This window comes from Cataglyphis hispanica, chromosome 17 (genome assembly GCF_021464435.1).
Source record: "Cataglyphis hispanica isolate Lineage 1 chromosome 17, ULB_Chis1_1.0, whole genome shotgun sequence".
Taxonomy (NCBI): Eukaryota; Metazoa; Arthropoda; class Insecta; order Hymenoptera; family Formicidae; genus Cataglyphis; species Cataglyphis hispanica.
The window spans coordinates 473,550-545,638 of record NC_065970.1 but is presented as its reverse complement, the minus strand read 5'-3'; the positions used below and the strand labels follow the sequence as shown (position 1 = coordinate 545,638).

The 72,089-nt window shown below is 37.1% G+C and overlaps 4 protein-coding genes across 4 annotated transcripts; 2 read left to right on the top strand and 2 right to left on the bottom strand.

Annotated features, from left to right (window-relative positions):
* Window positions 1-36,415: 36,415 nt before the first annotated feature.
* Window positions 36,416-44,240, top strand: LOC126856049 (uncharacterized). Its single transcript, XM_050604228.1, is given in 4 exon segments — window positions 36,416-38,034; window positions 40,221-41,576; window positions 42,694-43,288; window positions 43,291-44,240. Coding segments are annotated over 4 exon segments (4,497 nt in total). The 5' UTR covers window positions 36,416-36,423; the 3' UTR covers window positions 44,226-44,240.
* Window positions 39,891-42,092, top strand: LOC126856096 (cytochrome P450 9e2-like). Its single transcript, XM_050604299.1, has one exon. It carries the CDS (start codon window positions 40,041-40,043, stop codon window positions 41,598-41,600), a length of 1,560 nt encoding a protein of 519 aa, XP_050460256.1. The 5' UTR covers window positions 39,891-40,040; the 3' UTR covers window positions 41,601-42,092.
* Window positions 44,241-46,345: 2,105 nt separating the features above from the next.
* LOC126856095 (cytochrome P450 9e2-like) lies at window positions 46,346-50,610 on the bottom strand. The gene is made up of 2 exons (XM_050604298.1): window positions 48,895-50,610; window positions 46,346-48,498 (listed from the first exon to the last, which is right to left on the bottom strand). Exons 1-2 carry the CDS (start codon window positions 50,448-50,450, stop codon window positions 48,495-48,497), a joined length of 1,560 nt encoding a protein of 519 aa, XP_050460255.1. The 5' UTR covers window positions 50,451-50,610; the 3' UTR covers window positions 46,346-48,494.
* Window positions 50,611-50,804: 194 nt separating this feature from the next.
* Window positions 50,805-52,995, bottom strand: LOC126856097 (cytochrome P450 9e2-like). The gene has a single exon (XM_050604300.1). It carries the CDS (start codon window positions 52,765-52,767, stop codon window positions 51,211-51,213), a length of 1,557 nt encoding a protein of 518 aa, XP_050460257.1. The 5' UTR covers window positions 52,768-52,995; the 3' UTR covers window positions 50,805-51,210.
* Between the last annotated feature and the right edge of the window lie 19,094 nt (window positions 52,996-72,089).

Here is a 72,089-nt window from a genome sequence, read left to right as displayed (position 1 = left end):
ATTGGTTTTATCATCGGAACGAAGCGAGTGCTAGAGGAGAAGCGGAAACGTGGCAAGAGAGAGAGAGAGAGAGATAAGGGGAAGCGGGAAAACGCGCTTCGCGTTCCCGGAAAGCCGATGATATTAAAGGAAGGAAGAGAGGACGCGCACTAAACGGAGAAATGAGGCGACAAAGTCCAAAGCGTCTGCTCTCCATTGTGTCGCCGACCCGGACGTCTCTCCCTTCGCGACGGGGTGAAACCATCCCTCCGCGCCGGCATTCTCCCATTTTTCGTGCGTTTCGGCGATCTCCGGTTTCCTTGTCTTTTCGCCTGTATTTCCGTCAATGTTTGCAGGACGACCAAGCCGTGGCACGGAGCATTACCGCGTAATTCTTTTAATAGCAGAGAGTCGGGGCTTTTTCTACTAGCCTCTACAGTCACAGAACTTGATAAGAGATTCGATATCACATTTGTCTTAACTTTTAAATTATATATTTTCAAATCCTCCGGCAATCCCTTTCCGTACATATTATTTCCGTTTCTCCGGCTTATTCTCTCCTAACGAGCATCATTGTCGTGATACATAATCATTATTATGATCCAAAAGAAAGAAAGCATTGATGAAAGGAACGCGTCTGCGACGAAGCATCCCGGGGCATCGTATCGTATACATTCAGAAGTCTATCCGTAAATAAGAGGGAAACAGTGACGCAGATGGTTGATCCACTCAATTTCAGATTCATGGATGCTAGACTGAAAAATGTTGCTTCTCTTCGCCGCCGGCGCGACGCGCCCCCTCCTCCTTCCTCTTTTCTTCCTCCCCCGACGCGTTTTTCCTCCCTCCCTCCCTCCCTCCCTCGTCTCCAGTGTTCTTCTTTTCGTTTCATCGTTCTTTTTCCATACGGGTAGCAGCTTCTCCGATAGATGCGTTCGATAGTATCCTTTATTGGTTGTATATAGAGAAGTTATGTCGAAAATATAATAAACCACCCCCTCTACGTTACGACGCATACGATCTCGGTCATCTTTTGTAAATACCGTGGAATTTGCCGCGTTCTGATATAACGTTCGCTTCTAATGTGCCTAAATTAATTTTTCTCTTGTGCATCGAGCTTATTATAATATTATACATGTCAGCTTTTCGTCAGATTAATTTTTATCCTTGTATTTAAATAAATCATGTCTATTCGGGGAGGGGGGGGGGAGGGAGATCGCCCCGCTTCTGTCGAATTACAAAGTTAAATGTACCATTGAATTGCATGCCAATTACACGTTCAGGGAAGTCTTCACGCCACTGTTAATTATCCCTCGGCGCGTGCGTCACGACACGATGTAAATATCGGGAAAGTGGCGAAAGAATCCTTCCATTTTCACTCGCAACCTCTTGTTGCGCTTGGTCTCGACGTCTCTCCTCGATGGGAAAGTGTCACCCCCTGCGGAGCCGGCGAGAAAAGACACGTCTGAAATATAATAAACCTCGTCGGCGTTACGACACAGTCGGCTCAGTCACCTCTGTAAATATCCCCCGATATGGATTTCGAATATTTTACGGAGCGTCTTGGTGAGGGTGCGCATCCGTGTATTACCCCACTCCCGCGATCCTTCAGCCGTTTCTTCGGGTCCACTCTGAATATTTTTCCGGATCGTAGCGGAGATGGAAGGCGGGACGGAGAGTCTTGATGCAATTTTTGCCGCCTCTCGGAATCTGGTTTCGCTCTCGTGTCCTGTCGGTAGGGTAATTTTGTAGCATTTCTAAATGACACGCTCAAGGATTCTGTAGTAAATACTTGGTTTAAATCGATATTTTTTTTTTTTTTTGCACGAGAGATTGCTTTCTTTATAGAGAGAACTAAATGCGACTAGTAGAAGTATATTTGAATATTGTAATGTCTTTAAAAATTATAAAACTGTACGAGGCAATCCGTTTTGACAACTAATGTTGAAAGTGGCGGCCCCCCCATATTGGAAGGACTTTGTTAGAAGATTATCGTACCGTGGCAGCTCATAACACAAACTGCCGCTAAAGTTTCGGATGTTGTACGTCGATGGATAATACAGCCACTCGAGCAATTAGAATGATGACAAAGTTTTGACTTAATCCATAAAGCGAGTTTCCCGCGAATCTTGCTCGTGTCGCGAGCAATTTAGATTAATGTGATTTTTGGAAATTATACGAGCCATCTCCGTCGTACGTAAGCAGTGGCTTTTACAGCTTGTAGTTCTAAAAAGCAATGTTTTTCTTTTTCTTTTTCCTTCTTTTTCGATAACGACGTCTTGTAAAAGTACATTGCCTCTTTTCGATTTTATTTAAATTATAAATTTTACATAGTTTATATATAATTTTGATGGAGCAAAACGGAACATGCGGAGAAACAGAAACGAGGAATTCTCGGCTGAAACGAAAGCGACTAACGCGAATTGGAAAGGGAACGGTCTGGAGTGGAAGTGATGGCGAAATCGTCCTTGGAGATCGAGTCGGGCGGGAACTCTGTTTTGGAAGTACCGAGTTCAGATCTCGCGGCGGGGTAAAGAGAAATGTTAAACGAAGGATGCAGCGACAGAGAACGAGAGAGAGAGAGAGAGAGAAAGGCAGTATAGCGAGTGATAGGGAGGATGAGAGGGCGAATGAGGTGTCGCTCCGTTAGAATCTTTCTGAGATTGCTTAATTAACGGCACAAGTCTGATATAAATTCGTTCGTGTGCTAAATCAGGATCCCACCCTCTGGCGCCTCTTCGCCGCCGCACTTTGGCCAAACACGCGCTTCGGCTTCTAGTACAAAAGCCGAGGCAGCTTGTCCTGAACCTTAATTATCCTCGAATTCTGGCCGTTCGTATTACAGACCGGAGTAGAAGAGCGGCTTCTCACTTTTGGTTTACACATTTACGCGAAATATCGCGGCTTTTAATAAATGCGCGTATAAATGCATTCGTCTTTAAAAATATTTAACCAAACGCGTATCACTCGTGTGTATTGCGCTTTACATTGTATATATACGTACTAATTGATAATCAGTTGAATAAATGATGTGATTAACTACTGATTTTATCGGAGCGAACTGAAGCGCTCGAGGCAGCAACTATGTGAAGGAAAATTACGTGAAATTCAGAATCTGCCTTATAATTGCATAGATTCGATTATATTTTTTGTTCCGCGCGCGATTAAATAATTTTACATTATTTTTTTTTTTTAGAGATAATATTTTTTGTGCAACAGATACAATGAAGGACGTTAAAAAATATTACTAATGATTTGAGAAATATTATTCGTTTGATTGTAAAAAAAAATGTGCTTCACTTGACGTGTTATTCTCTCTCGCTCTCTTCTACTCACGAGTCTTTTAATTTTAATAAAATATTACAAATCTATCTGAATTTGAATGTGTGCATATTTCACGTAATTGTTTTGCACAGCGGAACAAATAAAACGTTCTAACGTACGTGGATTAATAATATAAAATATAAAAAGTTGTACTTTGCGCGGTACAAAGAGTATTGTCCATTTTGACGTTTCCGTACAAAGAAAAATTTTATCATTATAATGCATGCCGACATGATGAAAATTATATGCCGGAATAATTCCACGTAATATAACGTACCAAGAGAAATGAATTGCGAGATGAAATATCCGAGTTCTGTGGTGCGATCTACTTTTAGTCTATCGTACTATAGGGAAAATGTGTGTGGCTCCAACATCATATTATGACACATAATTATTATAATGAAGAAAAACAAAAATTTATATATACTTTATCTTGTTAAATTCTTTCTCCACAGCACTATATAATAAAAAAATGCTCCACAGATTTATAAGAGAGATTTATTACATATTTACACATTTTCGCATTTTCATCCTTCATTCTCTATATTTATATTATATATATATATATATATATATATATATATATATATATATATATATATTCAAAGATATATAATGATATTACAAGTATGGCATAAAAAGAGAAAAGGAGAGAGAAAGAGAGAATTTTGCGACAGCTTGCAATCAACAGTCTCATCCCATCTTTATGATTCAACGTTTCTTTTTCTCTCGCGTGCCCTGTAATCAAAGACTCGTAAGTTCTGATTCCGCGAGTTTCTTTTAGTCCCGCGGCGGCCAACACGATAATGGCGGTCGATCCGGATGGGTCGGGAATTATTTACTGGAATTTCCAGAATTGTTGACCGGAGGGTAGATTCTCTCGGTGTGCTCTGCTCGAAACCGCATACACCGCGTCCTTGCACGACCGCCTAATTTCGGTGGCTCCACTCGTCGCTCATCGCCAAATTGGATTTTATTAAATGCGTCTCCACAGAGAGGCTGCGCATAGATCATCTGCGTATCCCGTTTTCCTCATATTGACTATATAATAACGTTAACTTTTTCCAGGTTTTTTTTATTCTCTATTCGTGAAATCAGTCTAGCGAATCGCTCGTGAAAATATCAAACGGCCATATGTTTTCATATATTTAAAAAAAAAAAAATAGATATTATTATACTCGATATACGTTAAATTCGAACAACGCTAATAATTTATCTCCGCGTTACGTTGTGTATAGTGTGAAAACGCTGCAATTGCAGCTGGACATTCAGCATGTGCAGATAAATAAAAGCTACTTATTATTCGCGCGACATTTGTTGCCCTCGTCACTGAGAGATAACGAAGATTTAAGCGACTCCCTTGACTCGCTCTTCTTTCCTCGTTCAGACAACTGTGCGGGACATTTGGTGGCATCTTGCAAGTAACGGCCCGCGGACCAGCGAGTACCGTGAACGACGATAGTTACCGTCCTTCGGACGTTTACGTTGAAAACGTAGCCGCGAAACGTAAAAGCGGACATTACTGACAGACGAGCCGCGTGGCAGAATGCACTAACATAAAAGCTAATGTAGCAAAGTGCGGTTATGTCTATAATGGAAACGGCCGCCCTGCCATGTGCATTCACCACTTCTATCGTCCTCCAGAAGTCTACTAATATCTTTCCAAATGCCACTCCTGTGTCTCTTTTCTTTTTTTTTTCCCTCGAAAGTCTTGCGGCAGACGAAGGCGCTCTTCGTTTTACTCAGAACTCTTCGCCACCCTACGTTAACGTTTTCTTCCTCTCTCCTTCTTCTTTTCTCTTGAATTTGCAATCTTTCTCTCTCTCTCTCTCTCTCTCTCTCTCTCTTTCTTTTTCATCGATTTACAATGCTTTATCGACTTTTGGCGAATTGATACGAGTCAAGTAAATGATATCGATTCATTTTACAGATATTACATTTGCCTTTTAGATACCATCGTATCTAACGAAGACGTTAATTGAAACATCAAATCCGAAAATGGAAATTTTTTTTTATTCTTTTTTTACTTGAACACTTGGAGGACTTGACCGACGCAACCGATTAAATGTTATTAATTATGTGATTCTTGCAACGTGTTTTCTTCTCCACTTGCAGACAGTTTGTAATCGTGTTCTCGGGGCTTTAATGAAAATGTCAACGTTCAAGCGCCAGGCGCTCCCTCATTAGCCAACCGTAAGCGACACCTGCTTGCTATCCCCGTTGCAATGAAATTCTAGTACATCAGAGAAATGTCGAGGTCTACTAAAGACGAGACTAGAAACTAGAAACAGATAACGCGCGATTTTATAAATTACTTTTACGACGATTATGCCGCAAAATATTTTTGCATAAATCATCACTTGTGCGTAAATTATCAACTCTCACTAAAGCTATCAAGATGCAAAGTATAAAGAGCGGGGGTTATAGCACTCTTGTCGAGGGGAGAATAGTTTGTCGGAGGGGCAAGAGCGACAGAGAGAAAGAGAGAGAGAGAGGGGGGGGGAGGGGTCCCATTAATATTCTCGACAAGCGAGGATCGAACTTCAATTATTCAGAGGAACGCCGTTATATACGCTCGTCACCCTCTGTAATGGTACCGTGCGTCTTTTTGGCGTTTCATCTGTCGCTCCTGCACGCTCACCTCTATACACACCCACATTTATATATATATATATATATATATATATATATATATATATATATATATGTTAGTATTGGTATTGGTATATTGTGTGAGTGCTGTGTTTGTGCCTGTGTATATACGGCAATAGACGTGCACAGACGGGCGAGAGTGTCTCTGAATTTCTTTCGCGAAACAGAGAGGAGAAAGAACGAAGGGGGATTAGAAAAAGAGAGAGAGAGAGAGACCGAGATCTCTCCTGGGATGCACGGAGCTTGATAGAGGGCTGGAGAGAGGCCACAGAGGCTCACCGTACTGATTATACCCACACCAGTCACGCCGACCACTCACGAGCCGTGTATCCCAATACGAATTAAAACATATCAAAAGTATATATATATATATATATACATACATACATACATATATACTATACATACATATATATATATATATATACATACATACATACATACATACATATATAAGAGTCAATACCTTCGAGCTCCGCCTTCTGACCCCAAGTATATACGATGTCCTCCGATAGGCGAGAGAAGGGAACTTTCATATTTACGATATTTTGGTTTATTCCGCAAATCGTGGCAGGATGAATCCTTCATTTGAAATAAGACTCGCATTGGGGCTACTTAATTATCGCATTATAGATGCGTAATCAGCGTACAATATTTCCAATTGTCAAGACAAAAATAAAACATGAAAGCGACAGAAAATGAGCACCCAAAGTATTTTATTTAACACTAAATAAGTTAAAAAATCTAAATCTAATGTTACGTATTGATATTTAATTTCATTTATTTACTTTAATATTATGTGAATTTTTGCGAAAAAGATTGATTCATTTCGACTGGAAATTGAAAGAAATCGTCACGCGTTTGCTGTATTTATTGCAATTTTGTTTTTATATATGCATGCTTTTCGGTATCAACATACGTTACGCGAATAAAAATCAATGCATTGCGGTAAACTACGCTGTAGGTAACATCGCTGAAAAGATTAATCATTCGCGTATAGAAATATATTGAAAAATATAGAGCTGTGCATTGTTACATCTCGTACACTTAGATAGGAGACAGGTCGAAGAGCGATAAAAATTTCAGAATACGGCGCGTGCTTGTGTCGGTAAGACAAGATCATAATCATAAGTATATACTATCCCCTATATAAAGACAACTCACTGCTGGCCTAAGAGGCTGCGCGTCCATTTTTCACCCGCTATAACACAATTTATATTTTCTCCTCATTCTAAGAGCAGCGTGACTCGAGTCTTGCAAAATTTTATTATGTCGCTTGGAAATAAAATTGAACATTACTAATTAAATGGCAATATCTAAAACTTTTGATTCTTACTCTGGCATAATCATTTTTATCTCAACAGCATTATTCTTCTTTGAAAATTATTTCGCGATAATATTTTTGTGTTATAAAATATTTTAGCGTTTCAAAATTATTATTGAAAGGAGAGGAATGAAATATTTATTATATAATACACATAAATATTTATTATATCGTACGTAAAAATGTAACAATAGAATGTAGACAGGAACGCGATTAAAATGAAAATTGCATAATATAGCGAGAAAATATACTATATATACTTATGCATGTTAAGTTACACCAATGGATTTGTCGAATAATTATTAGAAAGTATACTTTTTCCTCGTCGTCGGTAAAATGTAATAATTGTTACATTAAATTAAAATGTTTTCAGTCTTCCGCAAGACTAAATTCATTGTACAGGGACAAAGGCATTGGCATTTTCTTGAGCGCCACACAATTCCGTAGTTTATTACAAACGAGATACTATTTCGCCCTCTCACACTCCCGAGCTGTTTTATACAGATTTACACAAGGTTTCGGGAGATGCGGCCGCATTAAATCACGGTTCGTAAATATTCATGCGTAAGAAACGCGAACAAACAATTTCTTCTTGCGCGCGGTTTTTTCAGGTTGCCGACCGGCCGTCTTTCGAAAATGGATTTCAATATTGCAATAATAAATTTTTACGATGTTGTTATTTACTTAGCAGGCAGCGCCGACGCTGTGGAATTCGCGAAATTTCACTTGCGGTATATAACGCATATTTTTCGTCCATTTAATGTCACTGTGCGAGAGCCTGCACATCGATAAAAATATATTTCCTCCGAAAATGACGTTGTTTTTCTCTGCCCTCCCCTCCCTCCCTCTCTCTCTCTCTCTCTCTCTCTTCTCTCCTCCCTTGTATATAGATTTCTCCCCATTTATATAAGCCTGTTATGTCACAATATTGTCATCGTAAATATACGCGATAATGCATTTTTTCGGTTCTATTGAGGGGTGGCTAGCGCGATACAATTCTCCGCTATTTTATTCCGAAAATTATTTACGATAGCATACTTGGAAATGCATCGATCGAGGGTGCGGGCAGTGTCGCGTTTCTCGCTCTCTCTCCCCCCCACCCCCAAACTTTTTCAACGAGCGCGTAAAGTTTGTGCCGAATGCAACAATTACGAATTCTCGTCGAACGAGAACACGTCGAAGAATGATGACCGATAATTGGAGAGGGAACGTGTCTTCTGCCTATGTACCTTCTCTCAAAGTGCTTGGGTGATTCGATGTTTCGAAGAACGTTGCGAGAGATAAAGCTGCAACGAGAGCTGATAGGGAATATCGTCGACAGAGAGGCATCGATATGCGAGCGAGAGCATTTTTCGCAAAATATAACGATGTCGTCGTCTTTCGTGGATCAAACGTGCATTTTGCTTCCGAGGAACGACAGATTCAATGCATCCTCTCTTCTCTCTCTCTCTCTCTTTCAAGCTTCTCTCGCGAGTAAGCTTTTATTAACAATAAGCAGATCCGGACATCAAAGGATACCGAGCCCCTTCAACGCGGAACAGATACATTGTGATACAAGGTTCGAGCAGAATCCGCGGAATTTTCTGTCGCCGATGACAGAGAATCTCTTCCGCCTTCTTTGAAAAGTGTTTGCTCGTCGCATACTTTTCGGCGCCTGCGTTCTTCCTCGTGTCGGAGGGATACGCCAAAGTATTTTAATATCGAGCCTGCCGGCCGTACGTAGAGCTCGCGAGCTTCAGCTAGCATTGTCCAGACGATCTTCTCGCATGTGTGAATGGATAGGAATGCCACTGGGCTTTTGTACGCGGCCCTTTATTGTTTGGCTGTCCGGCGATCAGGGGTTGTCACGACGATACCGCGCCGACATCTAGAGGCTGAAGTCTCGATAGAAAAGAAAAGAGTTTAAATTATCGTTTTCTTAACAGAGTGCAAATTATCTTAATCTCAATTAATTTTTCAAAGGGACTCGAATCGAATATACTAGTCGATTAATATCTTTAAGAAAAATCGCAACTGCCCTTCAATTTTCAAGTTATATATCGCAAGATTTGCTATGACTTGCTGAAACAGTCTTTATTAGGAAAGTCATTTTTTTTTTTTTTTGCGTTTGATGCCAACATCCTGTTACCGATACAATTAGAGAAACCGGGACAATACCTGTTGCCCCGAGCATTGCGGTGTCGCGATTGAGAAACTCTGTCACGAACTGTTGCGCACGTAGCTTTATCCATTCACATGCACCGATGCAAATATCATGTGCATACTTCCGAAGGTATGTAGGTCCAAGCCGAGACTGCATTCTGATTCAGACGCTAGAAAAACTCGATACCACGGTAGCACGCTCGCGTATAACTTTTTTTGTTTGAGCCAGGTATATCGCACACCCTCGTCTCATCCCGCGTTGCAAGTTAGATGTACTCCAAATATTATCGTTGATTAAATAAAATTCCAGGTGGAATAAATGCATCCCTCAATCATCGATTGCGATCAACACTGGAATATTATTTAAATTAATTTTAAATTGATATCCGTTTCTCATTTGAATATGTTTTTTATACTATTAATCTATCTCAATCGATTAAATAATCATTCCATAACGTTTATTCTCTTTCATATTTACAAGAAATGTCGGATTTTTGCAAATGGAAAACGATTGTAATATAAAGTAATGTTAAAAAGAGAGAGATAAATGCTATTGCATGTATAAGTACATATCCTTTTTGTCGCTAAACAAAATTAGATAAAGATTTATTTTATAGATTTCAGGTTAACGCTCGTCAACAATCGTTCTTTTGTTTCCAATATTTGAAATGTTTCGAAAGACGGGCATGCAGTAGACGGATGTACGTACTTATGTATATGTACATACGTGTTTCGCATCTTGATCCCCGCGCGATGCGCTTCAAAAACGGCTTGATACCGTTATGCGATACGTTTGCGTAAAGCCTCCGACCTCCGGCTTCGTTCCTCCGTTCTTTGGACCCGGTCGGCAGATGCTGCGGGAGATTCCCCACGTCTTTTCTTATACTACGTGATACATATTTCTCTGTCGCGATCGCGCACACAAGTTTTTCGACGGAAAAAGCGCGACGGAGGCAGCTTCGGAAGAAGGCAGAGTCGAGATCTGTGTTATTATCGGTAGCTCCGCTTTTGCGAAAAGCAGATGACGTTTATGTGGTTGTGGCTGAAAGTACCGCTAATCCAACCTGGAGAAATACTACTCGCGTGAACAAAAGGAAATATTGTCGTAGAATTAAAATGCACGCGCTCAAATCCGTTCGCTTCTAATTCATCTCTCTTTTTTTTGTCCTCTTAATTAAGCTTAATATTAGCCTCCTTGACGTCGTCCATTTTATCCTGCGGAAATTCGATTCTCCGGTTCGTCTTGAAACCGCTTTTATACTCGCTAGCCGTCTAACAATAAGAACGTTGATTCGCAGCTCGGAAATAATTATAAGCGTAACGCGAACCGATCACAACTAGATGTATATATATATATATATATTCTCGAGCTTATTATTTCCCGATCTTCTCAATCTATCGAAGCGAGACTTTCTTCCCCCTGATCTCGCGATATTCTCGCAGCAACCGTAAACTGGAGAACGAGGAGTATCCGACGCGCGTGGTCCTTCCCTAATGAAACCTTTCGAGGCAAGGATCAGGCGAGTGGTAAGAGAGAGACCGTATAAAAGCCCGGATCGTGCAGTCGAGTTCGATAACGAGGCCGGAGGAAGCACAACCGGCTATGCTTCCAAGTCGCTCGGGAAGGCCGTTAACTTTGCGCGCTTTCGCCAAGGGTAGAAAGATGTACCGAAACAGAGAGAGAGAGAGAGAGGGAGAAGGGAAACAAAGAAAAAAAACTATCTAAATGCACGCAAAAATGCCATAAGCCAGTGTGTGTCGTAATAATAACTGTAGCGACCGTTCGTTCTATCGTCGGCGAGAGTGAGGTTTAGTGGTATCGGTAGACGAGTGGGTGGTTCGCGAATGGAGCGGTACGAAGGGGTAGTTCTTGAAAAGCCAAAGTTGGGGGAAGGAGGAGTATTTCTCACACACACACGCGTTATATTCAATAAAACCCAAATGTACCGCAAGAGACCCTTTTCCGCGCCCTCCTCACCCCTTAACTCCTTCCCCAGTAGTTTTCAGACTACTTTTCCTCTTGTCACTTCACCTCCTTCTCCTTCGCTCTTTTCTTTCCCCTTACGCTCGCACGTGCATCCCGTGTTGCACGCTGCGGGTGCATCATTCGTCGAAGTTTATTCCGCGTAAGCGACGAAAATTCACTTCTTTTTTGCGGCAGTGTAAGATGCCTGGTTTTCTTTTCTTTCCGTTCTCTCTTTCTTCCGAGGTCAGAGAGCGCGTTCTCTGTCATCCGCGGGATAAAGATAATTCCCGTCACGTGGAAAATAAATGCCTTTAAAGGCATTTATTTTAAATTAATGAGAAACGAGCTCGCGTATATATTGTTGAAAGTTTTCCGTTTAAAATCACTCGCATATGCTTGCCAACTAACGAGACTGCAATAATAAAACACTGAATTTTTTTGCGGTACTTAATAGAATCGGTCTATACATTAGAATCTGTCTGCGCACTATTGATGACAATTTTTATTGTGAAATTTTTATGTTTTTTCCATTATTTTGACATCGAGAGTCAACAAACATCACTCATATTGAAAAATATCGAGCTGTATGCACTTAGTGTACGAAAAGAGAAAAACAATATTCGATGTCACGCGCCTCATAAATTTGATTCTGCGAATAGCGCCTTTACGTCTAAATGCATTGCTAAAAAACATCCGTTTCACTCGGATTAAGCATGCGCGATTTTTTCAGATATCAATGTATTATTTCGAAAAGGCATCATTAATCGCTGCCATAATATATTATTTTCGTGCTATGGTCCTCTTGTGTTGATTTTAAAAATGACAAGTAGTCAGATTTGTACCGAGGAGCCGGCATTGACGACTCGCAAAGAGAAGGAGCGAGAGAGAAAAAGAGAGAGCGATAAAGTACGCGAAACTCTATGGAGCGGGGGATGTTATTGGGTAGCGGCCACTTAATATGCAAATGCACCGTAGAGGCAGGCAAGACAGGGAAGCAGGCTGTGTTGTCGCTCGTTTCCGAACCGGACGCAGACAGCAGGCCCGCAGCCAAAAAAAAAAAATAAAATACTTTAATTTATATTTACATTTAAAATTGTTCCAGGTTGACAGGCGCTACCTTACTCGTTTATCCCCTTCTCTCCTTCTCTTTTCTTCTTTCTATCCGATAAAGCAATATCTTATCTTTTCATTTAGTCGCCCTCGACGTTTTTCTTTTACGCGAAAACGAATCTTACTTTAGCCTGATATATAAATATAATCATTTGGATGAGATATTTTTTCAACGTTAGATTACGAAAGAATTTTTTTTCAAAAGTGCAGGGATTATAAAATTGTAGGTACAGCATTATAAAAATCGTTTCATTATTACTTTCAATTCTTTTCCTCTTTTATGTTTTTCTTTCTTCCTTTTATCTCTCTAAGGATAATCTTTCAAATCGCGCATCTCGAGAATTAGGACACGTTGACACGCGTGAACACACTCTCGAATAAATATAGTTTAAAAGATACGCACCCTTGGATGGCGCGCATTAATCGCGTTATTATTATACGACGACGCCCGAATATTCGACATCTTTCACCCTATTTTGCCGTTTCGCAGCCCTCGCTCTCGCCGCTCTCGTCATGTGGCTGTTGTTTGCTATAAACAGGGAGGAGTACGTCCGGGAGCTTTGGCAATCGTGCTTTTTGCGCGGTGCTGAGGATTTACTCGCATCACGCATTACGAGACGCGATATCGCGATATACACGCGCCGTAATACCCTGGGGGGTCCACTCGATGTCTATTGGCGATGACGTCTATTAAGCTAGCGCAGCCACTTTAACACAATCGAATGAAAGACAAAACGTATTCATAAATCTTTTTTTTCTGAATATATTTTTTCCTCTTGCCAATTTCTGTCGTTGAGTTACATGTAATATATTTATATAAAGTCATACACATACATTCAACATTTTTAAATTAATAAAATATCCCAGTTTATTTAATTTTTTTTTAAATAAAAGGTAATTTCTCGCGCGCGAGTAATATCTTGAATTATATATATATATATATATATATATATATATATATATAAAATGATTTTTATGTGTTTAAAAAATACCTAAAAAATATTATATATATGAAAATGGCCACAAAAGTCTTTGAAACATTCTTTTAAAATATATTTTCCGATTTTTATGTGTCTTTTTCTCTAAAAATATGTAGTTGTTGTCATTTTTAATTGGTTAAAAAATAAATAAACGATTTAATCATTCAATTTAAAGAAATTATAATTTGCCAAAAAAATTGATTTTATTCAAACCATATAAATAAAAAATTCAGAAAGAATTTACTCAGCGAAAAGCATCCATCAAACTGTAACGAAACATAAAATAAAAATCATTTAGATATGTTAACCCAATATGGAGAAAAAGAAACATAAAGATAGGTAATTTTGTGATATTTTGCAACTGCATTTTTTCTCCTTAAACTTTTATTATATTTAATTGGCATATTCGAAGACAAACATAAGGGAAAACAAGTATGAGATTCTATGATGATTTACAATGTCATCATCGTGTAGCGAAAATTTCAAATCTCAATCTGAAATACGGCATTGCCGATCGTCGCGTCCCGGAAGTCGACGAGTGTTCGGCGAATTGGCTCGCGGAGGAAATCGCGATGTTGGGCGGTATGTACGGAGTGCTTGCTCTTCCGCAGGAAACCATTTCACTCAGACCATAGACGGAAAGTTCAACACGGAACGATGCACTCGGTGCCGTGTCGTCTCTTTCCACCCTCCTACACCTTTCGCTCCTCACATCGCACAACATCCTTCCCTTCTTCCTTGTGCTCGTCTCTCTGTTTCCGCTCCTCTGGTCCCTGCTTTGGCCACCCTCTCCTCATCCCCTTCCGCCGATGACGTTCTCGGGATGTTTGAACCGCGGCGTGACGAGCGAGAAAAGGAGGGAGGGTGTGCTCCGCATGCCCGAAGGGTTGGCGGGATTACCAACACACCGCAACATACGGTTGAGGTTCTCGGTTGCCAATCGCTTTGAAATAGTCGCATAGTTTGCCGGCCTTCCGGTCAGTATCAATCTATAGTGTGTACGTCCGATTTTTTCAACGCTTTTTACGTCCGTGTTTAAAATGACCAGCGGTACATTATCAACTCGGACTGTAATTTTCTGTAATTATTTTCCGATACGACTATAGAAAAATTATGTACGCGGACATAGGCATTTCAATGTCTTTATCTTATCTGGAATAATACATTAACAGATGCTAATCATTTATAAAAATTTCTTTCCTTTTTTTTTTCATCATTATTATTCTATCTTTTAAGAGATAAAGTTTTGTGTAAACAATTAATCTATAAACGTCACAATAAATGACAAAACTGTACTTTTCAAACATTAATTTGTTGATTAATACACAAGTAATTATTAACTTTTTCGAGCCTTCAACTTATTAATCGCGAATAAAATTAGATAATTTGTTAATGAGTTTGTTCGAATAAAGTGGTTTCTCGCCACTTTACGATGAAATCTCATTGAGTTGTCGGAAGGGCGGTATAACTACGCTTCGCCGATGGCGGCAGTCTGCAATAATGCTTTCCCAGCGAAGGACGCTCATTTAAATGAGAGTAACCGCTAAATTTCGCCTCGATTAACCCTCAAAAATTCAAGCGCACGACTCTCTCTCTCTTCGCGGGGAAAGGATTGTTACCAATCTGAATATTTATAAGGTAAGGAGGCCTCGCGAACTTGCCGAGTAGCTTCGAGCAGATATCGCTAGTTTGATCGTTCTCTCTCTCTCTCTCTCTCTCTCTCTCTCTCTTTGAATATATTAATGGAATGAGAGAAGCTCACTGTTTTCATCGAACGGCATGTATTTTCTATGGCGATTCGAGCCGCGAAAGCAATAATATGTGAAATAAATATTCCATTTACCTTCGTTTTACCTTCGGTACATATTTGGATTCTAGCCGTAACATCTAAAGTCGAGAAATTTGCTCGAGTGAACGAGGAAATCAATCCTCGTTATTCTACACGTTGCCGCATCACTTCATTTTATTCCGTCCGCGCGCAGACTCTATCGTATGTATGCGCATGGTCGTTTGAATTATATTTTTCTCGGTGATCCGCGCGTTGCACATATTTTTGCATAAAAAAATCATCGGCCGGCGGTATGTATATATTCCGATCCCCGCATAAAGCAATGCCGCCGTCCGGATATTTATCGCGAAATTTGTTAAAAAAAAAAAAGAGAGAGAGAGAGAGAGAGGAGAGATGCAATTTTAAATAGTAGCAATTATCGAGTGCATTCCGGCGTGCAACGTATGCGCATACGCTTAACAGACCGTTACAAATATCGTTGGATGGCACGAGAGCGCGGCATGAAGAGGGAAGTAAACAAAAGTGTAACGGATTGTGTCGACCAAAATATTGGATTGATACGAGAATTGCGTTAATTGTGTGTGTGTGTGCGTGTGTACGTATTTATGCGAAATAAATTATGGATCTGGCATTCTGGCGGCACGTAGCAAAGAGCAGACACGGGGCGTGTGCCGTCACGTATCACTAATTATTCCCGGAAGTTTACGATATCCTTCTTGGCGCCGGATTGTTTTTGATTTTTTGACGCACCACCTTCTTTCGTCTTTCGTCGCATCTAGTCTTAGAGCTTTCTTTTCAAATTACATTTGCGTGTCTCATGAATTTGACGAAACGCGTCCGTTCAATTTTTTAGTGAAATAATGTAGGACAAGATTAATTAATTTTTTTTTTTTCACATTTATCTCTCGATTTCTATTTTTTGTCTTAAATGGCGATCGTTTCTTCGTAATAATGATGGAGTGTAACCGAGAAATTCGGGCAAGACGCGGTGGCTGACTAAAGCACGCAATTTCTACTTGGTTTCCGCGATGCACTTTGACGAGCGCGAATCTCGTCGCGCCTCTTCTCGTGCCTCTCGTGCCTCTCGTGCGTTCACCTTAAATTACCGGCAGTCTGTCCCTCCCTCCCTCCTCTTCTCCTCTCTCTCATCGGATTAGGCATCGGGTAACCGATTGTAAATACGGGGGAGCTAGAACGCGGAAAAGGGGAATTGAAGTTTGCCGAGGTTGTAAGAGGAGACGCTGGTAAATATCTTCCTGCCTTCCTTCTACGGTTCCTTTCAACGCAGCGCCACCGGTCGACCCAATCCACATCGTCGTTCCTAGGAACCGATCCGTTGGAGCCGCAAACACGCCCGCGTTTCGAGAACGTAGCGTTTTAGCGTCGGTGATTCTTCCGCTTCTATCCGCTTCTCGGGATGCTTAATTTAATAAGATGACTGTCTTTTTCTTAATTCACAGAGTATCGAACATTACAAGTGTTGCTCTAGCGGAGATCTGAATTTACTCGATATACATTGGCGTCTTGCAAAGAAATTTGCAATGTTTCTTGTCTACGCGTAAAGTATCATCATGGATTAATTAAAAAATTAATTTTTTTGACAGTGGTTTCTGCGATGTCACTGTTGAGTGAGCGGCATTAAATCGTTTAGCGATATTATTAGAATTATCTACATAACGTTATAATGCTTGTATTACGACGCGTTTTACATGAGACAGATTACGCTTATCGAATTCATTATCTTAGATCCTTTGGCGGCATTTTCCGTGAAAATCTTTCTTCGCCGTAGAGAATTAAATTGCCATCTCTGACAACACGAAGCAAATCCTCGAGCGGAAAGCGTGCAATCGTCGGTCGAAGACATCGTCGACTGGTGGTGACTGGCGAAAAGTAGCCGGATTGCAGAGGAATTGCCGAGAGTTGGCGGCATATCGTCGCGCGTTTCTCGAATGGCTGCTCCGGTTGCTTTCTCGTAAGACGATTATGTGAAAGGAAAGGGGAGGGAAAAAAAAGGAAAAAGAATTGAAAATGTCAAGTTGAAAAGTGGAGCTCCGTGACCGGTGCGAGCGGACGGTGGAGGGTTAGAAGAGCATATTGAAAGAGGCATATAAAAGGAGCACGAGTGCCGAAGAAGGAAAAATCCCCGCGGGCGGAGACGAGGATAGATGGAAGGAGGAACGAGCATCCTCGAAGAGACAAAACGAGCCGTTGGAGATTCACTCCCCCGTTTCACTTCTCCTTCCATCCCGCGCGTCAGCCGTTTCTTCATTTTCCGTACAACCTCCTGGTTGTACGAGCTCGCGAATGGGGGAATCGTCCCATCCCTCTCCTCCCTTCCGTCTCTTCGCGAGGAGGACACGAAAACAAGTCGGAGACTCGGCGGAAGCGGAGGAAGAGAAACGGCCTGCCTACGTGGCGCACCGCGCTCTTTCGTTACCGACATCGCGGTTTGCCTTTTACATTATATTTATTTTACTTCATTTTTCGCGGGATAAATGTCTTCGGGGCTTTACCAGTCGGTTAGGAAAATACTTTGATAATGTCCTCCTGTGCCGACCTCCTCGGCTCGTCTCGTCTCGTCTCGTCTCGTCTCGTCTCGCTTCGCTTTGCCGCGAGCCTTTGGTTTCCTTCTTCGCTCGCGCACACGCGGAACAGAGGAATAAAATAACCCCTACCTGTGCGTTTGTTACGTCTACTGAGAGGAACTAATATTGTGGAATCTCCTCGCGACTCAAAGCAAGTGGATATTCGGGTGTAACGTCGCGTCGATGTTATTAGCAAATAAAAAGACAATCTCGAGGGAGAAACTCGCAATTTTTTCTTACAGATTTTCTATTTGCAAGAGTGCATTTTTCAAAAATGTTTAACGCTTATAGGAATTCTTTTTTTTTTTTTATTACCGATTGTATAAAATCAAAATCTTTGAGAGAGAATATATATGAGAAAAGGATGGAGGGATGGGAAGATCTAAATTTAATTAACGCAAATTATAACGGAAAGAACTCGGCTTAAGAACCGTCACGAAACTCTTCATCAAAGATGTGCCAATTCTCGATGCCGAGAGTTGATTGTTTCTTAATGTTCCTTTTTTTCGGCGAACGAGGGAGGAAGGCACGATTGACATTGGCGAAACATCCAGACCATTTTTACGTAGCAGTAATTCGAGAGGAAGGTTTGGACGTAGCGGCGTCGAGAATCGACTGATTGTGCGAGTCACGAGGAGGAGAAAGGAAGTGCTCTTCCCTCGAAGTTTAACGAGGTTACCGGTCAAATCGAACCGGTGAAACGATCTCAATATGACTTCTGTTCCGATCTTTCTTTTATCCGCATGAAATCGCGTTTCTCGCTCGTTTCTCAAAAGCTTGTTTCGGTAGCTTCGAGCTTGTTTTGGTTCCTTCTTAAACGACGCTAAAATGAAGGGATATGTCATCGATTTAGTGTCGTATTTTCGTATTTAAAAAAAAATGCTAATGTCATTTGACGAAGCAAACTTTGTTTGACAATGTGTAAATTATTAATGAGACTCATTAGTATGTAAGAAAATAAAAAATTAAACATCGCGGAAAGTCGCGCCACGCGCTGATTTTTCTCGCTGAGAATGATAATATAAAAAAATTTTCACCGCAAATTTATATGCATCGACATTGCATAATCAAAAATTTACGTAATACCAAACTCAACCATTTAAAAAGCAAGGGAAATTAATGTTTATAATGTTTTATTGATGTTACGATAACATTATCGATAAAATAACATTTCCATGCAATTTATGCAACATCGGTTTTATCCGGGATTTTCGTGTACCCAATTTTATTAATTGCATACGGTTATTAACACGAATTAGCGTTTCGTGCATACAAGCCCGGCTTCATGTATTAGCTTTTTCTTCCTATCGTGTCTTCGTTATGTTCGTTGGTGTTGTGTGTATGAAACTCTTTTAATTAAATGGAACGTATGTACATAGGACCTCTTTAATCAAATTGATGATATAATTTACAATATAATTTATATAATACAAATATATATATATTTTGCAAGATTACGCGTTAGTGAAAATATTGAAGAGATGCTGCGTTTAATTATGTTATCATTTTGACAAGTATCTATGCGAAAATATATGCGTATCAACACATGGAAAAAGACAATCTCACATTCCTGCCGCCTTAAAATATTAATTCAGTTACTTGCTCGGGTGTAAAAAATATTTTTTTATTCTCTCCCGAAAGACAATTCAATTATTCTGTTTTATAAGCTTTTTTGCATCCTTCTCGTGAATTATACCACTTGATATTCGGATATCTCGTTGTAAAATCTGAAGGCACGCTGTTAATAAATTACTATCGACGCGATAATAAAATCTCGCGATCTCCTCGTGTCGTTATTATTACTTAAAATCTTTTTCTCTGCAGTCGCGAAGAGTAGGAAACTATCCATAAAAGGGGGGATTTTTCGGATATGACACGGATATCGAAGTAAACTAATACTTGTCCGACGCTACGTACGGTCTCGTTAATTAAGCCGTGCAGAGGTTACAATGACGTATCGGAGATATGTAGCGTTTGAACTTTGATGAGAACGATGTCCGTATAGGGGTGGTTAATGCGGTGACACGCACTGGGACACCCCAGGAGGGAGTGGCCGAGCCCGGCCATCCTGCTCAGTCGATAATTACTTACCCCCGGCTTAATGCGGCCAGCTCATCAAACTGTGTGTGAAATATCGTTTTCGCGCGCGTATATGCGCGCGCCCGTGTCGGCGACGTAACGACGAGATACATATTACGAGGCTCGCAGCCAAAATGCATCATGCTCGACGTACGATATTAACTTGAGTCATTAATGTCGAAAGCGTCGTGTTCCCTTGAAACTTTGCGTAACCGTAGCCGTGTGATAAACTTTCGCCCTATCTTTTTTCTCTCTTTATTATAGAAAGAGGAAAAGGTATCCCGTATCTCTTCTTTATAAACATGCGATATATATATATATATTTATATATGTTTATATCGTTACATTTATATATGTTTATATTGTGCGTTAATTTAATCGTATTGTGTTTGTTTCAGATGACGATTCACGATCTTTCCGCATGCTTTCTGCTGTCACGTGAGTACGAACAAATTAAAGAATTTTTTTTTTAACAGCTACTACTACAGGTAAGACTGCATTGTTGCAGCTAATCATATATTGTGAAAAATTATACAAATGGAGCGATATATCGCAAAATCGTTAAAAATATTATTTAATCAAAAAGTTGGCCTTTAATGACACATTAGGTACATTTTAAAAAAAAAATTTTTTACTCGTGAACAAATGAAGCCGAAGGGAGAAAAATAATCATTTTGTACGAAATGCAAGAGGGAATCAAATAGCAGGGCTATAGCTACATGGTGGGCGGAATTTTATTTACCGTGAACGGGGATTGCATCTCCTACCACTGTCTCGCAATGAGAAAGGACAAGCTACGACGACCTCCGCAACCTTTTTCAATTACAGGCATGAGATTGTGTCGCGATGTGGTATCGGGGAAAGAGGTTCGACCGACCAGACCGTCTGACTTTAAAAGTAGCAGTGGAAATAATTAAGAATTGGCAAAATTAAAAATCTATCCCGTCCAACACATTGCGGCAATCCTCTCACAATATTTTCCGCCCTTTTTGCTTCTCCTCTTAATGCATTACGTGCGTTAAAGTACGATGAAGGAATCTATCTCCCAAGTGAAGCACGATAATTAGTGTTTTTCGTTAAAAATTCGACTGCAACTTGCCATCAATAATTCTGCTCTTTAAAAAGAATTAAACTTTATATTTTTAATATTTTTTATCGATGAGAATTTGATCATCTTGTCAAGAGATTGATCCTCGAGCAAAACATTCGTAAATGCTGACAATACGAGTTCGATATTATTTGGCTCTTTTAAAGAAGATACAAAGCTGAGGATATTTAAGATTATTTAGCGTTCGACGGATTCCCTTGTAAATTCCAATCCAAATTTGATGTGAACGAATTTCACAGAAGCGAAATGGAGCGTTAAGCGGTAGTAGCGCGATAAAATGAATTTTGGCATGCTCCTCCGCGATCGCTTCGCTTCCTATTCAAGGGTTCCTTATTCTCCCTCAGGAACGTAGAATCGTCTGCGTGGTCTCTGGAAGTCGGCAAAGTTTTATTGGTCGAAGCTGCGTACGTGATCGGAATAGAAATCGCTGCACTTCGATCGCACTCGCGGATCACTTTACGGGTGTGTAAAAGCGACGATATAATGTAAAGCCCTTCTTGAACAAATTAAATGTCTTTGCAGAAGCGTCCTGGAAAAAAATGCACATTTTCCAAGTAAAACAAACTAATAATATATCAATTTCTCTTTTGACATATTCTTCAAGATAGTAATATTTTTTTTATTAGGCGAAACTACAATACTCGGCATAATTTTTCAATAAATTTCCTTCTCGTATGTATTTTATTAAGACTTATATCTTTGATGAGATTTATCATTATATTTCTTTCTTGCGATATACTTTTATATTTTTATAAATTATAATTTCTTACAACACACATACATATACAAAAAATAAAAATAATTCCAATTTTTAATTATATTATACATAGTATATATAAATTGCAACGCGCAGAGTATTTTCTATGACATGTTAATTATATATGTAATGTTACTAATATATTTTTTAAATACTTTATTTTAATTTTCATTCACAAGCATTCAGCAAAGTTTCATTTTTAAATTAATGCGACTACCGGCATATATTTGTCGAGTATGTTATTATTTGAAAATGATCAAAATTCAAGTTTGTGGAAAATAGCCACCCGAGCGCGCCCGCTGTGCTTTCTTCAACGGCAAACATGTCGCGATAAATTTTCCGATATCGTCAGGGGTGTGCTCGAGTTACGTACAACCGGTCGTAATTTCAATTAGTAAACACAATTACTGGCCAATTACTGACCGAGGAGCCGTCTGGCCAGCCGGTGGCCACGACAGTCCTGATTGGTTGACTTCATCTTCTCTCTACCATGCATTTTGTTACAATATGCGTTCAAGGGACAGCCAAAATATCACTTCTTATGCATCGAAAGTATCTCGTTGCCATTTTTTTTTTTGCGTAGCACATTTTCTACTCTATAAAAAAATAAAAGAGTAATGATCCCAAGTGTGAATTATTTGAAAATTAATGTTAGCCGCTTTATTAAACTCTGGTGGGGGGTATATATAAATTCGCTCTACTCACAATGTTCACAAGGATGAAGAATCTAATAGACGTCTCGCTTAACGTATTGCATATTAAGTACAATAGTCGAGAGTTGGGTGCGCGCGATTATTCGCGCGGTAGAGATAGAAATGAGACGAAGATCAAATGCTCGTTCGCGGATAAAAAGGAAAAAAAAATGGAAACGAGTTCCGGCCATATTAACGCGCTCGTAACACGATATCAGCTGCTATTTCGCGCGTGCCTCATCCAGAGATTTAATTGCGCGTTTAATTTATTCGAGAAGAGCTGCTTTTGTTCTGTAATCGAGCGAAGGCGCGAAACGGAAGATTACTCGACTCCGTTGCATCCCTGAATAACGAAGCGCGACGAGCATTGCGTAAGCAGGTTCCCTCCCCCTTTTATCTCTCTTTCCCCCCCTCCCCCCCTCCCATCCTCCCCCGATCTTGTCGACCCCTTGAAATCGAAGAAGGCCGTAAGACTGTAACGGTGGCCGTTGCCTCCTTCGCCCAGATGCGTGCTTCGTTCACGGCTCGCTTTATTACACCGCTTTTCTCTGCCTCTCTAGCCGGCTGCTCCTCTTCTATCCACCCTCTCTTTTCTTCCGTTGCGCTGTATCTCAAATCAATAGACACTTTTATGCAATATCGTCTTTCTAACGCGTATAACGCGTAACGCCGACGTCTTCAAATTCCACGATCCTTTCATCCTTCTCGGGGAAAGAGCGTGAAAGAGCGACGCGACTCGTCGCAGCGTCTTGTCTCTTTAGCGATCTCATATAAGAAACTTGAATTGTATCTCTAAATAATTGATTTCTACGAGTTTTAGAGCAAAGGTCCTTTTCGTAATAAAGATGACATTTTTTTTTTTTTTTAATTCGCAGCAATTAAAAATAATCGATACATTCGTGTTATTCGCGTCTCGAAATTTCTTCCCGCGCATTTATATATTATCGTCCGTTTGAAAGCCGCGTACGCTCCCGTCAACCGAAAAAGCTTGCTTAGCGGCCGGATATTAGACAGACTGTGACATCCGGTCGTTGCAGCGTTTTATACATGCCACGCGGAGAGTGTCGAATTTTGCGTTCGATCGAAAGGGCGCTCACCCTCTTCACCCTCCGTAGTGACGCCACTCTCCTCGGTTAAGGGCGGAAAGGTCTTGGCAATTAATTTTCGCGGCGTTTCAGTTTACACGCTTGCTCATTATCCCCTTCACCCCCCTCCCCCCCCCTTCGTGTTACACCCTCGCCGCTCCTTTCTTCCCCCACTATCTTGAGAGAATTATAAATACGACGTGATGTAGAGACCAGAATTGCGAAAAACGCTCATCAAATGACATTTTCGTTGACGCTGGATAAATGCGAATTTTTCTAAATCAATGAACAAGCGAGTATTGCAAACAATATGTAATGCCATGTAAGCCAGACAATCGCAAAGATAAACGAAAGTAGGATGTCGCTATTGCGAGATTGCATCGCGGTGATGTAGCGATGGTTTTTTTTTTTTTTGACTCACTTTGGTTCGAGTATCAATAACCGTGATTAATATGCGTCGCTTTGCTTGTGCCAGGACACACGAGACCAGTCCCCGTCCGTAGTTTTCCGCTCCGAAGCGAATTCACCGTCCACCACGTTGCTACTTGATAGTCGAATTCCATTTCATGTTCATTAAACGCGTATTTGTGTATTTCCGCCGTCGCTGCTCTTCCGCCGCGTGCCTCTCGCGATATATGTTATTAATTATGCGCGGTCGGTCGCCGATATGTCAGCCAATAGGGGAACAGGCCGAGATTCGCGTTGCGTAGAATTTTATGCACGCCGAAATGGTTATTAACCGTATTTGCAGCGCGCTTGGATACATTGAATTTGATCTCTATTCGTCATAGAAATTAAATTTTAAAGGGATTATTTTTTTTCGCGATTATATAAAAAAAAAGGATGCGATATAAAAACAATTCACGTGAGAGAAAATTCACTTGCACGCGTTAGCCACCACTCCCGCTCTATTATTAATTACCAAGTTACCAAACCTGTTTGGACCATAACGCCAGCTATTTAATAACAATTATTATCCTGATAATCCTCGTAAACTCGTTGCGGCAACGAAGAAAGACCGGAAAGATGCGAGGGGGTGGGAAAAAGTGGTTGGCAAGGGGTGGTTAGGCGTTACGAGGATTTACGAGCGGTCCTATTTCATGCGTCTAACCAGCTGCGGGGACTCGCTACTAGCGAGGTCAGCGAATGTAGGAGGGACGAAGGGGGAGTGCGTATACTGGGTGTGTATTAAGGATTCACTAGGAATTTATTTTGCCGGAATATCGAATATCTCTTAAATTATAAACGATTGCAAACTGGTTTTTATTTGAAAATAGCTCTTTGGTATTTAATAGAATCGTATATTTTATTTAATTTCTGGTTTACAAAAATTATACATCCTTTCAAAAATCTTAAATGCGTGAGTTTCTTTAGCGGTCAATTAAAAATGCTGAGTGATGGAACGCGCGAAATATTGGCCCGATGTTTTTCGAAGTGCAACTTTTCGAAAAGAGCGCAGGAAAATACGGTGAAGCGGGTGTTCCGTGTATAGAACCGCGAGGCAATAGTTTTCAGCTACCAGTAGTCATTTGTAACTCGAAGCCGGGGAGAGAAGTCAGGTTTATCACTGCCATAAAGATCTCGGCATCCTCCCGGCGTTGTTGCTCAGCCTATACCAGGCGAGCGAAGCCAGTTAGCAAAGTGGCGAAGCGACGACCATTCGCGTCATCGTCGCGCAATTTATGCAAATTAGTGCAGCTTCTTTTGTGCAAGCCGCTATTCGTTGCGAGACAAAATCTTAAGAATGTTCTTCCTCTCTCTCTCTCTCTCTCTTTCTCATTCCAAAGACAACTTGTGCAAAGAAAAAAATGTCTCTCTCTCTTACATTATTTTATCAGGAAAGGAAAATATGCCAATTCTCATTTCTTTAGAAAGAAAACAATTTTTGAATTATTTACCGAAACTGAAACTCTTTAATAATTGACATTGTGATAATTTTGTCGAAGCGATTCAATGACTTGATTTTTAATTTTGATATATTTAATCGCAAAAGATCTCGAAAGTACTTCAACTTGCACAGATTAACCACATGTATCATATCATACTCGTATATTATGAAAAATCACGAGTCATCTTGATTAAATCATTCCGAGTGTAATCCGAGTTATCTTGTGTGTGATTATTGATCTTTTTATTTCTTCTTTTTTAGTGTCTATAAATAAATGAATCAAGTATAAAGTACGCACACGATTTCTCGTAAACACTTGTATCATCGCTTAGTATCTTGTTAGGCATATTTATTATTGGGACTATTTTTATATTATTAATAATTTATGAAGTATTACCGGGAAAATTGATTAATTTTTCTACGCGTTTTATTGCCTATTATTTATTTGGTTTAGAAAAAAAATGAAGTATAGTACTCGGCATGACAATTGGTAATTCAACCGCTACATTTCATTTGGGTTGATCGTTGAAGAGTTGTGCGCACGGTTAATCGTCGATAATATAGAAGCAGCTTGCTTTTAGCAAAATTTGATTGGAAGTTTAACTGCCACTATAAAGACATTACTCTTCTAAAAGCTGTACAAACATTAGCAAACCGCGCTACGACAATTTCTCTGCCGCTTTCCGTCATACGATTTACGTAAATTACGCAAGTTATTATAATAAGATATCAATGCCAAACCATAAGACTAAAAATATGAAATTATTTATTTGTTTAATTTTAAATGAAAATGTATATATATATTTTTTTTTAATCGCGAAAAACAGATTTTAACGTGCATATTTTTATTTCTATCTTTTTGTTCTTTCTTTGTCCGTGCATGGTAAAAATATGTCAATTCATGTATTTGTCCTTTTCGATCGATTCGCCTATAACGAAGCTTTCCATTCGGCGAGCCGGCTGTAAATTCATGATTTCGCGCTCATTAATGCAATGCAAACACCAAAGTCATCAATCCACTTTATTACGAGGAAATACTCAGATCTAAAGGCCATAGTTCACTTTGCGTTCACCGTATTAGCTTGATGAGAACATCATAGATGTTCCTGTCCAGCTACTCTCGGTCAATAATTCTTCCTCTAGGTAAGACATTCATCTTGCTAAATGGTCATAAAACCGATATGTGACTTACAGCGTAAATTATGTTTCTTAAAATAAAATAAAAATATGACATATATATATATATATATATATATATATATATATATATATATACTATACGAAACGTCTCCCATCAAACATATTAAATAAATGCGCATTTTCTCACAACTTTATTGCTATTCGTCGTTACATTCTTGACGTCGCGTCATTTAATGATTTGTGTCAGAAAGTAATCATCTCTTTTGGTGCGTTAATAACCCTCACGCGGGGCGTTAATAACACGATGATTACTTATGTTAGAGTTGTGATTGCGATATCTAAACGGGGCCATGCGGCTTGATTATGTTAATAACTTTATTTTACGGATGATATATATATACATAAGTTTGACCGACCCCGAAGCCATCTTGGAAATTTTATTCTCGACAGAAATGAGCGTCGAAGCAGCTTATTAACAAAGTTAAATTGAGCAAAGTTTCTGGCTCTGATTACTCGCTTGCGCGCAGGCTGGTTCGGTTTTCAGCAGCGGTGAGTTTATTTCACCTGGGCAGTAAAGCACAGCGCAGTGTTTCCCATTATCTCATCAAGATTTATTTATACACATTTGTTTGTATATTATTTCATCGAGCATTGCGTAGCACTCGATACGCACGACGAACCGCCCAACAGCTGATAGCTATTGTATAGAAACTCGAGCAATTATTATTTCGTTTCGTCATATTAATTCGCACGATACGATAATCACTGAATTGATTGACCGATGTATTTACGATATATCTTTAATCTATCTCGCTTAATTACTAATCCTCTTTTTTCCACTACGCCATTTTATTTCTGATTACTGCGATATCCCAGAGAATACAATTGGTGGTTTTTTTTCAATTTTTATCACTCCTTGATTGAAGAAATAAAGCAATATCGCGGTGGGTGAGTAATCATCCGATTGAAATTTTTGCTACATCATCAGCTCCAATTATGGTTATGTAGAAGATTATTGTACAAATATAGGTTTGCCGAAAAAGGCAAAGAAATATCTCGATATACATTATCTTTCGAGTGGGCGATAGAACGAAGGCGCGACCCACGACTACGTTTGACCTTCGCAAAGTTTGCAATCTCTTGTGCAACCTGTTGCCTCGCTGGCAAAAGACGGCTTTCAAACGTACCACGATGAAAGACTGAATGGTACGCGCTGATGCGACATTCGCACGTGCTTTACGATGATGATTATTCGCGCGAGAATCCTCAAACGGAATTAGCAGCAGGAATTCAAGCATATGTGTCATACTTATATTCCCTTTTTTTTTGTATTTCTGCTCGTGTCATATATATATCACATGATGAGTGAGACATTTGTCTTTTTTTCACAACCGATAAAAAATATTATAATTAGAAACGAGAATAACGGACGCGTATTATCGGGGGCATCCGCTTGACTCAATCACTGCGTATCGCTTGTAAGCTACTTTTTTTACAACAATTTGTTTGGCAAAGTGTTCTGGAGCATTTTTAAAATAAATCGCACGCGTGATACATATGTGTGTGTGCAACTGACGCATAAAAAAGAATAATGAGGAAAGAGCAGGTGACGGAGTCGGGCGTAAGCTATATTTGACAGTGAGACCATTTTTCAAGACTCTGTGTCGGGTATATACTAGAGAAAAATACGCCAATGTCAATGTACAGAATTGAGATAAAATCTTGGTAGAAGAATTTTTAAGTTTCACAAATTCTATCTTTATTCAATTTTTACTCATCATTTATGTTAATATTCTGTTTTATAGTTTATTTATAAGGCTCTGTCCGCATCTTGTTTATGCAAATTGAAGATTGTATGTATTAATTATGCAGACTATAAGAAACACTAATATTTTTGACACATGTTATTTTGATTTCCAATGCAATTAACTTTTCTTGGGATATAAAAGAATATTTGTAAAATTCGACGTGAAATCTTATATCTATTATATTTTCGCATTTACCGACATCGTATATCATATTATAAATATATTTTTTCTGAAAAGTTAAAAAGTGGCTAAGAATAGGAGCATTAATAATTTGGAGAGTCATCCGTACAATTCCCATTTTCGTCCAAAGCTTTCTGTCCCCTTCGGGAATAATTTATAAGGAAAAATAGGGAGAGCATAGACAAGCATGAAGAAAAATAAGGAAGAGGGACGCAGGTGAGAGACTAAGTCAGACGGTATTTTTGACAATGCGATCATTTTTCAAGGATGGAGGTAGGAAGATGCAGTCAGTCATCTCGCACTATCTCGACTTTCGCGTGAAAGCGTCGAAATCGCGTACACTATGAGAGCGCCACGAGCTTTCGAATGTCTGTCATTTCTCACGAGACAACACTGAGCCATAAAAACATGCGTGTAATAATGCTACCTTTTTGAATATTTACACTGGTCTCGGAAGAATAAAAATGATTAGGTGTGCATCTGGAATATTGCCCCGTCACATGCTGAGATAATAAGATGACGTAATAAAATAAGAAGAGAAAACATACACTGCGCGCAATATTGCGTCAAAAAGGAAGTCGTTTGGAAAGATTACTTTAATTTTATTACAACACGTGGATTAAATGCTTTATCAGTCTTAATGCTACAGATTTATATAAATTGACATTGCGATGGCACACATATGAATTATGAATTATTCAGCGCAACAATTGTGTAATTTCTCGCACGTCTCTCGACAACTTGGCAAAGCTATCACTTGGTCACTATTTTAACAATTATTTTAATTTAACGTTTGTTTGATTTGATTTGCTGGCAAAGAAGGAAATTACATGTAGAATTTTTCATCCATCGTGAGCATAGTTTGCGAAGAGGAATAAAAAATTTATATTCTATTATTTCTGAGAAAATTGTTGAAAGCGTGTCATATTGTAACGCACTCGGAATGCATATTTTTTTCTTTACATTTCGCCGTATTCGATCGGGTCGTCTTCAAGCAAGCTAGATTATGCTAATAAAAAACTGTTTTTCCTTCTTTGAATAATCTTACGGCGTATCTCGCATATATCCGTGCTCTTTCCTCGCTATTAACAATGCAAATGACTTGAGACAGAAGCACCGGAGAATGACGCACAGCCATAGTTGCGTAAACAAGATACAGAAAAATTGCTCAATTTCGCGACTGAGAATTGCGTACTTCGCGAAGGCTCTGTTGTTCTTTAATAATGTACATACATTTAGAGCGGCACACATTTATGTCGCCGAAAGCTGCATCTAACCGAAATCAATGATAATTTCACTATTGTATCGGCATTTGTTGCCCGCTTGCTGCTCGTACAATGATATTGAATGCACTCCGTTTACACGTCATTATTCAGCGATTGGTTATTACGCTGAATCTATTGTAATCTCTTCGAATAATGAGCGTTCTCGCGACTACTCTAATGCTAGTACAATCCACAATTCGATTTTAATAGATAATCATTTTTATGATTCCATCTTTTGTCTGTGATATATTTGCAAATAATATATACGTAACAATATAATTGATAGCAATAAAAAATCAACAAAAGGACATATAATTTAAAGCACACAGGATTGATTTTTGTATATATATATAATGGAAATTAAGTGACACGAATATGAGCCGTGACACGTTATCAACATGCCACACATTATCGGAAACAACTTTGATAATCATCAAATGTGTTTCCAATAACTCTAACAAATTTCTATTTGCGGGAAATAATATATATTTACACAATATTAATATATAAAATAAAATTCTAGTGCAAGTGTATATACATATATATTTATTTATATTTATATTTATTTATTTATTGATAAAAGTATATAGCGTGCGGGAAAATATGGGAAATCTTTTTGTATATAAAAACAAGAATATAAGAGAGAGAGAGAGAGAGAGAGAGAGAGCTTTAAATTAATAAATATCGCTCGCGCAGAGAGTAATCGCATGGAATCGATGAATCGTTTGCGGAAGGAAGAAGGAGAAGCGCTCATCCGTCGTGCATTGATATCCGACGATAGAGTCTCGGTCTCTCGTTTCGCGTCCCATTGCTTGTAGCATAGGAGCATGTGTATGTATGTATGTATACGCGACTGGTCGCTTCGGAAGAAGCTGGACAGGGAGCCGTGATCGATCGGGTCATCAAACATCTTGCCATATTGTTGGCTGAATCCCTGGTGGCGGTGAGGGTAAGGGCGAGGCTCGCTATTTTTATTACGCGGTTTAACCTGACGGCGATTGCATCGACCGGAGACCGATGACGTTTTTATATACCGTCGCGAGTGACGAAGGGCTAAACGGAAAGGAGAAAGAGTGGAAGAGCGATATTATTTTTTATACTCTCGAAAGATTTTTAAAAAATATAAAAAAAATCGATTTTATTGAAAAAAAAAAAAAAAACTATTAAATTAGGAAATTTCATTAGAGTTGTGAAACTTTAAAAAATAACAAATTATTTTCCGTTTGATGGCAGATATCATTATAGACATACACGTACATTTTGTTTCATGCTACTCAACGCTTATCTCAATGTCCATAAAACACAATAGTAAAGAAGCAACCTATTAAAAGGGAAGATATCTGTATCTGCAAAGTGATTAAGGAGAAGCGTGTAGCCATATGAAAATTACGAGTGCGTTAGCGCGCTCGCGAGCGCGATGCTAGAGTGCAACAAAGAACAATAAATAATGGACCGGCTTGTCTATCCGAATACATTGCGGAGAATACCACACGCGGGTTATCTCACGCGAGGAGCCGCGACATAAGTATGCATGAAGTTAGCTACGGCTCGTCTGAAATATTAAGCAGCCTAGACTCTTCATGCCGAGGTCTGAAAACTGTTTACCCTGGAGGACGCGACAGAGGGAGTCGGAGCCGCCGTTAAAACCACGGCCGACTACCTACCTACCTACCTACTCCGTTTGATAAATAATGCGGTCCGCATTTTGCGCGGGAAAACTTTTGGATATATCGGAGACACGGCGGCGAAACGGGATCTGAGAGCTGCGTGTGGGTTAAAATCGCATCGCGTTGCAGCGTGTGTCGCTCGGAAGCAATCTCGCTGCCGTGTAGATGAGATCTATGCAAAGTTGGCGCGCGCGCATTCTCTAATTCTTTTGTCAAAATCTTGTAGATTTACGTTGTATTATATATCGGAGACGGATCGGAGCCATCATCGCGCGCGGACTATGTTTCCTCAAAATGTCAAATTTATATCAGCTGATTAATGTCATCTGATTCAAGTCAGCTGATTTATGTCAAATGATACGTATAATATGTGTGTCCAAGCAATTCTTCTATAGCTACTGTCTAAATGTTATAACAATTGCCGCCGGCGGGGGCCAAAGTTATAGCAACTTTGGGACGACGCGACTAAAAAGTACGCTGGTGTTTTCCGACGATCATAGTTCCGAGGGCGGCGTGCGCACGGCGAAGATTGCAAAGTTTCACCGAGGATTCCTTACAAAGCCTGACTTATTTAGCCCCGGGCCCGCGAGCGCGATGGGCGCCACCTCTCTATATATAGCCTCGTTCGCCGCCCCTTTGACTCCGCTTCTCATCGGCGGCGGGGCACGACGGGCCACGTTCGCGTGGGTGGCAGTCGGTGTAGAAGGGCGGGGGGAGGGGGAGGTTGAAGAGGGGTAGAGCGAGCGCACAGGCGGAAGAGGAAGGTTGCAGGAGCGAGCTTGAAAGGACGAAACGCTCTTTTGTCGGTGCCCGCAGAACTTTATTAATTGCGCGTTTTGTTATGCAGATTCCTGCTGAGCCAGTCTCAGTCTTTCCAACTCCCAGCTCTGCCCGAAGCGACCTTGTCTGCCTGCCCAGTCGCCGACGCGACCCCATTAACTCTCCGCTAGGAGAGAGAGAGAGAGAGAGAGAGAGTCCAGAACCCCGCCTTTAAAAGATTACCCGTCGAATTCATTGCCTTCAATTGAGAAAACTTTACGCGTTTTGCAACGATCTCTCTCACCATCTTTGTTATTGTGTATCGTGTATATATCCTCGAATACGTGCGTACGTATCTCGAAATTTGCGTATCATGCTCATATGCTTTGTCATTATGACATGGTAAATTATGTTGTTTATAAAATATGATCTCTTTGCTAAGATGCCATTAAGATGCTATTAGAATACCAGGAAGTCAGATAATTATCTGCTAATGTTTTTTAATCGAAGTGTGATCAATGTCCATTACGCAGTTTTTACATAACAAAGGTTCTTACGCATCGTAAATACGATCAAATTGTGAAAATTTTATCAAAGACTATTCAATCGATTCTTAATTAAAAAATTTTATCAATATATTATTACATGCGTGTTGATAAAAAAAAAAAATGGATGGATTAAATAAATATTGATGGCACAAAGCACATGCCGTTAAAAGACGTAAATCGTCCGATTTAATCGATGTTTGACGCATTTAGATAATGATCGATTGTGATCGAACTGAAACATTTTGTATCCGTGATACACGCGATACGAATGGCGTACACGAAACATGTTCTCGGAGAACCATGACTTCCGAGCGCTTTGTTCCAAGCTGATTGCACCGACGTGAGTGGCAGCGGCGAGCTACTCCCTCGGACGCACCGATAATTAGCCCATTAGGAAATTAAAAGTCCAACGGCTGTTGAAAAGGCGAAGCCGGTATCGTTCTGTTTCGCCGGAAGCGGTAAGACTGTAGTCATTACTCCCAGTCTGAGCAAAACGAAATATTCCTCCGGGAAATACAGCATAAGAACCACTTAAGAGCATCGGCCTCCAGTTCACTTTCTTCTCTCCCGGTTTAGTCCCTCTTTCACTTTGAATCGTAATAATCGTGACACATCAAATACCGGTTGCCTGATACAAGTTTCTGCCATGCTCAGAAACCGGACAAGAACTGCTAATACCAGCGAGATTGCTCGATCAATGACACGACAAGAATCATGAATCGCGAAGAAATTGCACGAGCCATTGAAGTAGAACCGTTGAATAGAACGAGATATAAATTCAGCAAAGGTATCGATATGCCAGATTTTTCACGCGAAATAATTTTGTCATTATGTACAATTATATATATATATGTCTCTTTTTTATTATAAAATCGTAAAGAGCTATGCGCGACGATTATATAAACTTTTTATAAAAAAGGGATTAATTTTTTTCTTAATGTGAGAAAAAACGAATTTATACGTATACCGCCAATTAAAGACACTAAATACTTTTATTCTGTTGTGTATTATTGTATATAACGATAAAATTATCTAAAATTATCTATGAAAAACCTGACATACGCCGCAAATATTTTCGCTAAATTTATATCTCGCTTTATTAATGTCTAATCAGCGATCAATATTATTACGCTCATCGAAATGACGAAGAAAAAGTGGGGATAAGATAAGATATTTGCGACAAAAAATAGAAATAATTAAAAAAATAAGATATGGAACGCTAGAAAAAATACAGGAATAGAGAAGAGGGGGGGAGGGGGGGGAGGGAAGGAGAATTAAAAATTCGCTGACACGGCTACGAGATGTCATGCTATACATGTATGAGCCGGAGAATGATTCGCGATAATTCCGCTAATATCGAATATCTCGAAAGACGCCTCTCTCTTCCTTTCTCTCTCTCTCTCTCTCTCTCTCTCTCTCTCTCTCTCTTTTCCTCCCTCGCTTTTGCGGAACGAAGAGCGAGAATGATTGTGCTCCGTGGTGTTTCATGTGCCTGTTGCGTTGCAGAAGCTCGCGCGCGCCTGTATATTAAATGGTGTTCACGGTTCACCAGTCAAATTGAATCTCGGGCTATTGGCAGATTCTCAATAAGCTTCAACAATGGACTCTGTTACACGAGCCCCGCATTTCCCTCCCACTCTTTTCTACTCCCTCCGTATCGTTCCGGCCCGTCGTACTTTCGCTCGGCACGTTCTCGCATTTCCTTTCAGGAACGTATCCATCGTATTCGCTACACTACTTGCGCCGCTGAGGTTTCGTTTCTACAGCTCGATATCCTTAAATGTGATCACCCCGGCTCGAAAAGGAAGCTTTTAATTTTCCTTTACATTTAAATATTCTTTGGAATCTTTAAAACTCCCCGAGTTATCGATTGTGACATCAAAGGCGAAAAATAGTGTAAATCTTTTTTATCTTACATCATCGAAATAAATAATTTTGTCCACTAATTAATAAGGATGAAAATTGCATTAAAAAACTAAGTTTATTATTATCGTAATTCGCGACGACAAATGTTTAAAGCAGCTTTTTCATCTTTTGTATCATTTGATAGATTGATAAAACTAATTGATAAAAAAGGTTAAAATATTTTTCTTTTAACAGGTTATCGAGTTTTAGAGTTATTTATTAATTTATGAGCCGAAAAAAAAGAAAGTATTTATTTTAAATTAATTATTTAGATATTTAGTAATTATTTACATGTTTAATTATGCATAATAATTATTATGGCGCACATAAAAACTTTTGATATTATTCTAAAAAGTAAGATAATAAAAAGAATTTTAAAATTTACTCATAATTGAATTTCTAGATAGACACGATCCTGTATTATTTCATCGGTTTTTTTCAATTTCCAATCGCAAGTCGTATATGTGCTGTCTGAAACTTTTGAATCAGAAAATAATATGTAGATGATGTGTGTGTATATATGTATGTGTGTGAGACGACACATAAGCTATCACAACAATTTATCAAAACTATACGCAATACACAAGTAATATACAGTAAATGGAGAAAATAAACAAACTGTTTTGAACATTTGTCGTGTCACGAATTATAGTAACATAATTTCACTTCTTCTTTTCCTTTTTTAAATACATCGCGTGAACTTTCATCATCATGTTAACATGCGCAAGAGATCACAAAATTAAAATAATAAGTTTAGATTCAGATAATGCGGCGGCGACGATGCAAGCAAGAGAGACTGAAAGGGAAAAATCAGATTTTAGGAAATTTTTGTAATAGTCGACGTTTGTATGGTTCACCGATATATATATATATATATATATATATATAACGTGAAGTGCGGGCAGCGCGTGCATTGTCTGGACGAGGTTAAGAGGGTTAGACCGAGTTAGGGGATGTCGTGGGAGGGGTTGAGGAGATGGGTGGGTATCGGTGTAATGAAGAGCGACAGTGGCACCCCCGACCATCGCTAATTTGCCGCTAAGTGCCCGGCTTTGTTTCCGTACGCTGATCCCATCGTTCGCAATATCCTGGATCCAAGGCGACGTTCCACGCAGTGTTTAAGAGAGAAAGCCAAATAACCTGCGGTATTACCCGGCAATCCAGTATAGATCGGACTCGGGTGGAAAAGAGACGACAAAGCGACGAAGCAAATATATTCGATGGAAGAGAGGGAGAGAGAGAGAGAGAATATAAAAAGCCAGGATACTTTTTTAATATTAGCATCAACCTGACGATCGAGTTGATAAGAGAGTCATTTAAAATGTAACCGCTCTATAGATGCGTTAATTCAATGCACAAGATCAATTAATATTTTAAGTCACTTGTAAATGTTTCAGATGTATCAAAATTTAACGTGTTCTTTTATATTCATTGATTAGATGTCCATTTCTTTATTAAAGCGTATTTCGAAATAAAGCATCTAAATATATTTTAAATGTTTTTCTTTATCGATTCGATTGTCGAGTTGCTGCTATCATTATAAAGATATCTCATCTTTTCACTTTTTATATTCTCTCTCTCTCTCTCTCTGTCTTCTCAAAATAATTAGAATTGATAAATGTCAATAATATTTCCCTTATATATATGTTACTAACAAACGCGTGGCGTGTTGTTACAAACAACAGCAGTTTTTTATGAACGCGCGATCTGACAACATCGGTAACTTTTATCTCGCCGTCATGGATATTTGGATACTGTTGTCGATTTTAGCCAGCACCATCGCTGTTTATTACTACTTTTTTAAGGACTTAAATTTCTTCAAAAAGCATGGAATTTTACATATACCACCGTGGCCTGTCGTGGGCAATATGGGGCCGGCATTCCTTCGCCAGTTATCAATGGCCGAAATTATTCAAAAAATCTACAATCTGAATCCAGATGCCAAATACGTCGGTTTCTTCGACGGCATGAATCCAGTAGTGTTGATTCGCGATCCGGATCTCATTAAATCCATCGGCGTGAAGAACTTCGAGTCGTTTCCCGATCATCGCGCTTTTATCGACGAAGTTAATGATCCTCTATTTGGCAAGAATTTATTTTCCATTCGTGGTGAAAGATGGAAAGATGTGAGATCTTTGCTAAGTCCCGCTTTTACGTCTAGTAAAATGAAAGCTATGTTTAAGCTAATGTCCGATTGTGCTGCCAGTTTCAGCGAGTATCTTTTCAAATTGCCTGCCGATAAAAGTGTTATAGAAATGAAAGACTACTTTACCAGATACACGAATGATGTAATCGGAACGTGCGCCTTTGGGATCAGCGTTGATTCTCTGAGAAATCCTACCAACGAATTTTATATGTACGGAAAAGAGGCTACAACTTTTGACACTCTCCGTACTATAAAATTCTATTTTATCAGAAGTATGCCCACTCTCACCAAAATGTTGGGTATTAAATTCGTTAGTAATCGTGTAGGTCAATTTTTCAAAGATCTCATAAGAAACACGATATACACGAGAGACGAGCAAAATATCGTACGACCGGATATGTTGCAACTGATGATGGAAAGTAGAGGAAAAAGAGGACCCGGAAAGGAATTGACTGTCGAGGATATGACCTCGCAGGCGTTCATCTTCTTTTTTGGCGGCTTCGATACCGTTTCTACCTTGATGTGCTTCGCTGTTCATGAAATTACCGTTAATCCAACCGTTCAGGCAAAACTACGTAACGAGATAGACGAGGTTTTAAAGAAAACGAACGGGGAATTAACCTATGAGGCATTGAACGGAATGCAATATTTAGACGCTGTGATTGACGAGACTCTTAGACTGTGGTCCATAGCCGTGGCTATAGATAGATTATGTGTGCAAGATTTCGAGTTACCGCCAGCGCTTCCCGGTGATAAGCCCTTCGTCGTGAAGAAAGGAACATACGTTTGGTTTCCTATTTACGGTATCCATCGGGATCCAAAGTATTTCGAGAAACCGGATGAGTTTTATCCCGAACGTTTTTTGGGAGAGAATAAGAAAAAATTAAATACTAACGCGTATTTACCATTCGGAGTCGGGCCAAGAATGTGCATAGGCAATAGGTTTGCATTATTGGAGACCAAGGTCGTGATATTCCATTTATTGGCCCGTTGCGAATTGAAACCGTGCGCGAAGACTTCTCATCCTTTAAAATTGAGCAGGGGAAGCTTCAACATGCTGGCAGAGGGAGGATTCTGGCTAAAAATTCAACCGAGAAGTGATGCTCATCCTAGTATACGTACAAGCGTTGTTAATGGTGATGCGGCTAATAGTCATATTTAAATTTGTACGAATGTCGAGATAAAATATACATTTGTAAATATAAATTAAATGCTATTCTACTTTATTGAGAAAAATAATGTTGCAAAGATATATCATAAAAATATGTCATAAATCGTATTAAATATATTTGTACAATTATAAATTTAAATGTATATAAATGTATAACAACGCAAAATATAAGATATTTTTTTCCTATTATTATTTATTCAGATAGATATTATTTAATTAAATCCAACAAAGTATAATCACACATATACACATACATATAGTAGTTTTTTTTTTTTTTTTATAAAATATACGAGTTGTTATATAAACATAACACGTAATCTGTAACTTTCTCCTTTCTCTCCCTCTCTCTTTTCCTGTGTGCAAATAAATTAATTATTTATAAATAATAAATTACATAAATATAAGATAAATATTCATAAAAGATAATATTAAATATTAAAATGCCTAAAAAATAAAAAAAATATTACCAAGAAATATAAAAATATAAGAAATACACATAGATTATGAAAGTAATATATAACTGATAAAATAACTGTTTTTAACTTGTGATGAGTGCACTATGAAGTCATTGCTTTTGTTTTTGAATGATTGTCAGTGATGCATATTTAACTCTACAGTATGATGAGAATCAAGGTCAAAATGATTATATTGCAGTAAGAGCGTCAAAGATTAAAACGGAAGATAAAGACAAGGCAATTGCGAAATAGTATATCGCGAAATTATAACGATATCACGATAATAATATAAGTTAAGAAAAACTGAGAAAGTTATATGTATTATTAATTAAATATATTATATAATAACAGTCATTAGTAAACATATTTATAAATATACATAATGACAGAAATATTATTAACAATACACATACATTAACCAAATCAATTTTCTATTTGAGGACAAAGAAAGATTGACACAATTGTTACAAATTTTGTAATTTTAAATACATTAATAATTATGAAGTTTTGAATTTAATAAAATACACATAACTTTTCATATTATGACAACTTTAATAATTCGACACACACATTTCTTTATATTTGTTAATAGACACAGACAACTAAAAAGAAAACAATAAAAAATTTATATTTTATAGATATATGATATTAGAGATTATAAATTCTGCAAAGAATTTTTTTTTTCTTATTTAATTTAAAAAGTATATCAAAGAATCTACTATTAGAAAGATATAATTGTAGTTTTATAAGTATTTTTTTATATAAATAATTACGTATAATGTAATTTTATTGACATACATATACATATTATATAATTGATTTATTCTTCGATATAACATTTACGTCCTTAGATTCACGCAATTCCGCAATTCCGCAAAACTGCAAAATCATTGTTCATAATATCATTTCAATGTCGATAAATAAGCGTTATAAATGATGAAGGGGAGGGGAGGAATAGTATTTAAAATATAAAAATAAAATGACTCGTGGACGCGTACTTGTGCAACAGCAAACTTGATATCATTTATATTTATTGTATCAGAAAAAAACAGCGATAAGAAAGATAAATCTTACAAACAAACGTAGATAAAAACTAAAAATCAGCAAAAATAACAAAATGTTTTTATATAACGCTCTTTTATGTAAAATCAACAATAAATATACTTTTAGTTCAAAAATATCACAACGAGTAATCACATCTATGGCCATCACCTTTAATATTAATTATTACTTATGTATTACATAAATAAATAAAGAAATAAATCAATAAATAAAAAAACAAATACAATAAACAATAAAATTTATTGATTTGTAAAATATGAATATTGTGTTAATATTGATATATTAATCGTGATATATTATGTAATGTCAGCGTTTGCAAAGCGCTTTTAAGTCAGAAAGATGTGGCCATATGAACAGTTATCCGCAGCGGCTCGTGGTAGCATCATCGCTAGTGCGCTAGTCAATCAAGCAAATCAAGTTTTGTCAGGCATTTCGCAAACAGATTCCAACGACAATTTGAAATAACATACGTGTGCCATGGAATATTGGTCGATACTGTTATCAATCGTGATTGGTGTACTTGGCATCCATTATCTGTTTAGAAATTACAATTTCTTCAAAAGACACGGTGTCATTCATATACCGGCTGTTCCAATATTAGGAAACCTGACATCGGTTATATTTCGCCGAATATCATTCATCGATTACATTCTCAAGATATACAATTCTAATCCAGATGCAAAATATTTTGGATTCTACGCCACGACAAATCCAATATTTTTCCTTCGCGATCCAGAAATCATTAAATTTATTCTTGTGAAGAATTTCGACGGGTTTCCCGATCGTCGCGGTTTTAATGATTTGAACGAATCCTTGCTTTCCAACAATCTGTTCTCCCTTCGCGGACAAAAGTGGCGGAACGTGCGATCTCTATTAAGTCCTTCTTTTACATCAAGCAAGATGAAAATGATGTTCACTTTGATGTCGGAATGCGCTGTGGACTTTACTAATTTTCTGGCGACATCTATACCATTGGATAATAGCGACATGGATATGAAGGACGCCTTTGCTAAATATACAAACGATGTTATCGCCACGTGTGCTTTTGGAATCAAGATCAATTCTGTGAAGGATCCGACAAACAAATTTTATGTTTATGGCAATGAGGCAGTTAACTTCTTCAAGACTCGCCCCATCAAATTTCTTTTTCTTAGAACCTTTCCGACGCTCGGACGGATTCTCAATGTAAAACTTATAGACAATCACGTATCGGATTTTTTCAAAGATATTATAAAAACCACTATCGCCACTCGTGATGCCGAGAACATTACACGTCCGGATATGATTCAATTGATGATGGATGTCAGAGGCAAAGAAGGTCGAAGAGAGCTTGAGCTCGACGATATGATCGCGCAAGCGTTCATCTTCTTCTTCGGTGGCTTCGATACTAGCTCGACCGCAATGTCCTTCGCAGCTCACGAACTTGCGGTTAACACAGATATTCAAATCAAGTTGCAACAGGAAATCGACAAGGTTCTCGAGGAAACGAACGGGGAAGTGACTTATGAAATTATTAATCGGCTCGAATATTTAGATTTGGTGATAAACGAGGTTCTCAGATTATATCCACCAGCCTCTGTTCTAGAAAGAGTATGCGAGAAAGCTTGTGAATTTCCACCCACATTACCAGGCGAGAAGCCTTTTATTGTGAAAAAGGGTATGACTTTTTGGATTCCGGTTTTCGCAATCCATCGTGATGCAAAGTACTATGATGATCCGGAAAAGTTTTGTCCTGAAAGATTTATAGACAACAAAATGTACCATAACTCTTCGTACTATATGCCATTTGGATTAGGGCCGAGAATGTGTATAGCCAACAGATTTGCCATGCTAGAGGTGAAAATCTTGCTGTTTCATTTATTAGCGCGATGTGAGTTGAAACCATGCGCGAAAACTTCATTACCATTAAAATTCAGCAAGAAAAATAGTTTGTTGTTAATGCCGGAAGGTGGATTCTGGTTAAATATTCAGCGCAGAAGCCACGTGCATCCTGCGATTAAATTTACAACACCGGTTAACGATATTGCTAATTTTTAGAAAACATTTTAAATAAAAATAACAGCAATTTTTACAATTATGCTAATAATATCTATTTTATAAATAAAACCTCATATTACACAATCTTATAAATATATATGTGTACAGCGTCACTCGGTTATCTTACGTCTTTATGCTATATAATTTATGTAATTTTATTAGATTTACATATAATTATGCAAAGTTGCATAATAATTATTGACAATTAATGATAGAGGAGTAATAGTTTTTGTCACAGTTGTTTCACAACTTTACGTTGCGCAATTTTTTATATTTAGACTTGGCAATAATTTGTAAAATGATTATTACAGAAATCGCGATATTGTTATAATCATGATAATATCAAATCGTAATAATATCAGCAAATAAATAGCGATAAGAAATGAATTTAACGAACAAATGCATACTAAAATGTCTTTATATTAGCATTATTTTCTATAGGATAAATTTGATTCGCATACAATTAAATTATATAACTCTTTTCATCCCTTTTTTCTCGAGGAATGTTATTAATTAATCCCTCTCACATACAATATTTATATAGAGCTTTATACAAATGAAAATAATAGCATAAATAACAATTTAATTGCAAGGCACATTATTTTTTATATTAGAAATTGATCATAGTTATCTATATGTAAATAGAAACCTTATTTTATATAAATTGCACAAATATATTAAACAATGCTGACATTGCTGTGGTATAACAATATGTAGCTAAATATTTTGTTACTTATATTTATTAATTATTGTACATGTATTTCATAAATATCATCAAAATAAATATAGAAATACTCACTGATTCACTGATCGAGCAAAATATATTCTCAGTAGCAATTATGAATCTTATATGGCATCAACTTTTTCAATATAGTTTATATAGTGTTAATTTCTTTTTTATTAGCAATTATGAATCTTATGTGACGTCAATTTTTTTTTTTTATTCATGAAAAAGATCCGCGAATATATAACAAGATAGTGCTGTCGTATGAACAGTTGTCCGCAGCGGCTCATGTTAACAATATTATTAGTGCGCTAAATCATTTTGTAAGATATTTCGCAAACAAATTGCAACGACAATTTGAAATAACAGTCGTGCATCATGGAATATATCGACTGGTCGATACTGTTATCAATTGTGATTTGTGCAACTGGCAGCTATTATCTGTTTAGAAATTACAATTTCTTTAAACGACACGGTATCATTCATTTACCGGCTGTTCCAATACTAGGAAATATGACATCGGTTATATTTCGCCAAATATCATTTCCCGATTACATCCTCAAGATATACAATTTTAATCCAGATGCAAAATATTTTGGATTTTACGTCACGACGAGTCCAGTTTTTTTCCTTCGCGATCCAGAAATAATTAAGTCTGTTCTTGTGAAAGATTTCGAAGCGTTTCCCAATCGTCGCGGTTTCAGCGATTTGAACGAATCCTTGTTTGCGAAAAATTTGTTTTCTCTTCAGGGGAAAAAATGGCGAGACGTGCGAAGTCTACTAAGTCCCTCTTTTACATCCAGTAAGATGAAAATGATGTTCACTTTGATGTCGGAATGCGCTGTGGATTTCGCTAATTTTTTGCCAACATCTATACTAGTAGATAACGGCGACGTGGATATGAAGGATACCTTCGCTAAATACACAAACGACGTTATCGCCACGTGTGCTTTTGGAATCAAGATCATACTATGAAGGATCCGACAAACAAATTCTATGTTTATGGCAAAGAGGCGACTAACTTTTTTAAGACAAACCGTATTAGATTTCTTTTTCTTAGAACCTTTCCGAAGCTCGGACGAATTCTCAATGTGAAACTTATAGATCGTTACGTATCGGATTTCTTTAAAGACATTATAAAGACCACTATCGCCACTCGTGACGCCGAGAATATTACTCGTCCGGATATGATCCAATTGATGATGGATGTCAGAGGCAAAGAAGGTCGAAGAAAACTTGATCTCGATGATATGATCGCGCAAGCGTTCGTCTTCTTCTTCGGTGGCTTCGATACTAGCTCTACCACGATGTCCTTCATAGCTCATGAAATTGCAGCTAACCCAGACGTTCAGATCAAGCTGCGGCAAGAGGTTGACAAAGTTCTGAAAGAATCAAACGGGGAAATAACATATGAAACTATTAACCAGCTCGAATATTTAGATCTGGTAATAAACGAGGCTCTCAGATTATATCCACCGTTTGCCTTTTTAGAAAGAATATGCGACAAGGATTATGAATTACCACCCGCATTACCAGGCGAGAAGCCTTTCATTATGAAGAAGGGTATGACTTTTTGGATTCCGGTTTTCGCGATTCAACGTGATGCAAAGTATTATGATGATCCAGAAAAGTTTCATCCTGAAAGATTTGTAGATAACAAAATGTATCACAACTCTTTCTGTTATATGCCATTTGGATTAGGACCAAGAGTGTGTATAGCTAACAGATTCGCCTTGCTAGAGATGAAAGTTTTGCTATTTCATCTCTTAGCGCGATATGAGCTAAAACCTTGCACAAAAACTACATTGCCAATAAAATTTAACAAAAAAAATCTCATAATAATGCCGGAAAATGGATTCTGGTTGAATGTTCAACATAGAAGCGATATGCAGTCTACTTGAATCTATAATAATAATAAACGATGTTATTAAATCCTAGAAAACATTTTAAATAATGTTAATAAGAAAGTTTTCATACCAAAAATTTTTGTATGATACTTCTTAGATAGAACGTAACATTTTTATAACGTAATACGAGTTATTTTATATTATAAGCAACTGTACAAGATTAATTCGTAATGTTGTTTATTTGATAAAATTTGTATCATAAATATAAAAATCTTACATCTGTAATTACAAAAATTTTTAAATTCATATGATCTACATAAAAAATGCTAAAATTATAATTTCGGTGGAAGCTAAAGAGAATACTTTTAATATGTACAGACACATATAATTTAATAAAATTTCTGCGTCTTAAATTATTCTTGATTATTTGAATCATTAGATACGCGCACACTTGTCATATTGAAAAAATAAAATCAACAATAAAATTTAAATGACGAATTTCACGATAAATCTAGAAGTAAATTTTAATCGCAGCATTTTAGTTTTGATAACTTTTTGAGCGCATATTTTGTAATTATTACATGGAAAGAGAATGGTGCAAAGAACTCCAAAAATAATTATAAAAGTGTTTTTGCCACACACCCTGCTCAATTTCTTCGTAGCGAGACAATGCATCGTTTCGAGCCACCCTTATGATCCCTACTTCATCAATTCCTGGCCCTTCTCCAACATGCGGTCCCTTTCCAGCGGCGGTAAGTGAATTAGATTAGAGAAGGGGTACTTTTATCGAGTCAGGATACTTGCTCGGAGATACACCTCGGGGAGTTGAAAATGGTCATTTTTACCAGTGATATAGTCTCACACTATATATAAACTATTTATTAAACTATATATATAATATTAGAATTTTTATTAAATTTGCAAAGTGTTCTTTCGTCAAAAGATATGCTTTTTGTTAAATATATTATTATCAATAATTTTTTGTCAATTAATATTTACTTTTTTCTAATACTTGTGCTTGTATATTTTGATAGAAAAAGAAATAATTAATAGTTGTGTAAGATCTGATTATGAATTACAAGATGACGAGTAAACATATTTAAAAACTTGTCGTTCTAGCCGCCGATCGTTCATTATAATGCATTAAGCGCGGAGAGAACTTGGCCGATGATTATCGGTTGGTCGCTAATTATCTAAATTACAAGGATCTCTCGTAACATCGAAGGATAACCGTATCTAATGACCAAGTGGATCAAATGCAACAAAGTGTCCAGTTGGCTCGCTATAGCAAGCACCACGACAAGCGTCACGCGAGCGCCTTATTTAATAAAAGTCTGTCAGTCTGTGTCCGTCGAGAGGTTCGCCGCGCGCGCGATTCCTTTGGAAGAGAAACGGCTGTCGCGTCGCGTCGCGTCGGCGAGAAGCGCACGCTCCCGACCGCTCATTAAAGTGGCATTCACAAGCTCGTATCGCGTCTCTGGAAACGCCCAATCACGTAGTCGAATACATTATACGGCTGTTATCCGCCGTGCAACTGCGCGCGAGAACGTGCATCTAATGCAGATCCTCTTTGGTCAATGCGAGAGAGACCTCTTGCTCGGCGCGCAGAATCTCGCCTATTATACCACCGGATCGGCAAACTTTCTGTCACAAGATCAGTCTATATATAATACTTACAAGGGGAAAATTTTATAATTCTGTAGAGTTTCAGGGCAAATTTGTAACTGCAATTATGGCTGCTATGAACTATTTTTAATATTTTTAATAGAATTAATTTATTTAATAGATAGTATTTTAATAGATAATATTTAGTTCATTTAATAGATAATAGATTTAATAGAATTAACATACCAAATAGATTTAATATTTTTAAGAGAATTAATTATTTTAGAAGAATTCTTATTTATGGATTATTTTTTTGTTTGATTTTACTTGACGGTTTTTATTGTACATTAGCTATAATAATTGAAGAGATTCGCCGGAATTATTTTTGAGATGTGCAAACGAATAATAAAATCTTATCTTTCATTTAATTTTAAATAAACTGTACTTTGGACTTGTAATTTGAAAATTAATTATATGATATTATATATACAGATTATTGTGGCAATTTGTGATAATTTGTGATAAATAATGATTTCTTTGAAATTTTCAAAGAATACATACATAGAGAATTTTATGCTTATTATATAATTTAATATATTTATTATAATATTTATTACAATATTATTAAATATATAATTATATAATTTTAGAGCTTATTTTATGTGGAAAATTTGTTCTAGTTATTATGCACGTATAACAGAAAGATTATAATATTGAAGTGTCCATAAATGATATGACCATATTTGCACGTTGCTGTATGATGGTGAATTTTGTCTCTCCTTCTCCCTTTTATCTCTTCTTTTCTTCTTCACTTTTATAACTATCATGCGTAGGAGTCTATTACGAAGTTCGACGTAATAAGCCGAGCTATTTTAGAATGTTGATGCAATAGAGCAGTAGGTATGTACATAATTTACAATATAAGACAAATATACATATATTTCATAATTAAATATATGAGTTAATAAATTTTTTTTAATATGATATTGTCTGCATAACAATAGATGTAGTGCTATAATAATATATAGTATATAAATAATATATTACAACACATGTACTTTGTAGTTTTGTTATTCATGTCAACTTTGTTCATCTAATGTTTCTGCATTATTTTTTATATATAATGATACACATTTTTTATTCTTCATCATAATAATGTTATCATTAATCTTCACTACTTTAATTAACACTTGTCTGTATCATGCATTTTTATTCTAACATAATAAATTATGAAAACAACCAGCTTATCAAATTCAGTGAAACGTAGTTGAAAAATAGATGTTTATTAAGACAGTAATGTTAAAATGTGCATTATTATATATTGTGTATATTAGATGAAAGATTATTTACATTATAAAATTGCAAGTTCATCGATGATTACGAGACGAGATAAAAAGGAGCACTCGATCTTTAATTCTTCTCATGTTTTCTTTTTCCTTTGATCTTTAATCTTTGATTAATCTTTAATCTTTTCTTTTTTTATCAATTTTTTATCAATTTTTTTCTCAACACATATATATAAAAGTATTCGATGAAAGAATGTTACAAGAATGATATTATAAAAGAAAATTGAATCCCCAAATTGATCAAAAAATATATAAATAATAAAGATATATCGTTATTAATATTAGATAGGATAAATAGATACTTATCTATTTTTTTAAATTAACAAAAAAGAAATAAAAAATTGGGCAATTTTTATATTTCTCTTGAAAATAAACGCAACATATCACTTTCATGAAATATGTTTCTAAAAAAGTTATAGAAAAGAAGTGTAATAGAAGCTAATTTTAATATGATAGAAAAATAACAAGTTTTATAGAAAATGCTAATTATTATGTGCATATGCTAATTGAAAGATAATAACATGAATGATCAGTAAAGATAAATATGACATTATCGAATCATAATGATCAACTTCCTCTTTCTCTCTTTAATTTCTTGTATGTACATTATATGGAGGAATTGGTTGCATAATTTGATGCAATACGCCAAGGTTTTTTCTGATGTTAGTTCAATCGAACCTAAATAAATGACTGAATAAATATAAGATTCAAAAATATGTCGAAATATATATGTATATTAACATTATTGAAATATATATTCTATAATTATATTTATAATATATATGTTACACACACATTTTTTAAACTTGTTTATTAATATGTTAAATTTTTTTGTACATAAAATATCTTTTACGTAGAATAATGATATATTTAATCATATTGTGTATGTTAAGTGCCCATTAATTTTAGCTATTTTTAATAATTATTATCTGTATAATAAATTTTTATTTATAAATTTTTATTTTAATATATGTAATAAATTGCGAAAAAACTTTTTGCAAAATGTAACGAAATCTTGTGCAAAAAATACAAATAATTTTTATGACAATAATAATGATGCCAATGTTTGTATTAAAAGAATATAATTGTTGTTACACATTAAACTATAACACATTAACTAATAAACTAATTACGATATTAGATAAAGAATAATATTTGATCTTTAAACTTTAATCTTTTTATGCTCACTCTTTTATCAGAGTCTCAGCAATATGTAAGATATAAAAACATCTTTGTTTTTAGCATATCAGAAATACTTCTGACGCAATACGATGCATTTGATTTTCTGAACTTACAGCAACATTAATCTTCTTATCTCAAAAATAAGAAAGAAATGTCCTTTATGTTCATTTTGGTTTTGGTGTTTCCAATTTTATCTGAAATTTCATTAAAGAGATATAGAGCTACATCTATATAGAATTTTTTTATTCTTACATATATCTCTTTTAAAATTATTTTATTATATAGAATCAATATTTTAAATCTCTAAGATTATTTTAAAAATCTAAGAAACCTTCAAGATTATTTTATTTCATAGTATCAATATTAAGCAATTCGTAATATCAAAAATTTGAATATTAAATTTTTCTATTTTAAGATTGTCAATCACATACATATTTTTTATAAAAACTTTAAAAAGGTAACAAAAATAATTTTCTTTTAAATTAATATCACCGATAAACAAAATAGCAAGAAATGTTTTATATTGAAAAAAATTTATTAATTTTCAAATTTTCAAGGCGTAATTAGAAAAATTGATGGAATTTTCTTACAGCTGATGTGTTCCATTGACTGCGTTAGTAACAATAGTGGGATGAATATTTTTCCTTGGTGATACAGTCAACCAGAAGCCGCCTTCGGGCCGCATAGCGAAGCCATCTTTAGCGATCTTGAGCGGCAGCGATGTCTTCTCGCAAGGTTTTAGATCGCAACGTGCCAATAGATGAAACAGCAAAACTTTTGTCTCCAATAAAGCGAATCTATTACCTATACACATCCTGGGGCCCAACCCAAAGGGTAGATAGGCTCCGCTGTTGAGAGTCTCTTTTTTCCGTTCACCAAGAAATCGTTCGGGATCGAATTTTTCCGGCTCTTCAAAGTATTGCGGATCATGATGAAATCCATAAATTGGTATCCATATGCTTTCTCCTTTTTTTATAGTAAAAGGCTTTGTCCCTGGCAATGTCGGAGGCAACTCAAATGTTTTCGTGCATACTCTATCTACTGCTGGAGCAACCGGATACATTCTGAGAGCTTCGTTAATCACGGCATCCAAGTATTCCATGTTGTTAACTATTTCGTATGGTGCTAATCCATTTGACTCTTCCAAGGCCTTATCAATCTCATCTTGAAGTTTTTTTTGAACTTGCTCATTCACTGCAATCTCGTGAGCAGCAAAGCACATTAATGTCGAAGTGCTATCAAAACCGCCAAAAAAGAAAATGAATGCTTGAGATACCATATCTTGGATAGACAGTTTTGGTTTGCCTTCATTACCTCTAGTCTCCATCATCAATTGCAGCATATCTGGGCGAACGATATTCTTCTCATCCCTAGTTTTTATGGTATCTTCTATGAGGTCTCGAAAGAAATTTGCTATTTCGTCACGAATAATTCTTATTTGAAACATTTTTGCCAGCCATGGCATGCTTCTGTAAATGTACATCTTTAGAAAAGCGATTATGCCGAAAGTGGTCGCTTCCTTGCCATAAACATAGAATTTGTTGTCCGGGTTTCTCATAGAGTCAACACTAATACCAAAAGCACAAGTAGCTATTACGTCATTTGTGTATCTCGTAAAGGCGTCTTTTATTTCCATCTTCCTCTTATCTGTTGGCATTTGCGCCAAATAATTGCTAAATTCGGCAGCGCAATTTGACATCAATTTAAACATACTTTTCATCTTGCTGGACGTGAAAGCTGGAGTCAGTAAAGACCGTACTTGTCGCCATCTCTCTCCTTTGAGGGCAAACAGATTTTTGCCGAATAATGGATCTTGATGTTCCTCGATAAAAGAGCGATGATCCGTGAATAGATCAAAGTTTTTCAGTGCGATAGATTTAACAAGATCGAGATCGCGAATCACTGTAACTGGAATTGTCATATCAAACATGCCGACGTACTTGGCTTCAGGATATAAATCATACATATTTTTCACAAGATGAAGCATATGTTCACGACGGAAGATGACTCCTGCATTATTTCCGAATATGGGTAAAGGCGTTTTATACGGTATGCCATTTTTTTTGAAAAAGTTAAAATTCTTGAAGACGTAATAATAGAGGCCGAGAGCGCCCGCTATCACTGTCAGAGCGATTACGTATACCATGGTTGCAAAAAGTACTGGCTTTATTAAATTAGTATACACATTTTATGTAGTGCTGAATATAAACCGACTTTTGCACTTTATCAAATATTTTTTCTTTTTTCTTATGCAATTAATAACGAAGATAGTGTACAGAGGCAACTTTATACGTCGAGATTCAACGATCGACTGCTGTCGCATCGGAATGATTTGTTATATATACGTTCACGTGATCATCATTGCCCACACAAGATAAGTTACCAGCAGTATCTCGACAAGTTAAGATATCTAATTCAGATATCTTTGTCGTTTTTGATATAATTTAATTGAGATAAAATATATTGGATTGATAATATTATCTTATATATTTTTAAATATATTTTTGCTTTTTGCACATTGCTAATATTTGTCGTGATTAACGTGATTTACTCCAATAATTGGCAACAGAAAGATGACAAAATTGCCTGTTAGAATAATTTTCGATGATCTTGAACACGTGTATCATTAATCATTGATAAATGATGGAGAGAATAAAAGGCTTTTTTTTATAATCAAGATTACTGGTATTGCTAGAATGAATTGCAAAATCGCCGCACAATCTCGTCTGTCATCGTCCATCATTACTACTAAATCTCTTTATTATTTTTACTTTAATTATTTTACAAGTTTATACGTATATAATATATTATCCATTGATATTATATAAAATATGCCCGTGGTCTCCCGTTTTTGTAGATTTTGAATATTAACATTCAGAATAAAGATTATCTTACAACTAAGATACTTAATTTGTGTTTGTGAGCGGTTGTGTAGAGTACCGTTTCTCTCTTGGCACAAGGCTCAGCCAAAAACCGCCTTCGGCCCGCATGGAGAAGCCACCCTTTTTTAATTTCAACGGTATTGAAGTTTTCTCGCATGGTTTCAAATCACAACGAGCCAACAGATGTAGTAGCATAACTTTCGTCTCCAGCAATGCGAATCTGTTGCCGATGCACATTCTCGGTCCTAATCCGAATGGATAATAAGCATTGAGATTACATTCGCTCTCTTTGTTTTCACCCAGGAACCTCTCAGGCTTGAATTTCTCCGGCTCCGGAAAGTACTTGGGATCGTGCTGGAGGCCATAAAAAGAGATCCATATTAACATTCCCGCTTTCACGAGAAATGGTTTGCCATCTGGCAATGTAGCGGGCAACTCAAAGTCTTTCGTGCACACCCTATCCGTCATCAATTGCACCGGATACATTCTGAGAGTCTCGTTAATCGTAGCGTTCAGATACACCATCCCGTTGACTGTCTCGTAGGATGGTTGACCGTTTGTATCTTCCAAAACCTTATCGATCTCATTTTGCAATTTCTCCTGGACATGTGGATTGACGGCAATCTCGTACGCTAAGAAACTCATCAAGGTCGAGCTACTGTCGAATCCAGCGAGGAAAAAAATGAACGCCTGCGATGTCATGTCGAGAATGGTTAGTTCTCTTGCGGGCTCTCTTTTCCCTCTACTATCCATCATCAGCTGGAGCATGTCCGGTCGAATGATATTTTTCTCGTCTCTGATCTTTATGGTGTCAGCTATCAGATTTATAAAGAATGCATTGGTACGTTCATCTATCATCTTAATATTTAACAGACGCATGAGCCTTGGCATGTGTTGGTACAGTAGGATTTTTATAAAGGCGGTTGTATTAAAATTTATCGCTTTTGTGCCGAACATGTAGAAATCGTTTTCCGGATCTCTCATCGAATCCACGCTAATGCCAAAAGCACACGTGCCAATCACATCGGTAGAATATCTCGAAAAAATGTCCCTCATTTCCATGATGCGTTTATCAGGCGGCACTTTTACCAGATACTCCGAAAAATTTACGGCGCATTCGGTCATCAATTGAAACATAGCCCTCATTTTGCTAGACGTAAAAGAAGGACTCAGAAGCGTTCTGACGTCACGCCATTCATCTCCACGAAGTGCGATCAGATTTTTCCCGAAAAGCGGATCTTGGGCGTCGCTGCCAAAAAATATGTGATCATGAAACGAGTCGAAATTTTTTATGCCGATAGACTTGATCAATTCGAGATCACGTAACACAACGACAACTTGCGAGAAATTAAAGAAACCAATATATTTAGCATCGGGATGAAAATTGTATATTTCTTTATTTAACGCGGCAAAACTTTTTGGACGTATAAATATCTCCCACAATCTTACTAACACAAATTGCGGCCTTATATATGGAACGCCGTGCTGCTGAAAAACATTCGACCGTTTGCGAGGCGAGAAATAATAATAAACGACAAGTACGCCGGTTAATATCGATAAGACTATCGTCCAGTACTCCATAATAAACTAGCTTAATCGGGATACTCGATTGTTCCTTTCGACCCGGAATAAAGTCAAATATCAGTGTGGAGAGAAAGTTTGTGCCAATATCACAGTTCGCGATTGTGTGCGAGATACTCTCAAGTTATAATCCAATGCAATATGTTGAGCGCGATTGTTCTGTCGGGTCAAAGCGATCTGCCCACTTAGAATCCTCACGCACGACTGCTCGTATCGAAGCATTACTGATGCTCGCTAAATAGCTCGTTGTAGCTTCATGATGTCATGCGAAACTTTCACTTAATATCTTTATATTTTATAATGTGTGATATACGCGTATTGTTTTAAACAAGATATGTTTAATTAATGTGGAATTTGTTCCCTATAGATAAGAATATATCGTTAAAAGAGATTGTTTACATATCGATATAAATATTTAAAAATATAAAAATGATAAATGAATGATTGAATACGAATATCATTTAATTCGACTGAAAAATTTATATTGTCTGTAACAGCTGTAAAGTGGCGATGTTTTTCTATTACGCAACAGCCTTGAGCCTTGTCATCAACGAGAAATTCTCGTAGCGATTAAATGATACGCACCGCATGACGTCATGAGCAAAGTTGCAAATACTGCGCAGAAAGAAAATAAACTCAAGTAGATTCTCGACAAACTCGATGGAGCAGTCTGGATCATCTAGTATGTATATGGCATCAATTTCTTTATGCGTAGTAAAAAAAAAAGATGCCCTACTCGTTTATAGGATAATTTGCTTGATTTTTTAATATTGATATTCGGGAAGCTGTTCCCGAATTATGCATATCTGAGAATTAATCCCGAGGACGCTCCAAACATTGCGGAATAGTATTATCCGTACAGTCGGAGATTATGAAATTATTCTCTCTCTCTCTCTCTCTCTCTCTCATATGATATATACGCACTAGTCGGTATGAAATGTATCTTTGACGCGAACTGATTTACCGTGCTTATATATACATGTATATAGACAGATTTATATACAAAATTAAGCATTATTCGTGAGCTTATTTCAACTCCCAGCTGCAATAAGCAATCGAAATATTCACGGATAAATATTCTACACTAAATACTACTATAAATTTTTTAAAGGTCGGAGGGGTAAGCATTAATAGAATTAAAGGAAATGTAATCTCGCGCCGCATTTGTCGGATATTTTTTACACGACGGAAAAATGAAACGTGTGCTCGAGTTAAATGTCTCTCTTCATGGAAAATACTCGCGGGCGAAGAAATTTTCTTACTTGATCTTTAACTAAACCACACGTGAAATACATTTTATTTCCGTAAAAAAATTCAAACGCGAATAGAGTAGTTTTTTTCATTTTTCGCATAATATTCTTCCATCAATATATAAAGATTTGAATTTTCTACCTTTTCTGACTTTCTAATCACTAATCTTAATTAAAATGCAGCTTTCGTAATTGTGATGGTAAGAGTTTCTGACAGAAAAAAATGACCATTACAATGTTATAGCCTGTATGACGCAAATCTGTTCCATCATTTGAGACATTTAATACGAAAAAAAATGGCGAAAAGGCGAGAGATGTCTGTCTGTCTGTTTCGAAATCCGACTTGCAACCTAGCGGGAAACAAGATTTCGACCGAAAGTTTGGTCTATCTAGCGCGCAAGAGTAAGAAAGAGAGAAAGAGGAACATGGGAAATGGGAATGAGAGTGATGCAAGGGGTTAAAGGGGGAAAGAAGAGAGAGAGAGAAAGGGAGGAAGAGAGAGAGAGAGAGAGTGAGAGGGGGGACCGGCGGAACAAAATTCATTTGGCCAAATTAAACAGAGTTTAGCAATTTGCGCTTAATCCATTTGTCGGGGATCCGCCGTCCGTCAGTCCGTCCGTCTGCCTTTACTTCAACCCTCTCTCTCTTTCCCTCCTCCCTTCCTTATCCTTTTCCGCGACCCCTATCGCGCACCCCCTTCTTCTGGCTGTTCGTTCTATCTATTTTACCGGTGCCTCTTCGCCTTTCGAAGCTGCACGTATAGATTTTATTTTAATTTCTATTTCTCCAGAAACTGTAAAATCATTTTTCATATATAACGACAGTATTCTATTGCGTTTATTAACGTAAACGTGTATCTAGATTTTAAATATACACACGCATACGCACATATTAATTAATATGTCGTACGAGACATTGCGATAAAAAAGCAGCGAGCTAAAACGTGTTACGCTCTACTTGTTTATGTATGCGAGACACGGCGTCATGTGTTTCCTTTTATTCGCTTATTCGTATTCAAGCCGTCTTTTTTTGCGCGCATGTTGAACGCGATACATCTTATACAGAGAAAGATCTCAAATTTTGCATCAGCCTCAACTCTATCGAATCATAAGTAATTTTCAACGCAGCTAAAAATGTTAATTTTTTTTTTTTAATACGATAGTATATTTTCTTCCTTGTTCGCTAATCTGGATAAAAACTGGACATTTGATGAGAGACGAAAAGTTATTAGCGAAATTAATTATTTAGATTATACACAAAAAATTGATATTTGGGTTGATAATTACTTATGATTCAATCCACTAAATTTATTCAATTTAAAATTACGCACGATAAATATGATGTGAGAGATATGTTTCGAGTTTAAGTTTTTATACAGTTATCGCGCAACATGTCATTTGCGGAAACGCCTACTTTTCCTCTTTCTCTCTCTCTCTTCTCAATTATTACACCCTAGCATTACGCCGCTCTCTACCGCCTTTCGCCTTGCACGTTACACGCTCTCTTCGGCACTTGGATCTTATTATCACGGAATTGTTTCCGTCCTCCGAAGCTCCAGCATCGCCGTCGAGCTTTCTCCTCCTCCTCCTTGCATCCAACAAGAACAGCGAATCCGACCTAAGTGTATTGGCAATTGTGTCCACGTTTTATTTCCATTCAATCGGGTGAACACCTTTAAGATCACTTTCCCGTAAACCTCTAGAGTGCTCCGCACTAGGATATTCCTGGTTCTTGCTCCCGCGACAACAACCGTGATCCGCGAACCAGCGTTTAATGCCGATGTTTAGCGTTCGCATCAATCGGTAGCGCTTTCTCTCAACATTCTTTAGCATTCCCTTCTTCTATCGGCTTTTATTTGTGCATTTTTTTCGAGCAATCTGCGCTAACATTCTTCGAATACCGTAAATAGTAAGAATTCCACGTTGAATAAATGGCTATTAATTATTGTGGTAATATTTATTTTAAAATTGCGTTATATCGCTCATTCGTCACGTCGGCTATAATAAAGCATGTTTTGCAAGATGTCTGAATTTCTCTAAGAATGAGAGAGAGAGAGAGAGAGAGATTGAATCGAGTTGACGAATCGCGCTCTAATGCCGTTACGCGTAACACCTACTAATTTCCGAGCTCCTCTGGAAATGAACCACTTGCCTCCTTCAGATAGGCAAAGGTTAATATAGTTTACGAACCAAATACGGAGTAATCATATTTGCCTTTATGTACGCGGATGGCAGACGTTCACGCAGTGGTTAACCGTTCTACGCCGTCGAATTCACCGCTAAGCACCATCTCTCTTTTCATCGCTTTCACTACCGTACACCCGCTAGTTTTGCTGTTCGAGGATCACAGATGAAACGCTCACGCTTACATACAATGTGGACACTTGGACACTTTGAAGTATCAAGTATACAAAGTTTTGTAATTGAAAGCAAGCTTTGAATTGAACGCCCGTTGGCCGATATTGCGCGGATCCGTATGTGCCAAGATTCCTTTTCGGATCTGCTTTAATATCTCGATTGGATCGCGATCAAATCTGGGTCGCGTCTCGCAGATGGCAAGTAATAAAAGCTGCGGGAATAAAATAATAGTGTCATGCCGTTCAATTTATCGCATCCAAGACAGTTTCAGGATACTAAGACTTTCTTTTTTTTCTTTCCTTCGTCAGTACGTATAAACCTCGATGGGTCTGACGCGTAAAACTAATGGAATATGGGTGTACCGGCATCAAAGTCGTACGGAATGAACTCGCATACACTCGAAGATTGTTGCGTACGATCGCATTGCGGTACCACCTACACGTGGCACGAATTTAAGTATCTATGAGGAAATGGATACTAAAACGACGCGAGTATATATACACGCGCGGCTAAAGCAGACGAGGTGAATATTATCGCCGACTTGCGGACCTCCTCCGTAATACTTTGCTTCACGAGTTGAAAATCTGCCGCCTCGATATGTGCGTATATTCCGCTCTCCCTTCCTCTCTCTCTCTCTCTTTCTCTTCTCGTGATTTATTTCATCGAGTTATTTAATCGCGCATTCATCGCGCAACAATGCCCTCACCTCACGTACACGTTCGTTTAAATCCCTGTTTCTGTAACATCCATAATTCCTCATATAATTCCTAGATTACTATATATTCTTTTGCGCGGAACGCTTGGTTGGTATCTAAAGTATCAGAAATATTCAGATAGGTCGCAAAGCGGATTACACAGGTACGATAGATTGATGTTAGAAATTTTTTGCAATAAACATGCGTGTATGCTTTGCGAATGATGCGCGAATCAAGTATCATCACGATTCTCTCGTCTGGGTGGTATCATCGGCTCGAGCCCTCAAGAAAGAAGACGACGGACCTGTTTCTTCGTAGGTCAGGTTGGCGACGCGTATTCTTGGGGAATTAACACACATTTGCGATGTTATTGCTTGAGAATACACGTATTTGGCCTGGCCGGTCACATCACGCAACACAACGACTGTTCGTCCGATTTTAGATTGCGCACGAGTCAATATTGAATCAACATTTTCCGTTGCGAATAAATGAAAATAAATTATGTGCTTAAGCGTATAATATAGATACACAATATAATATCATCGTAAAGATGAAATGATTATTTAAAAAGTAAATTCATTTTTTTCAATGTTGCAAAACCTCTCTATTCTTTCGCTCGATATCCATCATATTTATGACAAATGTCATATATATTATTCATATATATTATAAACATCAAGTTTTTTAATGTATAGATAATAAAACTTACATGTAAACTTGCACGTAAATATTTATATAAAATTTCTTGTATTGTGAGTATGACAAAAACGGGATGCGCGCAAATAAATGTTGGAATTTAATGTAAACAATTTTATGTCAACAAAACTGATTAAATTTTCGTAAACAACAAATTTTCATAACACAGATTGAAATGTTGCGATAAATTCAGAGAACAGTTCGCACAAAGCTTCGTTGCTGTTGACACGACTTTTCTTAGCTCGCGCAAAAGAGTGATCTACAAAATTAAATGCGGTTCAGAAACTCGAAAAAGTCCACACAGTCACTGCGAATCCAGTTTTATTTTGTAAGAAAAAAATTTATAATAATTTCATATATATTTAAGTTTTATGTATATAAATGTACACTCCAATATAATATCGTATAAAATGAGATAAAGTGATAACTTGTCTCTAGCAGAACAGAAAGAGCGCAATCTTTTGTATGAAAAGCGCTCATCCATGATTGCTTGTCGGTACGTCGCCAAAGATTAACGTTATTAACGAGAATTTGTCGTTCTTTGTGCTACGTCATCAAATCAGATTTGTTGGACAAAAATGGAATTCAACTCTTCCTCTCTTTTTTTTTGCGTCTTTTTCCCGTTTTACTTTTTGGAGAGAAAGAATTTTATCCATAGTAACATTTCAACAATATGCCAATTAAATTGTATTGAATCTTTTACTGAAAATTCCTTTTGCGCGACTATATTTTTGACGGAACGAAGCTATACATAGTTGCATGCGATATATTTTCCCCAGCATTCTTCACTGTTATACCTTACAACACAAATAATGGGTGCAATGCACCCATATTTACATTTCACAGAATGGGAATACGAAAAATGCAAGAGAGGCCGATTGATTTTTCGTATACGCGATTGTAATATGTATACGCTTGTATTATTTTTCTATATTCTTAAGCGAATTCTATATGCAAATACTATACAATGTATTTTGGTCGCTGATATATTAGCAGAGTACATTAATTTTATTATGCAATTTCGATTATTTTAAGATGTGAAAATGGCGTTTTTAATTAAAAATTGTTCATTTTTGATGCGTGCGATTTTGCCTCGAGAGCGCGATTCTTACACTGGCCTGCTTGAAATCGCGAGCTGACAAGGTACAAGATTCGCGGTAGAAGCAATGTTAAAGGGGGATTTACCCCAGGCGTGTAAATCACTGTTTAACGCGGGCTTCGTTGAAAACTTAACAGGCCGAGTAATGAGCAGGCCGTTTTCCCGCCTTGCGGGCTACTCTACATTGGCGCCTTAGGAGTGCTTTTACTTAATGCTTTCGAGTTGTTCTCAAGAGACTTGCGTCGAGTATCCGATATACATACATCTAAAGGCGTCGTGCTGGTTACACGGGAAACGGAAATTATGTCATCTCGTATAAATCGAAAACGCGAGGTATGGTACAACAATCGGATTTAAATCTCTCCTCTCTTATCCTTTTTATAATCTGGACGGAAAAAATATGTGTACTCTGCGCACACGAAGTATTTGAAGATTAAATCAGAATTTAATTTTATGTATATTGTCATAGATAATAACCATTCATTACTAGATTATTCCAATTTTAAATTAAAGAAAAATCAAGTCGAAAGGCGAAGTAAAAATTACACATTAATCTATCTAAAAAATTTCGATATTTTCAATAAAATATAAAGCAGTTTCGTTAAATTATCATCGTTAAACTTTCAACTTGATTTTTTTTTAAGAAGCAATTAACAATGATTATCTTTAAATTGTTTTCTCTGATATAATAAAATTCTCTGATAAAATAAAATGGAAAAAAAATATGTTTCTGCTACAATCGATGACTCCTATACTTCTTTCCGAAAAAAAGTATTCGAGATTTCAAATAAGGCAAAATAGCTATGATCCAGGAATGTAGTATCAGAGTTTATATCGTTATTGTTAAATATAGAATTCCGAAAATCCACGAGTTCTGCGCTGGCTGCGAAATCATCTTCAGATGATCCTTCAATATACATATATATAAAATTTTATATACTAATTTTTCTCCTTAAGTATTTATAAGTTGTACAGCGATTATTTATAAAAATTAAAAGATTAGCTGTAAGAACAATTAACTTTTAGATAGCAATTTTCTGTACTGTAAATAAGAAAAGAAAATAAAGTTGAAATTTTTAAAATTTCAATTTTTTAAGTTTTCTTTTTTATATATTTATATTACCTTTCTTGTCTATTACTTTCCCAATATCTCAGAATTTAAATTTGTGTAAGTATTGGTGAGAGAAGGTAAAGTTGTCTTTGCAGGGAGAGTTTTTTAGCGGGTGCGAGTCCCGCATATCCCACCGGACCGGCCGGTGGGAATGCATAATGCATTTTTCTCTTCCACGAAAAAAAAAAAAAAAAAAATTAATTCCTATTTTTGTAAATTTTAAAGCTTTAAATTTTCACCCTTTTTTCAAAATTTGAATTTGTGCTACCTCTTTACAGATCATGTTCTCCTAATACTTTTGCAAATTTTAAAGCTTTACATTTTCACGCTTTTTAAAATTTGAATTTGTGCTACCTCTTTGCTGATCATGTTCTCCTGATACTTTTGCGGATTTTAAAGCTTTAAATTTTCACGCTTTTAAAAATTTTAGTTTGTGCCACCTCTTTGCTGATCATGTTCTCCTGATACTTTTGCAGATTTTAAAGCTTTAAATTTTCACGCTTTTTAAAATTTGAATTTGTGCCACCTCTTTGCTTATTATGTTCTCCTGATACTTTTGCAAATTTTAAAGCTTCAAATTTTCGCGCTTTTTAAAATTTTAGTTTGTGCCACCTCTTTGCTGATCATGTTCTCCTGATACTTTTGCGGATTTTAAAGCTTTAAATTTTCACGCTTTTTAAAATTTGAATTTGTGCTACCTCTTTGCTGATCATGTTCTCCTGATACTTTTGCGGATTTTAAAGCTTTAAATTTTCACGCTTTTTAAAATTTGAATTTGTGCTACCTCTTTGCTAATTATAGTCTTCTGATATTTGATTTCAAATAGTGCAGTTTTAGAATTTCCAAGAATGAAAAAATTGGCAGAAATGTATCAAAAAAGTATATAATTAGGAAAGAGATATGTGTAGCACGACAAGACATGTGGGAAATGGATGTTTGGGATGGGCATGTTCAATAAGAAGACATATGCGTTCTGTATTATTTATACAGTTTATTAGATATTTTTCAAAATTACAAAATATATTTTACAGAGTATTATTGATTCTCTTATAAATATACGACGTTAAACATAACACTTTTCCATCGTCTTCCATCGTCGTCCATCGTCATTCTGCGCTTTCCATCGTCCGTGTTTCATCCAACAACAAAAAGAAAAAAAATTATTATTTAATGTATTTTCTAAGACAAAAAGTACATTTAGGATTTTTTAGAAAGTACATTAACTTATTCAACATCGCAAAATATGTAAAATAAACACTTTCGTTACGTAGTATACTTTGATATAAATAAATAGGAATTATTCTCAAGTACTAAAAATAATATGACTTTATATGCATTTGCAGGTAAAAATGGATTGATTGTTTTTGCTTTAAACTATATTTTGCGCGCGCGCGCGCGCGCACACACACACACACACACACACACACACACACATAGAGTCATTTTTATTATTATACAATAATACACGCAAACATTTTATTACACATATACATATATCACATATCAAACGCAAAAATTTCAAATAAATAAGGTACCTTATGAAACTTTATTATTAAGACTACTTTGATTTTGGTCTAAGCATAAAATGATTTATATCTCTGAAATTATACGATTTGATGGGTTTGAGGTTTACGCAAGGATATCAGTATATCATGGCAAAATGATAGAAATAATCTGGACCGCGGGGCGAAATTATAGTAGCAGCCTATGTTGATTGTCGGTTTCGCACAACTGGCAAATCTCACGGATATATTCTCCTCAATAGGATCAAACGTACATATTAGAGACTACTGTGCTGTTAATGAGGAGTGATACATACCTAGAGCGTTCTAGAAGCTGCCTTCAAAGAGACGCAAACATAAAGCATACATAGTTGACATATCTGTTGTATGTATATATTGTGTGTGTACGTATATACATGTAAAATACAGATTCTCTTAGAACGCTGAAATATATGTTAAGGTCGAAATCTGTCGTTAAGGTTTAGTTGGCTATTTTTCGACGAGGATCGTTGGAATTTTAAAAACACGGAATCTTGTAATAAAATGCGAAAAACCTAACGCACAAAGGAAGTTATTTTTGTCGCGTATGTATTTATTAAAATAATATTACATAATGTACGTAAAAAGGCGATGTAAGACGATTAGAGATTTTCTCATAGCAGATTCATGGTACAGATATCGTAATGCGTGCTTGAGAAATAAACCAATTCCGGAAATGTAGCGAGTCTTAAACTCACATGAAACAGTTAATTATGTTCGACTGAAGATATTAGGGATAGGCTAAACGTCGCGATGTGCGTCGGAAACACCGAGAGAGATACGGCCTCCAACAGCTGTACAGTTGAGTAGGATGTATGTGTGCGCATAGATGTTATAGAGGGATAGATCTTATTAGACACCCTCTAGTCCAAATCATCAAAGGGATCTGGGAGTAAGGCCCGATTAGCTTTGGCATCCTGTAGTATCGTAGGTAGGATATGGAGTTGATGTAAATGTTGTCGCGAGAGAGCAAATTGACGGTAGATAATGGTGTACAGGCTGCTTAGTTGGGCACTAACTAAAGCTAAATAGATATAATCATAAGGCAAACAGTCCACGTTGTGTATGCGCGTGATATCGAATAATATTATGTATGCCGTGTCTCTGTCTTTTAACTTTGTTCCTTCACGTGAACAAGAACTTTTACAGGAGAAATTGCAGAACAATTTAACGACGTTGATGGATTTCGAGATTTTTAATTATAGATTTTTATAAATCTATAATTTCTTATATTAAAAGAAAAAAAAAAACAAAAAAAAACAAATAGCATATATTGTGTATACATACAGACAGGCATTTTATCGCGACAACTTTCGAGTCGATCGTATTCAATTAAGAAATGCGGGTATGAAAGCTCTTGTGTGTTTTATGTCTCTTGGACTGTCTGCTATCGATCATATGAGATAATTCATTTTAAAAGCCTATACCGTCAGGTCATTCGTATGCACTTTTCCAAGTAATACGACGTTTACACCAGATACACTTCGGGGGACGCTTGTGTGTACACTTGGTAAAGCGTCTTTTACATATTTATTACCTCACCTATACTACTACACGTCCCGCGGGGCGCATAGCGCTTTAAACGGCCGATCTTCTTTATACGTCTCATATTTATCTAGCGAACGGCGGAATAGATCGGTTGTGTAATGTCGAAATATACCGCGTGGGCGGCAAATTTTAAAACAATTATCCTAGTAGAAAAGTAAAAAATGAAAATAATGAATTGATGAAAGCGAGCGAATTATATTTCTCGTTATACTTTTTGTAAACATTTAATCTTTCAACGTTTTACTTTTTTATTAGGAATTACATTGGTGCACGACTGTTTAAAAAGATGAAACACGCTGGGTAATATTGAAGGAATCTATACGATTTGGAAATTACGGGGCACACACGCTCTATCTTGCTGCCGATCGTTGTACGCGAGCGCATACCTTAGCGGAAATATAATTTTATACTAACATCACTCCGGCACATTGATCTCGCTCAACCTTGGCTCCGGGCAAGACGGTACATTACTCCTATTACTGCGGTACGCAATAATGTCGGTACATACGAGTTGCCGCCGCCTCATTTAATAAGAGCAAGAAGTTCGTACGCGCGTACAAAGCCGGCTGTTTACTCCGGCGCCGCAGTGCAATTATAATTATAATGCCATTGTCGTTGCATTGCGGTGGTAAAAGGTGGGGTAGCCGCGGTATGCAGGGGTTGGAGGGACGACGCGAGGGGGGAAGGGGAGGGGGAGGACAACGGCGGTGAAAGCCGATGTCAAATTAGCAAATCAAATTTCGCCCGAAATTATTTCAGTACGAGCTGTTAAACACCCCGCGGCGAAACGAGAGACGACGATGACGACGACGACGACGTAGCTTTATGCATATAGCGAAGAACGTAGCGAATTTAATTCTCATTCGTTCGGAAAGAAAGTAAAGATCAACCGATGGCGATGGCGTGAACGCGCGTGTATCCCATCTTCTTCGTACCTTCATTACAAGTAAATTTGCTCTAAGTCGCTTAATGAAAAGCTGCCGAGCTGTATACGCTGCATTCGCTACCGTATCGAATCCCCAACTGATTTCTTCATCAATTCCGAAGATCCTAGGTCCCTCTAATCGCGGATATTTCTGGATCGATCAATTTTTTTTCTATCCTAGCTAGATCTTACGAAAGAAAAAAAAAAGATTTCTGTCTTTATCGCGCTTTAATTATGATTCGAGACGGCGCGAAGAACTCTATCGAAAATGCAGGCCTATTTACTTTCTGACACATGAGATTACGCCAGACCCGTATTACATCGATTACAAAGACGTTCATGAATATTTAAATAAGGTAGTGCAGTTCAATATTCTCTCACGCCGGCAGTCTGATGCGCCTGAATAGCTAATAGCGCCTACAATTTTCGAACCGTCCACCTGAGCGATCGTAATGGGCGATCGTAAAGTCTCCACGATTTCATACAGCTTCTCGTTTTTCTTCGTATTTCATTCCGAGATAAAACTGTTTTTACGATTACGCATTTGTGTCAACGTAAATATCGATCTCTTTTAAATTCAACTAACTATCGCCATTTAAATTATATTGATAATTATTAATCTTTATTGATCATTAAGCGAGTAATAATTAAGATTGTATCTTGATATTACATGCGTACCTCGAATATTTCTTCAAAAACACGAATAGCAGACAGTTTTTCCATCATTAAATACGTTTTCCTTGTCACAAAGTACACGTATTTGTCTGGAAATCGATATTGTTTGCCAACTCATTGCATTCATAATTCAGGAACCAACAGCCGCAAGTCCCATTCCGCAAAACCGAGGTTGCGAATTCTTGGCAAATATCATTTCAAACGCGGTCGTATCCAGCAGACGAGGTATTCAGAAAATCTAACGAATTTGGTCCTATTATGATATAAATGTAGCGTGTCAAGAATGATATCGCATTAGTAGCAATCGTTGCGGTGACAAATGTTCGATTCTTGCAACTGAGTACCATTTTTCAAAACATATTTTTCTAAATCATTGCACGCATTTGTAAGCCATTCATTGTGATCATAAGTTTTCACAATTCTCTATTATTGAAACAATGTAATGCAGTATTTTTTTTACAAAAAAACATAATCTATTAAAAATATTTATACATTATATAAAAACTACAATGCGATTGCTTTTTAATTACATCAAATATACATAAGAGAGATTTTCTTCTCTCTCTCTCTCTCTCTCTCTCTCTCTCTCTCTCTCTCTCTCTCTATTGCCATAATATTTATATTTCTATAAATGATACGTATATTAATTTATTATATATATGCAATCGTAAGACTTTTAATAAGCCAAAAATCATTCTGTGATAATGCAAAACAATATACAGATCTGTAGACAGATAAATAAATAGATTTTCTACCAAATAGAAGTGGAGCTGTACTGAAATTATCTTCCCTGAGGGACAAGACAATCCTCGCTATACCAACTCCCAAGATAAACTCTTGGCAGGTCTTCATTAGAGTTTTCTAGTCTATTTACGGGAGAAACTGAACTTCTCTTTATTGACGGGTCAGAGATAACACACGTACAGTTCTAACAATCCTTATTGGCTATATTTAAGGGCATTAGTATCATCTGACTCTATTGAGATGGTTTTGTTATGATTCGCTTCTGCTCTTTAAATTTCTTTCTGAATTAACATTTATACTTTGCGTATCGTTAATTTTTCTGCTAAATTTCTGTGACACTTATACTTGATTTTTTCGACATAGCTTTGTCATAAAAGTTTCTTATTACTCGATTCAAAATACTCTCGGTAATGCTTTCGTCATAACATATTGATCCGTATTTCGACCGAGTTTACATTTAATAAATGCATTTATTAAGTTAATAAAAACCTAGTCGGTTTTTTTTAAATAATAATCCTCGATTCTAATAATTTTTTGCAATATTGTAAAAATAATTGCGTCGATATTATTCCGTTTTTTTCCTCCCTTTTTCAACCTTTTCCGGGAATCTTATATTAAAACTTGTAAAACTTTATAAAGCGTATTGCTCGCGTATGGGGCAAAATTATTTTTTTATTTGTTTATTAAACAAACGATTAAAATTTAATTGAATAATATTCCTAATTGAAACCCTCTTATTTGAAAATCCTTTCACCGAGGAAAACCGAACTTGCTTGATTGCTGCGGCATACGATATCCGTGCGCATTAAGCCGACTGTAATTTCTGGTAAAAGAAAAGATATGTGCGGTTACGTAATTTTCCTCGCAATAAGAACTGGTTTACTTCATGACATTATATCCTACATTACCTCGCCAGGGGGGTTGAAGTAATATGAAGCTACGCGGATGTTGCGCGTAATTAACAATGTTGGCCTATCCCTGGCCACCAACATTCCGTTATACGTGCTCTTCCGTGCTCGTAATAAAGATTCTAGGAACACTACAGTCGGCTAAAATTAATAATCTACATCCTCATTATTCAATCAATCACGATTATTTTATATGGCCTTAAATATAGAATAAATAAAAAATTGCCAAATATTTTTTTCCGTCTCTTTGCAATAACAGAAAATGTTTCAAAATGTTGTATCCGAAGAGATATATTATAAGGATAATATATAATATTTTTTTATATTTCTGTAATTTTTCCTTCACTTCGTCATATCGAGATTGTTAAACATGCATAAAACTTAAACAAATATTTCGCCAAGATCAATCATTCGAGGATTATTGTCGGATGTTCTCGGAAGGGTCGGTATGATTTTTAACCGAAAGACAAAGATCAGAACTTGGGGAACAAGTAAAATGTGATCTAGGACGGAGAACAGGGGAGATTCGTAGATGGAGGAGAAATTGAACAAGAAAAATACTTCCTAGAAGGGAAATTTCAATATCCTGGCTTGTGCTTTGCCTGCCTATCTACCCTACTTTCACGGGTAGGGAGAAACGGAGTAGCAGCGGGGACTTCCTTAACACTCTCGAGAGGCCCCTCGCGTAGTTCGTGACTCTGGTAGACATTGGGGGATCACTTCTTCCTTTTTGCCAGGCTCCACGGGACAATTCCAGGGACACCGACTGTAATTTAATTGTTAAACCGGCTATAGCACCGACGAGAGTATGACGAGAAAAAGACAACAGGGACGTATTGCAGAGAATGCAGAAAACGCTTTTCTTTGGATTTGCGTTTCGACCGAGATAGGTGTCCGCTGTTACTCACTAATATCGTATTTCCGATAGCTATCTGTCGAAAAACTTTTGCCCCTTTGCATTTCATAAAGACTTTCGATCAAAATACAGTCCTATCAATTTTATCGTTCTGAATAAAATAATGGCAATACGTCTTTATAATTAAAAATGATAAAAATATGCTCTCGGAGAATTTTAACTTTCGGACAATTAAATTTTATTTTTTCTCTAGACAAGATCAAATGTGTCATGATTAATAGAGAAAAATGATGAAAGAAATATAGAAAATTGTAAATAAATATTTACAAATGAACAAAATAGAAATAAAATTGTAATTTTTCTCCACCCTTTATCCATCCTTTGAAAATCTAATGATTGGAATTAATTAAAAAAACTTTATACAAAAACAAATTTCACGCGTGAAATACATATCGAATAAAAGACACTTGCATCAAGTCCATGACTCGCTGAACGATATTCTGTTCTTTTGCACATCACATACCTTTATCTGACGAAACTCGCATCAAGTTTGGTAAGTAAAAGTTCTAAAATATTTAAATCTTTCGTCAAAAGAAATTTCAGCTTAGACGAGATATTGACTTTGGATGATTGAAGAAAAGCAGAGGTTTCTACATTGATTTCTAATCATTTTATCAAAATATTGAGGATCACTGAGTATTTTTCAGAATTTATCAGTCACGAAGTTTATATATAAATAGATATTGTTCCATAGAATTATATTATTATTTAATTTATTGATAAGATTTGGGAAACATTAATCGAATGTATTTTACTAACGGAGAAAATAATGCAACATTTATCCAAATCAGATTTTTCAGAATAAATACATCGATAATTAATCAATTTTGCTGCAAGGATAAAAATAAGCGACACATTTATCATAAGCAAACTTGAAAGTAACACGACGGTGAAGGTAACCACGCGTCGTATAAACGCGTTAGACTGCGAAAATGAATTATTTTGCCCGCCTTTTAAGCTGCCTGCTGAGAAAACCGGAATAGCTGAGGAAGGGACACGAAAAGACATTTTCTAACGACATTGCGGACACCGGCCGACTCCCCATGCGTCTTCTCCGCAAATATTATTAGAGGGTGAAAATTACAGTATACGGAGAAAAATCATGATAAAAACCATTTATAATTTCAAGTAAAAATATTCGACATTGTGCACGGACAAAATGCGTTCGGGTATATACTATCGTGCCTTCGTTCCCTCTTTACATTCGCAGCTCGCGAAAAATAGACTGGTGCGGTAAAAGAAAAAAAAAAAAAGAAAAAGATTCTTTTAATCAATACGAATTCTATTTAATAAACTGAAAAGTTAAACGGGAAGATTAAAATATCATTTTAATAAGTCCGCAAAATTATTATTTTCCACACAACGCTTGCCTCAGCTCTCTGGACTCTGGATGGAAAAATAATTGATTGCACGAACGCGACCGCAGGGAGCTGGATATCGCTAGACGAGCGCTTATTGTCTTGTATCTCATAAAACGCGTTCCGCGCTTTGCGGCGGGGCTCGTACAACGCGGACAACCGGGCCCCTTAACAAAGGCAACATACGTTACGTAAAGTGGCCTCTTACGTGGCCTCGCACGGTCGGCCATTCTTTACCGCGACTTCGATATAAAAGGCACAGGCATCCCCCGCGTGTCCACCTGCCCCTTTCACCTCCCAGTCTCTATGCATCGCGTGAGGGAGGCGGGGAGAGGTTGGGATAGAATCATCGGTATATACGTGTGTAATGCGCGTAACGAATGTTATTGATGTGCGACGCGCGGTACAAGCCCGGAGAAGCCCGACAAGATGGCACGCCCTTATTGTCATTTTATACGATACCTACCTCTATTTCCGGCCACAAATATCCGATAACGGCGCGGCCACGGGGACGCGCGCGCGGCGTCCTTTTTTCGGGACGGCGTATGGACGACGACGGCTATTGGGCTTTGAGCTCTGACGTACGTATACAAGGGCAAATTGGACGGCGAAGCGCGTCGGCGTTAACGCATCGGCATCGATGCTGGTATCGGCGTCCGTCGGATGTAGAGAAATACATTTGTCATCGGAAAGTATCAATTTCATAACGAAAGGAAAGGAAATTGATAACGCGCGTAATTGGTGTACAATGATATAGCTCATCTTCGTCGCTCATCAACTTTTGTCATCCCTTCTTTATGTGATGCATAAAGCACAAGGCTATCTTCTTTCTAGGAAAAAAGAAAAGAAAGGAAAAAAACACTTGTAATATATTCGGATAATCTTTCGAGATAGAGATGATGGTAGATTTTAATTTTCCAGTTTTCGATGAATACATAATTGTTGACCTCTTACAATCCACACGAGTTATTTGCAACACCGATACACGCGATAGACTACATATTTGCGATACGATGCTCCCTTTAACGGCGGTAAACATACGATTCGTCGTGTTGCAAAAAATACTCCTATCATGATCCACCTTCCTCCGTATGTAGTTAATAAAACCGCGTTCCGATTCGCGAGAGTTCCTGTTCTCTCTGACAAATACACAAGCGGGGGGCGCTTCCTGGCGCGTACAAATTGTACGATTCTGCCGGAACTCGGTGCGACTGCCGAAGAATTGCGATTGATCGGGGGGGGATTTTTTTTAGCAAAATTGCTCGACCGCATCAAATATTTCGCCGAATATTTCATAGTTTGAACGATGCGGAAATATACATACACGAGCGTTTACATTGAGCGAAAATTCGACGGAGCCTGTATGAAAAGTTAAAATAAATATTGAATCCTCCGCTATACATACGTCTAGATAGATTTACTCGTCTCGATGTTCAATCGATATGATTATCGATTAAGTATTAAGACTAATTCTAAGTATATACGACAGATATATTTTATTTTTATTCAAAATCAGTCATCCCTCTCTCCGTTATATTTGCTCACCAATCTCAGCAATTTTTTTCTTTGTCTCTTTCTTCTTGTCGTGAAAATTCTTGGCTTCCCGAATGAGAAAAGCATTCAGCTACTGTGCAACAATGCGATGGATATCCAGCATCGGCACGTCCGGAATATTTTCTTAACACGACGCAAAGACTCGCAATATTGCGGCAGATATGGCTTCCTCATTTCCATATATTTAGAAAAGAAGGCTTCAAGGTAGAAAAGATACACCAAAAAACAGTAAATTTTAACAATTAAAAAATGTCCATTAATTATAAAATATTATTAATTTATATATATTGTGCATCGTCATATTGTCCTTTATCTGTGAATAATCATAAAAATTATAAATTTAATGTACATTATATAATTGTATACATATATACAATTTTTTTGCAATTTCTTCAAAATTTTTCATAAGATTGAGAGAAATCATTTAAAAAAAGAAATTATATTTTCTTAGAATGTTAAAAGTTTGAAGCTTAACATTCATGTATCGTCTTTAAATAAACCATTTTTTTATGAGAAAAATCACCGATAATCGGATTTCCAAATAGTTAGTTGAGAACCTCTGGCAATATGCGAAGAATGTAGAGCTGACCATGGAATCTCTCATCCTCTCATCCGATTCTTGGTGGCCTCTTTCTTCTCCTCCCGCAAGGTTGATTAACTCGACGAAGCTCGCGGCATACTTATGCTAACAATACCTACAGGACCCAAACGGAATTCACGGAAAAAGCTTCTTTCCTTCACAATGAATACAACCCGACGTTGCATGTTCTTTTCTTTATTTTCAGTGAACGGTGATCATCGATTTCGCTACCGAACCGCAGATGTACACGGGAGGTTCTTAAAATAATATGTGGCAGAATTTTGCTCAAAATTGAAAAAAAAAAAAAAAATGAACTGACTCCTCTTCGGAGAAAGACAGCCATTATTGGCCACGGATATAGTCTTCTCGTAATGCAGGCACTATATAATTCGCCAATATCGAGCAATTATAAATGCATACAAGTATTACAATCAAGAACAAAGAACGTTCCCTGTATTAAAACCTTTCAAGCTTTTCTTACGGAAATTATGGAATTTTTTCAGTGCTATCCATCGAAATTATCGAGGGTAAAATTGCGGAATGGATGTAACGTCGACATATCATCATCCATCCAAGAGGATTCCTTCACGAAGGATCCTCGATGCGAGATCGTACCAGTTTCGAAGGGGATTACGGAAACGATTCTCTATATGAATTCTGCGCTATTCTCCAGCGCTAGTGAAAAGTACTTATACGTATAACGTAGCGGAACTCGCATTCCGAGAATACCTTGAAGCATTATTATATTCGCCTTATACAACCTGCATTACGAACGTTTTCTTACAAGTTAGAGCAATAATAATGTTCGTGGCGCGTTATACAAAAGTGTTGCTAAATGTATGCGAAAAAATTCGGGAGGTGATTCGTCGAATAATTTCGGAAAGTGAAGTTCATATACATCAATGTCCTAAACGAAGCATAGTTTTCGTTTGAGATATAAGCTGTTAAAATTTTTTAAATATTGAGTCGAAGCATCCTTAATCTCTTGGCCCCCTCAGAATTGAATCCCTTGGATTTTTTTCTCCGGTCACCTTAAATCCTTGGTTTATAGCAAGGATTGCTTGCAAATATTGGATATTGTTATACATATATGGTTGAAGATGGTCATTTTCAACAATTTCTATAATTGTGTTGAATTTTTGTTATAATATATTTTTTGAAATCTCATTTTTTAATCTTGAAAAAAGAATTTATAACTCGAAAAGTATGTCGTTTGGGAGTACAGTGGTGTATATGAATTTTTTATCAATAAATTAGCCAAGGAATCACTCCCCGAAATTTTTCGCACGTTTAGGAATACTACCTGTATTTTGCAGCATCTTTAAGGCCAGTGTATGGATAAATCTGGAGAAAATTGGACAAAAC

What these genes read in the sequence shown, in the direction of transcription:
- LOC126856095 (XM_050604298.1), bottom strand. Translation starts at nt 50,450, where the DNA reads ATGGTATACGTAATCGCTCTGACAGTGATAGCGGGCGCTCTCGGCCTC.
- LOC126856096 (XM_050604299.1), top strand. Translation starts at nt 40,041, where the DNA reads ATGGAATATTGGTCGATACTGTTATCAATCGTGATTGGTGTACTTGGC.
- LOC126856097 (XM_050604300.1), bottom strand. Translation starts at nt 52,767, where the DNA reads ATGGAGTACTGGACGATAGTCTTATCGATATTAACCGGCGTACTTGTC.